The 72,089-nt window shown below is 33.1% G+C and overlaps 5 protein-coding genes and 1 long non-coding RNA gene across 6 annotated transcripts; 3 read left to right on the top strand and 3 right to left on the bottom strand.

Moving 5' to 3' along the window:
• Positions 1–21,081: 21,081 nt before the first annotated feature.
• On the bottom strand, positions 21,082–23,202 carry LOC11411864 (AAA-ATPase At3g50940). Its single transcript, XM_003596366.4, has 2 exons — positions 22,124–23,202; positions 21,082–21,996 (listed from the first exon to the last, which is right to left on the bottom strand). Exons 1-2 carry the CDS (start codon positions 22,904–22,906, stop codon positions 21,454–21,456), a joined length of 1,326 nt encoding a protein of 441 aa, XP_003596414.2. The 5' UTR covers positions 22,907–23,202; the 3' UTR covers positions 21,082–21,453.
• A 3,131-nt stretch (positions 23,203–26,333) lies between these two features.
• Positions 26,334–28,938, bottom strand: LOC11416461 (AAA-ATPase At3g50940). The gene is made up of 2 exons (XM_003596364.4): positions 27,851–28,938; positions 26,334–27,071 (listed from the first exon to the last, which is right to left on the bottom strand). Exons 1-2 carry the CDS (start codon positions 28,796–28,798, stop codon positions 26,613–26,615), a joined length of 1,407 nt encoding a protein of 468 aa, XP_003596412.1. The 5' UTR covers positions 28,799–28,938; the 3' UTR covers positions 26,334–26,612.
• Positions 28,939–30,034: 1,096 nt separating this feature from the next.
• On the bottom strand, positions 30,035–35,233 carry LOC11410442 (14-3-3 protein 9). Its single transcript, XM_003596362.4, has 6 exons — positions 35,059–35,233; positions 33,916–34,222; positions 33,712–33,799; positions 30,681–30,790; positions 30,457–30,605; positions 30,035–30,372 (listed from the first exon to the last, which is right to left on the bottom strand). Exons 1-6 carry the CDS (start codon positions 35,132–35,134, stop codon positions 30,311–30,313), a joined length of 792 nt encoding a protein of 263 aa, XP_003596410.1. The 5' UTR covers positions 35,135–35,233; the 3' UTR covers positions 30,035–30,310.
• A 13,172-nt stretch (positions 35,234–48,405) lies between these two features.
• On the top strand, positions 48,406–52,011 carry LOC11406855 (AAA-ATPase At3g50940). Its single transcript, XM_003596358.4, has 3 exons — positions 48,406–49,212; positions 50,089–51,084; positions 51,221–52,011. The coding sequence occupies exons 2-3, from the start codon at positions 50,137–50,139 to the stop codon at positions 51,692–51,694; spliced, it is 1,422 nt and encodes a 473-aa protein (XP_003596406.2). The 5' UTR covers positions 48,406–49,212; positions 50,089–50,136; the 3' UTR covers positions 51,695–52,011.
• A 1,848-nt stretch (positions 52,012–53,859) lies between these two features.
• LOC120578233 (uncharacterized) lies at positions 53,860–55,807 on the top strand. Its single transcript, XR_005644178.1, has 2 exons — positions 53,860–53,976; positions 54,960–55,807. It is a non-coding gene; the product is annotated as an uncharacterized lncRNA (long non-coding RNA).
• Positions 55,808–56,474: 667 nt separating this feature from the next.
• LOC11407775 (AAA-ATPase At3g50940) lies at positions 56,475–59,984 on the top strand. Its single transcript, XM_003596356.3, has 3 exons — positions 56,475–57,512; positions 58,096–59,121; positions 59,305–59,984. Exons 2-3 carry the CDS (start codon positions 58,159–58,161, stop codon positions 59,719–59,721), a joined length of 1,380 nt encoding a protein of 459 aa, XP_003596404.1. The 5' UTR covers positions 56,475–57,512; positions 58,096–58,158; the 3' UTR covers positions 59,722–59,984.
• The last annotated feature ends 12,105 nt before the right edge of the window (positions 59,985–72,089 follow it).

Raw genomic sequence — 72,089 nt, 5'->3', positions numbered from 1 at the left:
ACAAGAAGTACTCAAGCTACATAGACAAAGAAACTCCCCTGCAATAAAACAAGAGGAAAAACTGAAACAACGCCAAAATATCATTTAGCCTTCTATCAAAATCAACCCAACCTCGGTCAAAACAGGAAAATAATTAGGAAAAAACGCCACAGTCAATCAACCTCAGACAAGTCCGTCACATACCAACACAGAATAGGTTCCATTCTTAACAAAGTGGTTGTGATCATGAAGGATGACCGCGAAATACTTTAACCAAACTTCATCAACCTTCAATATTAGAGTTCTTTTGATGGAATTCAGTTGCTTTAGGAAGAACGAAAATGGGAAGAGGTGTTTTTCAATGTTTGGACATAATTTTCATTTCATTAACGATATATTTTTTTAATATTGTCGTTTAATTTTATCCATATATGTTTTATAGTATATCAATTGTTTTTGGCCACATATAATTTTATTTTAGATTTTTTGGCCATATATCATTTAATTTTAGAAAATGATATATTAATAGAGATTAAATACTTGCAAAAAATAATAACCATATTCAATGAACATTATTATACCGGTGTTTAATCAATTTAATTAGACTAATATGTTTAATGTGTTTAAACACAGGTATACTAATTAAACATTAGTATACTAATTAATAATAAATTTTCTTAGAACACTCAATAAATAGCTTATTGTTGTCAATGTGTTTTATCATTCATCATTCAAGAGAACATTTATTTTTGAAAGAATCATTCAAGAGAACATGGCAACCGGCATAAACTGTGTGCACTTTTTCATTTATGTTCTATGCATTGTTTCTGTTTTGTGTCCAGGTAACAAATTTCCTTTTTCTATATCTATTTTTTCATGTACTTTTCTTTAGAATTATAATACAATCATCTCTACACAACGAGAATGAAATGAAAATTATGTCCTAACATTGAAAATAATTTTTGACAACATTCTTTTAATCGTAGGAGGAGCATCAGGTTATGTAATACCTCCTCCAACATTACCTCCTACAACAACATTGGCACCTCCAAGCGAGTATTGCTATCCCATTAGGTCATGTCCAAATAACAAATGGATGTGTCTTGATTATTGTGGAGAAAGAGGGTTTGGCAAAGGTGTCGGTACATGTGTAAGAGATAATTTGTGTTGTTGCATTGAGTAATTGTAATACCTTGTCAAATATATCTACACAGTCCTTTTGACTAGTGAAAAATAAATACAATGCTTTCAGTTTTATATCGTATTCCCTAAATTCTTAAATACTTGTCAAAGTCAACCACTATAGATCATAATATATATCGAAGAAAAGGTACTTGTTGAAAGAAAAGGTTTTGCCTTTGTGTAGATTTAAAATATGAAGCTCTGCTAGATTTGTTTTCCATTTGCAAAATACTTGGTCATCATCATGTCGATAAATGTCGAAATAACAAGCCTGTAGAGGGGAGGGTAGAAGAGTAACAAATAACCTATAAAAAGAAGTTTCTCATGCTAGAGAAAATATAGTGGAAACCTCTAAAAAACTTGTTAATTTGCATATTGTTTGCTGGAACATCAAAATAGCCAATTCAAATTAAAGAATGGGTTAATAGTGAGGATAGAGAGAATGGTATGAGCTTACAAACACTTGAGGTTCATGTGGTTCAGGTTGATAAAGAAGAGATAAAACAAAACAATTTGTGTTACTGTCCAAACTTAAAATGTGGTAGATCCTGGAATTACCGACAAGCCTTTTCATGATGCAAATCAAGATAGTAACAACTCGCAAGCATCTGAATTTGTTGACGCAACTCAGACTAAAACATAAGATGAATGACATGATCCAAGCCAATATCAAGTTACTCCTCCAACAATTCAGAAGGATATGCCAATCTCGTAGAGGTTGGTGAAGAACTTATAAGACAACAAGAATAAGATATAGTTAGAAGGTTAGCCAATGAAGAACATACTGATGAACAACTGGAAAGAAAGGATCAAAGTAACATAGATACCTTAGGTTTCCAGTGAGTCATTCACAGATTAACACAAGAGAAGATACAAAAAGCATAACGCTCAGCAACAAGACCGGCCTATTCAACCCAATCAAAGGAAGATACTCCAAAGTCTTTCTAATGAAGTGTTTATTCTAAAATATAAGGGGTATATCCAACCCCCTATCAAGATTGGCCCTTAAAAGGCCAGTTATTCACCATAAACCTTAATTTGTTTTTATAGAAGAACCTTTTATCCATTTTGATATATTTCCCACAAATTGGTTCAATAGATTAGGTTTCAAATTCTTTAATTTGAACACCAGACCCAACCTCTTAGCCAAACCTTTGGTGCTTTGTGTCAAACATATCAACCCAACAGTTGTGGATTGATATATGTAGGAGACAAACTTGATTCACAAAGAGGAGATTAGATAGAGTCATATGCAACTAGTTGTGGATTGATATGTGTACATATCTTAATATTTCCATTCTCCTCCAGCACAAGTATGATCATTTCCCCATTTAGTTGGAATTTGACACTTCTCATAGTAGTTTTGCTTCACAATTCAAATTCTAAGCATGTGGAATCTCCATGAGGATTGTCATATTTTCTTATAGTCAGATTCCCCATGCACATTCTTACTCTGAAACTTAAGATTCTTAAGCAGAAATTAAAGATTTGGAACACCAACGTTTTTGGAAATGTTCACATAATGGTCAAAAAACCAAATAGGAACAAAAACAAAATAGACACAAATGGGAACACAGACAATCTTTTTGAACCAAAATCAAAAAGGAAACAATGTTGGTTAATCTAAAGCATATCTCAAATCACATGAAAAATCACTTCAAAAATTTATTTTAAAATAATTTTGTTATGTAAGACGTGCAAGTATCTAACTTGGTAGAGGAAACTATACCTAATCTTATTATTGACAACATTAACAACATGCTTGTTATGATCCCCTCTCAAGTGGAAACTCATAAGGTTGTTTTCAATCTAGCCAAGGATGGATCTCCGGGTCCTGATGGATTTGGGGCAATCTTTTATCAAACCTATTAAAAAATTGTGAAAACTTGCGTAAGAGTGAGGCAAGGTGACCCTCTGTCACCTCTCCTTTTTTGCATTGCTGAAGACGCCCTCAGTAGAGGTATCAAAAATCTTGTAGAGTAGGGCAAATTAGATTTCAGCAAAGGATGTAGAAACATTCAGGTCCCCTCTCGTTTACTTTATCCTGATGATATCAAGAATTTTTTCAAAGGTAAGGTATCTTCAATTAATACATCGATGAGCCTCATCAACTTATGCTCAAATTTCTGGTCAATTAATAAACCCTAGAAAATCAACCATATACTCTGGATATATCTCCCCTTCCAAATTTGATCACATTTCTAACATGCTAGGATTTAATAAAGGTTCTCTTTCTTTTACATATATTGGTGTTCCCAAATTCAAGGGGAAGTCAAAAACTTTTCATTTGATGCTTATCGAAGACAAGATTAAAGTTAAGCTTAGTGCCAGGAAAGCTAGTCAAATTTGTGATCCAAGGAATTCTTATTCATACCATATAAATTTACTCTTGGCCAAATTCTCTTCTAAAAAAAAAATTAACGGCTGGATACGAAATTTTATTTGGAGTGGTGACATATCAAAAAAGAATGCAGCCAAGAAAAGTGCCCAAATTCTTAGCAAATTTTGGGGGGATGTGGTGGATTCTGACCACACGACAGATGGCACTATGGACCTTGACACTGACACTGAAATGATGAATATGCACCCTGTGGCTCTGAAGTTCTTGGTGGCACAATCGGATGCTATTCACCAATCTAAGTCCAGCAGGATATCAAGAAAGAGTAGCAGCTTTGCAAGAGGCAAAGGCTCGGATGACATCACAAGTAGTGAGCACATCCAAACTCGTTCCAAAAAGGGTGTAATAAAAAACAATCCAAAATATGCTTCTTAATATGTGCTAGTAGCTAGTTGTTTGGACTTTGGCAGCTTAGTCTAGCCAGTCGATTTGCTTCTATACATATATGTCGTTTTAGCTGAGTATGGTCATAGTTGGCAAGTTTTTTTTGTAAAACGGTTCAGGCATCTCCTGTTTTGCAATTTAATTTTTCTAGCTTTGATAATAAAAAAAGTTATGCAAGACTTTACAAGAAGGAGGCTTAGGCTTAAGATCTTTGATTACACTCGATGAATATGCTAACCTAAACCTATGTTGGGATTTCAGGAACTATAATAACGATTGGGCAACTCTCCTAAAAGGTTTTTTTTTCGGAGATAGGAAAATAATCTCTCATCATATTTACTCCTCAATTTGAGATAGTGTCAAAGCAAAAAACTACTTAATTGATGAAAACTCACACTAGTTGATTGGTTGTGTTGAATCTATTAATATTTTGGTAGATTCGTGTTGTGGACCTCCCATTGCCTTCATTTTGAATCTAGATCAATCTGCGCATAGCCATCTTTCTGCTAAAGTCTGTGATTTTATTAGTAATCATCAATGAGAAATTCCCCTAAATGTTTAATTAGCATTTCCTATGATCAATCAAAATTCGCAACAAGTGATTTTGCCAACTGACTACATGGAAGATAACTCATCTTGAATCCTAGTAGCTTTGGTGACTTATCACTAAAGGAATCTATTTTATTCAAATTTAATCCAGGAACTTTGCTTCATTGACCAAAACTATATGGAGTCCTGATATACCACCTTCAAAATCCTTTTTAGTGTGGACACCGATGCAAGACAAATTTCCAACTGATGATAATCTGAATACTAGAGGGTGCAACAATCTTTCAATGGGTTCTACTTGTTTAGCTTGCAATGAATCAACTTTTCACTTATTTTTTGAATGTTCCTTTGCTCTTAAACTTTGGTCCTCTTTGGTGACAATTCTAAACACTACTTTGCAATTCTCATCAATACATGATACCTGAAGTTTATGTGACAGGAACGGGACGACTCAATGCAAGATAGTTATCAAAGTTTGCATAATTAACCTTCTAAATGGTATCTGGTACAGAAGAAATCAAGCACGATTTCAAGATAAATTAATTCACTAGAAAACTGCTATCATTTTAATTATCTCAAATGTTTATCTTTCTGGTAATTACACTTAGAAAAATATGTTGTTTCCATTTTGAATACACTATTTCGAAATCTTTCAAGGTAGACACTCGTCCACCTAATAAAGCTCATGTCATCAAAGAAGTTATTTGGTCTTTTTCAACTTGATGATATTCGTCAATCTTTGGCATACTCTATAAATACATTAGCATAGCGTTTTCATCCTAACTCCAAACCGACTCACATGATACATGATAAAAAGTAGACTTAATGATACTACATAGCTAAGCATCAATCTTCTTCCACATAATTTTTTTCATTCTCATCCGTCTTGTCAATATTTTTAGTGAGATATTCTTCGAATTCTTGACCGCCAACCCATAATATAATGTCGTCAGCTCAACTATCATCATTAGACCTGTTAAAATTTTCAACTAAAAGCGAAGAAGTAAGGTACATGGTAAAAATCCTTTTGTTAGCATCCTAAGTGGTGCTTGGTTAACATCAAAGGTATTAGATGCAGAAGTAGAAACCATCAATGTCGTCAGACAAAGAGAAATACATCATTTTGTAGAGGATTGGTTACTTTCGTGTCGCAAAAGTTGGAATTAAGGACAAAGAATGAGTGTAGTTTTAGCAAAAAAAAAATTAATACTCCATCCGTTTTAAAATGAGTGTCGTTTTAGCAAAATAAATTGTTTTAAAATGAATGTCACTTTTGGTTTTAAATGCAATAATAACTTTTTCTTTTCAGTTGTACCCTTCAATTAATACTATGTTACAATACTTTCAAAGTATTATTTTTTCTTTAATGAAAAACAACCCAATAGTTGATTAGGATAATTTGGTAAAATTGTTATGACATTTGAATACTTTATTTCATTCCTTAATTTGTGTGCAATTGGCTAAAGCGATGCTTATTTTGAAACGGAGGAAGCATCATTTGAGTTATGAAGTATTAAATATTTGATTTTATATTTAACATAAAAAGAAATATTAAACTTCAAAATATATATTTATCTGGAACAGTCAATAGATTGTTCTTTTATAAAAGAATAATTATGTATTTGTGCCAAGAAAAATCAAAATATTTATTTATCTAGAGTACACATTAATTTTAATAATATTTTTCGTCAAAAAAAGTTTAATAATATTTATTAATACAAAAATATTTAATTTTAAAATATTGACTTCAAATTTATTACAAATAAAATATAATTTAATATATGCATATAAATGAAAGGGTCGTGTTAATTTGTGCTTTTAGGGCACATGTTAAGCATTAATTTCATTCCATTAATGGTAATAATTTAATGAAAAAAAAATTAATATTAAACATTTTAAACAATAAATGAACACAATTTTCAATACATAATTTCTATTAGTAGAATTCTTAACATATGCCCTAAGGGCACATGTTAACATTTCCCTATATGAAATATACTAATTAATATGTTTGACTAGAAATAATAATTTAATAATCAATTTTCATGTCCCTAAAAAAGAAAAAATTAATTTTCCTAGAACACTCTATAAATAGCTTCTCATGGGCATTGTTTTTTTATTCATCATTCAAGAGAACATGGCAACTAATATTAACCGTGTGCACTTTTTCATTTCAGTTGTATGCATTGTTTATGTTTTGTGTCCAGGTAACAAATTTACTTATTCATTATATATATTTTTCATGCACCTTTTTTAGAACTATAAAATAATAATCATTTCTACAAAAGAGATCGAAATGAAAACCATGTTCTAAAATTGAGAATATATGCTTCTTCAAAAAAAATATTGACAACATGTTTAATCATTCTATTGATTGTAGGAGGAAGAGGCTATGCAACACCACCTGCTCCAAAGAGGTATTGCTTTATCTTAGACCCATGTCGAGATAACATACAAATATGTGATGATAATTGTGAAGAAAGGTCTTTTGGGAAGAATGGTGGCACCTGTGTAAGAGAGAATTTGTGTTGTTGCAATAACAATGAATAATTGTAGTACTTTGTCAAAAGTATATCAACACATAGTCTTTTTTTTTTAGGGAATCTACACATAGTCTTTTTGACTAGTGAAAAATAAATACAATGATGTCAGTTTGAAAAGCAATTCGTGACTCAAATTTAATCCTCAAAATCTATATTTATATTATCATCCGGTAACTGTTATTTCTAAAATAGATTCATTCAATTAATGATGTATATAGTTTTTATTATAGACCATATACTTTATTATTTAATAAATAAATCTAAAATATTAATGTTTATTTATAATAGTGATTGGAGGATACACTGTATAATATACAAAGAAAATACATGATTTGGGATGAATTTTTCACTTTCAATTATACACTTCAACAAATTTACCAATAAGAATATTATATTATTGACATTATTAAAAAAAATAAGAATTTAGATTATATTTATTATATTTTTGTTGTCATTGAAAATGATTACTATGGATTGTTACAATATGAAAGTGCAAAATAATTATACTTCTAATTTTAATCAAAATCAAAATTGCATAAAAAATATTGCTTATAATTTATACGCATTAACGCAGTAAAAAAAGAAGACAGGTGTCTCAACGCTAGTTATTAGATATAAAGGGAATAGAAGATTTTGGCCAGACTTTTTCAATTATCAATTATAGCTTTGAACAAAGTTGTTTATAATAGTGTTATATTGTTGGTTGTCTGTTTTGAGTACAACTGACTGTGGATTAGGCTGCAACTCTTTTGTACAGGGTGCGTGAGTTGAAATACGCTTTCAGAGACGTTGACTAGTCGTACAACACACGTGGTATCAGAGCATTTGTAGGGTGAGCTGGGACCAAAACAAGTTTAGCCGCATAACTTAATTTGGGGTGAGCTTGGCATGGTTCGTGCCACTTGAACAGTCAAATCAGTGTTGAGTGAGGACGAACTGAACTGACATGACTTGAACAGTCAAACTAGTGTTGAGTGAGGACTAACTGAGCTTGCATAACTTAAACAATCAACCCGGAGTTGAGTAAGATCTTACTAGTCGGTCAAGCCAACTATTATAAGTCACATAGTATGATCCGTCCATGCCATTCCAAATGCTATGTGGATGTTACAGAAGTAGAGACTAAATACATTGACGAAATGAAGTCCAGACTACTTGAGGTAATTCTATCTCAAATTCCAAAGGCAAGTCAAAAGTTTATTCTCCTTGAAGAACCAAATAAATGAAATGCAAGATCTTTTTACGAAAACTAACGCACGAGGTGCATTATGTTGGTGTGAGCTGTCCTTTACACGATTGTAGGAGATATTTTTAGAGATATAGTTAGTAATTATTAATTACTCCGTTTTTGGTTATATTTGAAATATTGTTTTAGATGTATATATAACCTTGTTCCTCTTCTGTAACATTAACTGAAATAGAATGAGAAATATTGATATATCAGTTTGATATGGTATCAACCGCGAGGTCTTAACCCTAACTTGCGGTGACACCCTTCCTCCTTCTTCTTCCATGGCCGACTCAGATTCAACTACCGACGACACAGGCTCGTCCTCTATTCTTGTTGAGTTGACGACAAAAATGATGGACATTCTGAATCGCACTTCAGCGCCGCCGCCACATAGTAATTCTGATCATACGGTGGCGCCAATTGGCATCAAATTGGATGGCAACAACTATCCCCTTTAGTCTTAGGTGGTCGAGATGTATATCTCTGGCAAAGACAAACTAGGATACATCAATGGAGATCTTCCGCAACCTCCTCAAACAGACCCTACCTTTCAACGTCGGCGAACTGAGAACGCGATCGTTAAGGGATGGATAATCAACTCCATGGACTCTTCTCTAATCAGCAACTTTATACGATTCTCTATTGCCAAGTTGGCGTGGGATGCAATCGCAACCACATACTTTGATGGCAACGACACCTCTCAAGTATACGACCTTCGGCGACGGGTGACACCATCTGAAACAGGCCGGTGGTTCTCTTGAAAAATATTATAACGATCTCCAAGGACTCTGGCGTGAGATTGATTTCCATCGTCCAAACCCGATGGAATGCCCAATTGATATCCAACACTACAATACCCTTGTCCAAGAAGAACGGGTTTATGTATTTTTGGATGGACTGGATGACTGCTTAGACAATATCAGAAGTGATGTTTTACAAATGAAACCATTTCCAGCAGTAGAGCAAGCATATACACATGTTGGGAGGGAATCTCTTCATCAAGCAGTCATGACAGATAACTCCAATGAAATATTTGGAGCAGTCCTCGCATGTAAGAGTCTCAAATTGCAAAGCAGCAAGCCAAGTTCTCAATCCAAGCATAGAGACTCATCTAATGACACAAAATGTTCTCATTGTGGTGGTACCAAACATACTCGTGAGACCTGCTTTAAGCTTCACGGTTATCCGGATTGGTGGACAGACTTTCAGGTTCGGAAGCGTCGTGATACATGCGATAACAATAGCAACCCGGGAAAAGCTGCAGTAGCCACCACCGAACCACATCTTTCCCTCATTCCGGCATCAAGTTCCCACCATACTGAAGGTAATGCTCTAACTTGCTCTAATCATGATGCTGACTGTAATGCTTAGATACTTGATTCCGGAGTCACCGATCACATGACATTTGATGTTGCTGATTTTTCTGAACGTTCAACCCCTCGGCGCTCAAGTATTGCCAATGCAAATGGTGGCTTATCGTCGGTAACAGGGGATGGAACTGTGATGTTATCACCAGCTCTTTTACTATCTCATACACTACTTGTTCCCTATCTATCTCATAAGTTGCTGTCTGTGAGTCAAGTAACCAAAGACTTGAATTGTGTTTTACTAATTTATCCATTGTTCTGTTTACTTCAGGATATTCTCACCAAGGAGATCATTGGGCGTGGTACTATATGGAGGATTTCAGTGTAGGCCGAGCACACCACATGCATTATCCAAGAAACAATAAAATGGAACAAGTTTTACTTTGGCACCGTCGGTTGGGCCATCCTTCGTTTAGCTACTTGAAACGTGTGTTCCCCAATTTATTTTTAGATACATCAGTTTTGAACTTCAAATGTGAGACTTGTAATTTAGCCAAGAGTCATCGAGTCAATTTTCCATTAAGTATGAATAAGAGTAATGTTCCTTTTGCTTTGATCCATTCTGATGTATGGGGTCCATCCCCAAAATCTTCTATATCTAGTTATTGGTGGTTTGTGATATTTGTTGATGATTGCACTCGAATGACTTGGATTTATTTGTTGAAACAAAAAAAATGAGGTGTTGAAAATATTTCAACAATTTCAAAGGTTCTTATTAATCGAATGCTTTCAAAGGTTCTTGAGTTTAAAACTCCGCTGCAAACTTTGTCTATATTTGTACCACTTGCCACAATACAAATGCTGCCACCTCGAGTCTTTGGTTGTGTTGTGTTTGTTCATCTACATAAAAACCAACGCACAAAGCTTGATCCTTGTGTTGTTCGTTGTCTTTGTTTGGGATATTGTGTACACCAGAAAGGGTATCGTTGCTATGATCCTATTGCTCGACACATATATGCAACTATGGATGTCACGTTCTTGGAATTTGACAATTTTTACTCTTCCGCACCTACCAATTCTTCCCTTTAGAGGGAGACACCAGAAGAAGAGTCGAATTGGTTCAAGGATAGTGTTACACCATCAGATGAAGTCTCTGATGATCCCATGGGAAATGAAATAGAAGTTTGCCCTCCTGAAGTTGAAGTATTGAAATCCTCTCTCTCTCCAGTACCCAATGATTCATCTCATAAGAATATCGTTGAGGTAAGCTCCCCTACCTCTCCTAAGAGGATTAATAATAATGTTGATACTATTGTTGGATGTGAGCTACGTCACAGACATAATCGAGGAAAACCACCAAAGCGATACTCTCTTGAAGAGGAGGATCACATATCAAGGTATCCAACTGCTAATTATGTTTTTATGAAGGAGTTGTCCCCTTAAGAAATTTGCAAATGACCTCTCTTCACATATTGTACCTAGCAAGGTTGAAGAAGCCATTGAAGACCCTAGATGGGTTCAAGCCATAACTGAAGAAATGGAGGCATTAAACAAGAATGCAACATGGACATTGGTTCCTTTACCAAAAGGAAAGAAACCGGTATAGGGTGTAAGTGGGTTTTCTCTATCAAGTACAAAGCAGATGGGTCTATCGAAAGGTACAAGGCAAGATTAGTGGCCAAAGGCTTTACACAAACATACGGTGTAGACTATCAAGAAACTTTTTCACCTATGGCCAAGTTGAGCACTGTCAGAGTTCTTTTATCCCTTGCAATAAATCTAGATTGGCCCTTGCATCAGTTAGACGTAAAAAATTCCTTTCTCCACAGACATTTGAAAGAAGAAATATATATGGATATTCCTCCAGGATACCTGACAAACAATGAGACTAAGGTGGTGTGTATGTTGCAACGCAGTTTGTACGGTCTAGAGCAATCTCCTAGATCATGGTTTGGAAGATTAAACTTGGCAATGAAAAAATATGGCTTCCAACAATGCAACGCAGATCATACTATGTTCTTGAAACATCGCCAAGGTAAGATCACAGCTTTGATTGTGTATGTTGACGATATGATTATTACAGGAGATGACTCAGAAGAAATAGAAAAAATTCAAAAGCAAGTGCTAAATGGAGCATACTTTTTTAAAAAACATCAAGTTTTTATTATTAATATTAGTTTTTATTAAATTAATAAATACATTTTTAAAATTTTAAATCTCAACCCTTAGATGTTTTTTGCCACATGTCTTGCATCTAAATCCTAAATGGATTAAATGGAGCAAGTGCTAAATGAAGTATATTTTTATTCGTTTGGGAGGGGCGGGGGAAGGGAAGGTTTGTGCACATGCACTCCCTTCTTTGGGAGATAAAAAAGAAATGAGGGGAGGTTTTTCCAAAACCCTCACTTCGTCCATTTTTGGAGTCCCCTAAAATGAGGGATTTAGGAGGTAATATGACTCACATTTACAAGCTTTCCCTAAATATGTGATGAAAATTTTTTATTTTAGTTTTAACATTTTCCTTTTAAAAATATAAATTATTTATTTTTTAATATTAATATGAGATTTCGTTTTAAATGTATAGATCTTTTTAGTCAAAAAAAAAAAGTATAGATCTTTTTAGTCAAAAAAAAAACTATAGATTTTTAATTTAATAAAAAACCTTATAATAGTTTCCTAAAACACTATATAAATAGCTCCTTGTAGCCTTGTTTGTTCATCTTTCAAGAGAATATGACAACAGGTATCAACCGGGTGCATTTTTTCATTGCAATTCTATGTATCGCTTCCGTTTTGACAATAGGTAAAATCTTTACTTCATCTACAACTATTTTTTTTACAAATTAGATCAATAATAAAACTTGTTAGATTTAATATTTGATATGCTGACATGCATCTTGTGACATTACTATATTGATTGTAGGAGGAGCAGTTGATGGAATACCTCCTTATGATTATTGCATTGGCAAAGGGCCATGTCTAAGTAAAGGTCAAGATTGTGGTAATTATTGTTTAAGAAATGGGTATACTTTGGGTGGAAAGTGTGATGACAAACCTGTGTGTTGTTGCAATGCACAAGTTATACCGCACAAATAAATTTTATGATTAGTGGAAAAATAAAATATTGATTTCAGTTTGAAATCTTATATTTGATCATAATTTATTCGATATAAAATTATTCTTCATCGTGCTAAATGATTATAATTTATATTTATATGCTCCTTTTTTTTTTTTTTTTTTTTGGTCAGCTAGCCTAGTGGCTGGAGCTCACACATTTTTTAAATGTGGAAAAGTGGGGTGTCCGAGGTTCGAACCCCGGCCCCTGCATATAAAATGCATTTGTCCCAACCAACTGAGCAAAGCTCACGGGGACATTTATATGCTCCCTTATTAATTCAAATTAAAATATATAATCATACACGATTTAATCAGTAAAACTGAAATCACAATCACAATCATGCCAGTACAACATTTTCAGACTAAAACTACGGCTGAAAATCGTTGCCATAGTTTGATAAAACCGTCGTTTTAACTTTCGGTAATGCTTTCCTTTCCGTGGTAGTCTAAGACGTTGGCTTTGCATTTGACAACGGATCTGTTGCATGCAGGAAAATGCAATAGATAAACCGTTGTCTATAATTACTTAAAAAATGATTTTAAAACAGCTAAAACTGTTGTCATTAATTTTAGAGAAAAAATAAAAAAAAAACCATATTTTCATTATTATATTTCTAACCTGCTTATTCACTGATCAACCATTTAAGTTTTAAAATATGAAAAGTGTACATATCAACTTTTTATGAGCTTAAATGGTGACAACAAGCATTAAATTCTAGAGAACTTGATTATAGATGATAAAAACTTTAATCTTAACCAAACACCAAATAAACACTAGAATTCTAGTATAAATCAAATAAATGTCTAACCAAAGTCAATCATTTTGTAATGAATATCAACAATTTAGCTTTCAATGTAAAATTTATTACAATAAAAATAAATGTACGAAAGTCAATTAATTTTGTCATGAATGTCGACAATTTAACCTTTAATATGAATTTTATTACATCAAATAATGAAAATAAACAAGAACTAATGAGTCAAATTATTCTTCATCCTCATCTCCGTCCAAGTCATCAAAGAATTGTTCTTCATCCACTTCTTCTGATTCATCAAACAAGTGTTCTTCATCCTCTTCTTCGGAGTTATCAAAAAACCATTCACCACCCATAGATCTATTTTTTACCTACAAGATAAAAATAAAAATTCATTCACTATTATACTCACAATGTTGCAATGTGGCATATAGTTCATTCAAAAAAGATTAATCCCCTTATCCGCAAAACCACACCAACCACACCAATTATCTTATTTTTACTACTGCATAGAATCCTTCTACAACACCGGAACAAGACCAAAAAAAAAATCAGTCTGAAACAAATAAAACAGGAACAACAAACACTAGCTTAAGGTGCAAAACATAAACCATCACACCACCGAGGACAAATCAGGACCAGAGCTAGACAATTGACAGCATACCAAAAAAAGGGCCTCATATTATATTAATTGAAATGAATATTGGGGATTCTTCAATCAAAGAATTTTAATAAAATTGGAAAGAAAAAAAAATAGATAGAAAAAAGAAGTACAACGTACAAAATCAAAAGGATGAACTCTGATTTCGAAATTGCTTCCTTTCAAAGTCTTCACTGTGAACTTCATGATTGACTGATCCGGAATCAAAGAAATCGAAGTATCCGGTGGTTAGTTAAAAAAGAGAAATAAAGGTTAAAACAATCAATTTTTTCTACTTCTCTTTTTCACTTTGGAGTTGAGGTATTTTATCAAGTGATTGACACACAACTTCAAGAACTTAATAATAAAATGATAATCTGAAGCAGCCTACCTCATGAAGTCTACAGATAATATGAAAATGATAATTTATAGATTGATTACTTCAACTGATGTTTATCTCTACTGCAACAATTAGCCGACACTTCAATATAAGGAAAACATACCTCATGATTATTTGGAGCATGTGTAGATGTAGATGAATGTCGAACATTATTGTCATCATTTTGGGTTGATAAAAAAGCTCCTAAATCCCCCATATCTATGCTTGTGTTGCTTTGGTTCAGCATGACCCTTAGAAGAACTTGCAATTTTTCTTCCATTGCAACCATATCTTTGCTATGTTTAGTCTCCATCTCTTGGACCTTGTCAGTTCAACTTTTCACCTCAGCAGCATGCTTTTTTTTCCATATCTGCCACTTTATTTCTTTTCAACAGAGAAGATGTTGTAACTCTTCCATAGCAACGCAATCTCCCTGGTTTTTCTTTGCCAAAGACAGTTTGAAAAGCTCCAGTCCTTCAGGTTTTCCTTTGTTATAGGCATAATTAAGAAAAAAGAATACGCCCTTCATATACTCTGGGCTTTCTCTTGGAAATCTCATCCATTCTTTGTCCATTGAGTTTAACTAAAAAGAAGTGATATATAATAATCATCATCATCTTTATGCCATGTCTAATTATCTAACAAGTAAAAGGAAGAAAGAAGAAAGAATATCTAACTATCATCATCTCTGTATCATATCTAATCATCTAACAAGTAAAAAGAAGAACAAAAGTATTAATGTTATATCTAAAATTCAATATTTTAGATTCATTCAATTAATGATGTATATAATTTTTATTATAGACCATATACTTTATTATTTAATAAATAAATATAAAATATTATTGTTTGCTTATAATAGTGATCGGTGGATACATTGTATAATATACAAAGAGAATACATGATTTGGGATGAATTTTTTGTTGGAACAAAATGTGTTTCACAATGAACCTTATTAAGTTTTGATGATAACAAGGTATTAAAAATTGTCAATTGGTTATTACTAATAATTGTTCAAGTGTACAGGACCAAAGGCTACTCAAGTTATTTCAATAGGTCTTGGAAGAACAATGGAAAGAAAAAGAAATTCTGAGCATCTGAAGAAAACTGCTCCTGAAGCTGAAGTGCTTCTGAAGAGATGACGTCATCAGAAGCAGAAGGTCATCAGAAGCAAAAGTTTTCATCAGAAGTAATATCTTCACCAGAAGCTATGTTTGATCATTTAATCAAACTAAAGATTCAAAGTAGCTGATTCTCAATTCAGTCTTATCAAAGAAGAACGAAGAATTGAAAGGGAGGTATCAACGGATATATGGATAGCACTGAGCACTTGTCTCTCATTAATAGAGTTGACAAAGTACAAGTGTACAACCACTACCTCCACTACTCTGTTTTCTGTCTACGCTACAAGACAAAACAACAGCCATGCCTGCAGAATTTGTACACTCAAGATGGGAATGAATTTGAAGTTTATTCTTCAAAGGACTACACCCAAATCAGGCAAAGGATCACTGGTGGATAATCAAAGGATTTCAAACGACTCTTTAGACGTGCTGATTATCTCAACGTCTCTTTCACGCCTCTATATAAAGGAGTGAAGACTTGAAGATTGTAGATAGAGATACATAAGTTCAAAAGCGCCAAAACTCTGTCAATTTGATTCTACAAAGCACACTGAATTTCTGCACTGATTTGATACATCTTAGAAATTCAAAGTCTAGAGTCTTTTCTGTATTGTATTGTGAACACCACTGATTGTATATCAAGTGTTCAATTCAAACTCAATTCTCTGTATTTTTGTTTGATTAGAAGTCTCTTGCCTGCGTGCTTGAGCATTAGAAGTCTCTTGCTTAGTGCTTGAGCATTGGAAGACTCTTGCGTGTGTGCTTGAGCATTTTTTTGTGAAGTCTCATACTTAGAAAGTATTGAGCAGTTGTAATCTTTGTGATTATAGTGAAATCTCCTTGGAAGTGCAAGGGGGACTGGACTACTTCCGTGTTGTGGAAGGAACCAGGATAACTGCTTGTGTCTTTGTCTTTCTTTTCTTTGCTCTGTTCTTTTCCGCTGCAATCTGACTCTGATCATTTCATCAGAAGCAATCAAACTGCTTCTGAAGTTTTATCAGAAGAAGTATTTTTTAAGAGAAAAAGAAAACACAATTCAACCCCCCCCCCCCCCCCCCCCCCCCCCCTTCTTGTGTTTTTCACCTTCATTTTTCACTTTCAATTATACACTTCAACAAACTTACCAATAAGAATATTATATTGTTGACATTAATAAAAAAAGATAAGAATTTAGATTATATTTATTATATTTTTGTTGTCATTGAAAATGATTACTACGGGTTGTTACAATATGAAAGTGCAAAATAATTATACTTATAATTTTAATCAAAATCAAAATTGCATAAAAAATATTGTTTATAATTTATACGCATTAACGCAATAATAAAAAAAAAGACAGACGGCTCAACGCTATTTATTAGATATAAAGGGAATAAAAGATTTTGGCTACACAATTATAGCTTTGAACAAAATTGTTTATAATAGTGCTATATTGTTGGTTGTCTGTTTCGAGTACAATTGACTGTGGATTAGGCTGCAACTCTTCTGTACAGGGTGCGTGAAGTTGAAATACGCTTTCAGAGAAATTGACTAGTCGTACAACACACGTGGTATCAGAGCATGAGTAGGGTGAGCTGGGACCAGAACAAGTTTAGCCGCATAACTTAATTTGGGTTGAGCTTGGCATGTTTCGTGCCACTTGAACAGTCAAACAAGTGTTGAGTGAAGAGGAACATACTAGTATGAATTGAACAACCAAACAAATGTTGAGTGAGGACTAACTGAGCTTGCATGACTTGAACATTCTTACTAGTCGGTCAAGCCAACTATTATAAGTCACGTAGTATGGTCCGTCCATGCCATTCCAAATGATATGTGGATGTTACAGAGGTAGAGACTAAATACATTGACGAAATGAAGTCCAGACTACTTGAGGTAATTCTATCTCAAATTCCAAAGGCAATTCAAAGGTTTATTCTCCTTGAAGAACCAAAGAAATGAAATGCAAGATCTTTTTACGAAAACTCACGCACGAGGTGCATTATACTCTATGTGACGCACATATTGTGTAACACCCTGTTTTCCCAAGATAAAACTTTCATAAAGATAATCAGAGTAATTCACATATAAACGGATGCTACACTTCTAAAAGATCATACATGGGATAATTAACTAATTTTCCTTCAAAGTTCAATCAACATAAATATTCAAAACTTCGCAGCGGAATTTATTTCAACTTCTAAAAATAGTAGTCTTTGGCACGAAGGCCTCTTCGTAAATGTCACATAAAAATCCTATCTAAAAACATAGTCATAAACTTCATTAAGCAATACGTAAGGAATAGAAAGCAACAACAAAATTATCATCCCGTTACGTATCAGAGCACCTAAGACACACGAGAGAGAAACCTCACACGACATCAACAATTCTTGGTTACCTGCAAGTTACCCATGTTGGGCAACATAGAAGGGGTGAGATTTCACAAATAATAATATTAAGCATATAATTCATCAATTACATTTAACAACTTAAACTTCATCACTTAGCAATAATAATACTTCATGTAATACTTCATTAAATCATCAATCAACTTCTAATCATCATTAACATCATATTCATCATATATAACAACATAATCATCACATCATAAACAACATCTTATAACAACATAAACATCATATTCATCACATATAACAATATCATAACATCATCATAATCAACATCATATCAATATCATAAACAATATCATAATCAATTTTCATAAGCATCATAACAACATAATCATCACATCGTAAACATAATCATAATCAATATCACAAACAACATAACAATGTCATAATCATAATTATTCATAAGTACTTCATTAACAACACATGGATAGAATACAACTCAACAACAACTTAACAACTCATGGATGATAATTCATCAACAACTTAACAACTCATGGATGATAATTCATCAACAACGACTTTGACTCGACAATGCAACTCCAACTCGACTATGCAACTTCAACTCGACTATGCAACTTAGACATCTTATATGCATGTGGTACCAATACGGGGCATCAAGTCCAAATCGCTATTTGAGTATTATTATACTTACAGAGCATCAAGCCCCAATCGCTATTTGAGTATTATTATACTTCCGGAGCATCAAGCCCCAATCGCTATTTGAGTATTATTATTCTTCAAGAGCATCAAGCCCCAATCGCTGAATGCTAATGCATGGACTCGACCTCTTAAACATCTTAATTCAACGACCTCTTAAATAGTCCAATAATTTGGAACATCATCATCAACATCTTAATCAACTTAGACCGACTCATGCAGCTTAGTTAAATAACAACAACAACACAGCAGTATACAAAAACAGCATGACATAATAATATCAAATGCAAGTCAACAACGTCTCAATTATTCACATATAATTCAAGTAATGCATATATAATTATATCACAATATAACAACATCAAATGGTAATCAACATCTTAAAACATCATATATACATATAACACTTCATCAATCATGAACAATATCGTATACACAAACATATACTAATTCATCAATCATATTCAATTATTCACTGTGACCTACGTGCAGTAATTTGACCATAACTCAAGTTCTATAAATCATTTTGAAGTCAAACCAATGGCATTAGAAAGCTAACATCCATACCTACAACTTTTGTGTTTACACCTAAGAACAATTTTGTACCAATCAATACCAGTTTTCATTTCAAATTCGGACAAAGTTGTGCTGAAATTCATAAAAAAATCACTGTGACCTACGTGCTGTAATTTGACCATAACTTAAGTTCTATAAATTGTTTTGACGTCAGAGCAACGGCATTAGAAAGCTAACATCCATACCTACAACTTTCGTGTTATCACCTAAGACCAATTTTGTACCAATCAATACCAGTTTTCATTTTAAATTCGGGGCAGAGATGAAAAGAAAAATCAGAAAAAGCAATCTATATTATTCAACTTCACTTTCATTCAAAATCATCACAATCATCACTCTTAACCCTAATTCTCAAATTCTCAAAAACTAAACCTACAACATGTTAAATACAATTTTCAGAATCATAGACTCAAGATTATTGAATGTTAGTCCCACCCTTACCTTAAGATTAACGATTGGCAGCCTTTCCTCTTGGTTCTTCTCTTCTCTTGTTTTTCTTTAACTTCTCTTAGTTTCTCAATTTCTCCCTTTTTCTCCCAAAAGCAGTTTGCGCGTAATCCTTATTTTCTAATTCTAACTCTCTCCTTTTATATAAATCATTAACCTACTTATTTTTCTTAATTCCAAATATGTCATACAAGTCTCAATATTCTATTCTAATATATATATATATATATATATATATATATATATATATAATATTTCTATAACAAATATATCTCTATAACAAATATATTTCTATAACAAATAACATATATATTTCTAAATCAAATAACATATATATTATACTAATAAATACCAACATATAACATAACAAAATATTACTCATCTAATTTTCAAAACAGCCCCACAACTTTAATCTTATTTTATTTTCAAATCCTATTCCATTAAATAATAAAATAAATCACTTAATAAATCACATAATCATATAAATATATTCTAAACTTATTAAAACAATCAAATAAATCAAATATTTCAAAGAGGGCGTTACATATTGCACCATCAAAAAGGTTTCTACTTTTGGTAGACACGCGTACCAGCATGCGCGATGCACACATCAACCAATCAAGAACTGCCAAGTCAGCTTAAGTATAATGAACTAAACCTAATATGTTAGGGTGCTGTATTAGATAAACTGGACATTAAGCCAAGAGATTGGTCTTGCTTTATTTTGTTAAATTGTCGTGAACATAGAAACTCGATTGTTCTTGTTAATAATGTGGGTAAGGACTAGAACCTACAAATGTATTTACTTTTAATAACAATTTTTTTTGGATAATTTATATTATTGTGATGCACTTAAATTTAGAATTGTGGATAATTTATGTTATGCATGTTTGTATATCATATTAAGAAATGTTTTGGTTTTGATATGATATAAGATAAAGACTAGATCTAATATGGTAATGCAGTAAAAACAGAGGCATAAATACTGTTTTTTTTTATAAGAAAGTAAGATTTCACTTCAGTTGAGCCTGATGCAGAGGTGAAAAATAATTTTTTTATTTTGAAAAATTTGACTTCACATCGGTGGTTTCCTTATTGCCGATGTGAAAACCCATATGTTAAGCTCTTAACGACACTTATCACATCAGCGCAAAGTAACCCGATGTGGAAAAGAAGATTTCACATCGGGTATATACCCGATGTGAAAAGGGGTAGACATACAACCTCACCTTTAGTTACATCGGTTGGGACCCGATGTAAAAAGTCGAATTCCACTGATGTGAAATGTCATTTCTGTAGTAGTGTGTAGAAATTAAACGACCCTGTAGAAACCAACTTATTCTTTTCATTACTTGGACGACGTTTTGGTACACTTGGTAAAAGACCATCAATAGCTCATAAAAACGGTTTATAACTTGACTTATATTAAAAAAATAACTTTATTTTATCTTTTATTATAAAAATAGGTCATACATAATCATTATGCTATGAGCACTAAATAAAATTGGTGCAGGAGGTTCACTTCATTTTTTGCTCCTACATATATCATGTCATATAAACATAATTGTACTTGCACCAAAAAGAAGCAGTTACAGTTAATGACTGCAATTTGAAATCATGGAACTAGAGCATCAAATTGAGGAAGCTGCTTTAGAGCAACAACCTAAGTCCAAGTAAAGTAATCAAAAACACCAACAATCTTGAGACCAGCCATGCCTCCAAGTAAAGTAATTAAAGAGTCCCCACAATATTTGGTTTGCTTTCTAGCAGTTTCAGTGTCTTATGTTTTTGTACATTAACTGTGTCGACGTGTTCGTGTCCGGTGTCCGCCTCGGAGCCCGGGTCGGAATCCGCGTTGGTGTCTGCGACGTGTTCGTGTCAGTGTCATGTCAGGTGTCCGTGTCGGAGTCCTCGTCAGAGTCCGTGCTTCATAGCTACCTAGTTCATGTTCTTCTTTGATATTTTCTTCATTTTTTATCTCTTCCTTCATGATTTTCTTGGCTTGGAGGGATTTGATAAGGTCTTGTAGGCATTCTGTAGCATCAACATCCTTTGTTAGCTCTTCTGCAATTTCAGCAGGAGTAACTTGAACTTCTCCTAGAAGCAGTTCAATCTTTTCAAAGAGTTCATGTTGAGTAATGCAAAGGTAGTTAATAACCAATTGCTTAAAAGCAGAAAAGTTGCAATATGACAAGTGAATTTGCTTGTCCATTCTACCAGGCCTTAATAGAGCAGGATCAAGCCTTTCTTTGTGATTTGTTGTGACAACAATTATGTGTTCTTCTCCACAGCACGACCAAAGACCATCTACTGCATTCAATAGTCCCGAAAGTGTCATCTGTAGAAAAATTACCAACAAACATTAGTCCTTAGCAGCTAGATTCACCCATGCCATATTCTTCTAAACCTATGGAATTTCAGTATAAATGGAACTTTGAATGATATATTTAAAGAAAAATACATACCTTATTGTATCCATTATCAACAACTTCTTCATTTTCATCTTCTTCTCGGTTCTGCAGGTTAATAGTGCAATCAATGTCCTCTATCACAAGTATAGAACGGTTGGACATACCAATGATAAGTTGCTTCAAGCTCTTATTATCCCCTACATCAGTGAGATCCAAGTCAAAGATATCATAGTTGAGATAGTTAGCCATGGCTGCAATCAAGCTAGACTTTCCAGTACCAGGTGGACCATACAACAAGTAACCGCGTTGCCAAGCTTTTCCTGTTCTTCTATAAAACTCTTTGGCTTTGACAAAATTGTCCAAATCATTCATAATTTCCCTTCGAAGTTCTATATCAATTGCAAGAGTGTTGAAACTCATTGGATGGTTGAACTTGACAGGTTCATGGCTCCAGCATCCATGTTCAGTTGAGAGAATCTTGATAGCCATGTTTCCTTGTTTAATTTGTTTAGCTATCTCCATCACATAAGGGAAATATGAATCGAAGATCGTGTTCTTGTGTTTCTTGTGAAAAGTTAGTTCATAGGATCTAATTTCTGACACGGATGAGGTGTACATATCATTATGTCGAATTCGTGATCCATCTTCTTGTATGCATATTAATTTCCACTTTACTGTAATACCTTCAAAATCATCACTCACTTCTTCACCTCTATCAATATTGAATGAAAGTTTCTTGTGATCATGAGATTTGCTTGCTTTAACTCTTTCTGTTGAGACTGTTGCTTTAGTTCCTAGATAGGTTTCAGCAGCCTCAAATACTTGGTTTTTTGCCATCCCTTGAAATTCTTCAATGACTATGGTAAATTGCGCTGAGAATTGGTGAAAAACATGGTTGTACAAAGTTTAGGATCTCATGAGGAACGACTTCTTTCGTGATGTTTCGCACTAGCACAATAGAGGCCATTGCCGATAAAACTGTCTTGCTGTCGATCATTGTTGCGATCTGACTGCAGTAAATTCGATTCCTGCAAAAGATCAGAACAATGATTGAAGATAGTTTCTTAATGTGAGGGAGTAAAGATGGTTTGTAGTTTGGATCTTGAATGATATGGTTCAAGATATGTTTCTTTCCATAGTTGTATAAAGTTATATATAGTTGAAACTATACCATGAATAATGTGCATAGCAAGTTTTTTGTTTTTGACGGAACGTGCACAGCAAGCTCATTGACTTTTCTAGGAGCAAATAGTCTTTCTTTTAATGTTGGGAGAATTCATTTCAGATTTAATTTCCTTTCTAGTAAAAAAAATAAATAAAGAAATATCATCAAATTACGAGTGTCCGTGAACATTGTTCTGATCAGCATTTTTAGTCCCCGTCAAAAATTTTCATCAACAATTTTGGTCCCTAAAATGTTTAAGGAAAATGTCATAGGGACTAAAAAGTGTGATTTTATTTTGTAGGGACTAAAAACTAAACTGTGAATATTTATAGGGATAAAAATTTAATTAACCCTAAAATGTATGAGTCAAAAAACATTAATCTATACTTAGTTTCTAACACACCAATTTGACACAAATCGATATAATTTTGACTCAAGTTCTTCATACGAATTGTAAACATTGATTTAGCTTTCAGATGGACCTACTCTCATCCTAAAACTAATTGTATAAAACTCAAAATATATAGTTCAAAGTTTGAATATTGCTCAACATTTTATTTTGACTTCTTTATAACTTGGAGGATACTTTTGGTCCGCTAAACGTTGGAATCGGGTTATGAGATGTTCATAGCATTTCAAAAGTTGATGTTATAATTTCAATGGCACTAGTCTCATATGAAAATAACATCTACAACTCTTTATGTTAATCAATGCTTTTACATTGCTCGAACAGTGTGAAAACGACTTTATTTTTTATTTCAAGTGTGTTGACTTGGTAGACATCATATTTAACTCTTGATTTCCATTCTTAAAAAAAAAAAAAAAAAAAAAAAAAAACTCTTGATTTCTTTATCAAGTATGTGGAATTTTCTATGAATGAAGTAGAGAAAATAATATGTTTACTAAAGTACTCTTACAAGTTACAATGTATTGGTGTATTACATCTACTTGGTGTATTTTAGGATGGAGGGAGTTGTATTACAATTAAGAGGATTTATTAGCAGAAATAAGTAGTTTAATTAAGATAGTCATGAACAGAGTTATTAATTGGATTTGAAACTTCACAAAAGGTTCAATGCCTACATAGGAAGATTAAAGAGCTAATAGAATGCAAACATATTTTTCCCATCCTGCTGGTTTCTAGCGCGTCCTATTTTTTTTCTCCAAAAATACCATCATCAGGATTATATAATTTGAACTACTTTTGAATTATATAATCCGAAACTTTTCGAGCCTTTTGGAGCTTCTGGCACCCTGAAGGATCATTATGCTAAATTGCATTGATTGAGTTCGGATTATATAATCTAAACTGATTTTACACATTCCGGATTATATAATCCAAAATGTGTCAAACTCCCTGTAGGAAGTGAACATATATATGGTGGAAAAGGATGTTTCCGAATTATATAATTCAAACTGCATCAGCACAGAGACAGACTTGACTGTTTTGGGCTAAAACATGCATTTGACGCATTAGATTACTTCAAAACGACATAATCATGCATTTGACCATATGTTCAAGCAGAAAATATAATTCAAAACAACAATGAACAACACAACATAATTTTTCAAAACATAATATTACTCGAACATAAAAATAAAATTATCCAAATGTTACCTCACCAATTATTCAAATATCACATAATAAAAAATTAAAATTATCCAATGACTACACCCGTGCCACCTTCAACATTATGCCTACGACGATAAACCTTTCCACCATAAACCTCTCTCGAGACATCCTCCAAATATTGTCATGCCTCAGACCCTTGTGGCACCACACCACTGGACATAACAACATATATATGGTCTCTGATACGGCCCAACCTTCCACCCAACTCTTAGAACCCATGCTCTCCATCCTCCTTAACAACAATCTCATCAACGACCTCTGATCTGGTGGGCTCGGCACCTGAACCTCCTGGTTTGGAAGAATCATGCGTGGAAGAGAGACGAGATAAAACCATCTGATGTATCCCTCTTCCACCTCCACTCCCTGCAGTGCACGGTGACCCAACTGTTGATATCCACTAAGATCTCCTGGGGAGGTGCACTCTCATGAGGATGTCTAGGGACGGTCTTCTAGTACCCAAACTAACGCAACACTCGCTCCGACAGATATTTCACCTTTAGATTACCGTCTCTGAACCATCCGACGTAAAGGATGATCCGCTCAAACGTACATGCCTGACAGTGCTCTCCATATGTGATGATAATTTTTTATTTTAGTTTTAACATTTTCCTTTTAAAAATCTTAATTATTTATTTTTTAATATTAATATGAGATTTCGTTTTAAATGTATAGATCTTTTTAGTCAAAAAAAAAAGTATAGATCTTTTTAGTCAAAAAAAAACTTTAGATTTTAATTTAATACAGAAAAAAACTTATAATAGTTTCCCTAGAACACTCTATAAATAGCTCCTTGTAGCATTGTTTGTTCATCTTTCAAGAGAATATGACAACATGTATCAACCGGGTGCATTTTTTCATTGCAATTTTATGTATTGCTTCCGTTTTGACAATAGGTAAAATCTTTACTTCATCTACAACTATTTTTTTTACAAATTAGATCAATAATAAAACTTGTTAGATTTAATATTTGATATGCTGACATGCATCTTGTGACATTACTATATTGATTGTAGGAGGAGCAGTTGATGGAATACCTCCTTATGATTATTGCATTGGCAAAGGGCCATGTCTAAGTAAAGGTCAAGATTGTGGTAATTATTGTTTAAGAAATGGCTATACTTTGGGTGGCAAGTGTGATTACAAACCTGTGTGTTGTTGCAACGCACAAATTGTACTACACAAATAAATTTTATGATTAGTGAAAAAATAAAATATTGATTTCAGTTTGAAATCTTATATTTGAATAATTTATTTGATAAAAAAATTTCTTCATCGTTCTAAATGATTATAATTTATATTTATATGCTCCGTTATTAATTCAAATTAAAATATATAATCATATACGATTTAATCAGTAAAACTGAAATCACAATCGCAATCATGTAGTAAAATTGAATGCTAGAATTACAGAAGTCTCTAGACTGATTGTTGGTAACTCTAGACTATACAACTTACCAAGTTAGTGCTAAGTAATTAAAGCATTCAATGTATTGATTGTAAATACTAGTATAAATATATGAGGTGTGATCACACAAGACACACAAGTTACACAGATTTACAAAGAGCTTTACATCTTTTACATAATTAATAACACCAACAATCTTGAGACCGGCCATGCCTCCAAGTAAAGTAATTAAAGAGTCCCCAAAAAATCTTTTGTTTGCTCTCTGGCAGTTCAGGTAGCCTTATCGTTGTTCTATGTTTTTTTAAATTAGTTGTGCCGACGTGTTCGTGTCAGTGTCATGTCATGTGTTCGTGTTGGAGCCTGTGTCGGAGTCTGCCGCAGTCCCTTCTTCATAGCTGCCTAGTTCATGTTCTTCTTTGACATTTTCTTCATTATTAATGTCTTCCTTGATCATTTTCTTGGCTTGGAGGGATTTGATAAGGTCTTCTAGACATTCTGTTGCATCACAGTCCTTTGTTAGCTCTTCTGCAATTTCAGCTGGAGTAACTTGAACTTCTCCTAGAAGCACTTCAATCTCTTCAAAGAGTTCATGTTGAGTAATGCAAAGGTAGTTAACAACCAATTGCTTCAAAGCAGAAAAGTTGCAATATGACAAGTGAATTTGCTTGTCCATTCTACCAGGTCTTAGCAGAGCAGGATCAAGCTTGTCTTTGTGATTTGTTGTGAATACAATTATGTGTTCTTCTCCACAGCATGACCAAAGACCATCTACTGCATTCAACAGTCCTGAAAGTGTCACCTGTTGAAATTTTGAAACAAACATTTTAGTTTTCCAATAAAAAAACATTTGACATGAACAGAAGAATATGACGCCATTCGATTCAAGTAGTCTTTCATCTTACTAACAACCTTACAGTAATTTTTTTATACATGAAACTTTACAAGAGTTGCATTATAGAGACTCGTTATGATAAAACAGGTAAGTAAGCATTCTGAACCTATGCTCTAACAGGTTATATTAATAATGACTATATAAAATGCATTCTACACACATTTCAATCAATCAATTTAATTTTATCAATTCCAAATTTCTTATTTCTCTCGTTTCATTATTCTTTTTGTTGGTATCACAGTCATAACCAACTGAACGAATCACCTCGTGTATTACAGAACTTGTTCTGATGATTGGAAAAAATCTGATATTGATGAAATTATAATTGTTATTGATACACAGAGGGAGCTTGACATATATATACCTATATATATGTGGTCAACAACATCAATAATTAATGTGCAATAATAAATTGGCTAAATACTTAGAAAGGAAACAAATAATTCTAATGTAAATGCCTCTAATATCGTGGAGCATGAGTTACATCACATCTTACAAATTTGACTAATCTTTGTCAGCTAAATATTACGCCCTCGTGCAGAATGAGTTGCATCCTTAGCAATTCGACCAAATTTTTTTTGCTAATTATGACTACAATCCATTATATAAATCTATACTTGGTTCATGTCATATGCATCAAAATCTAAAAGATGAATGATAGATATATTTTGAAGAGATATACATACCTTATTGTATCCATTATCAACCACGTCTTTATCTTCTTCTCGGTTTTGCAAATTTATAGTGCAATCGATATCCTCTATCACAAGTATAGAACGGTTGGACATACCAAGAATAAGCTGCTTCAAGATCTTATTATCTTGTACGTCAGTGAGATCCAAGTCATAGATGTCATAGTTGAGATAGTTAGCCATGGCTGCAATCAAGCTAGACTTTCCAGTACCAGGAGGACCGTACAACAAGTAACCGCGTTGCCAAGCTTTCCCTGTTCTTCTATAAAACTCTTTGGCCTTCACAAAATTGTCCAAATCATTCATAATTTCCCTTTGAAGCTCTTCATCAATTGCAAGAGTGTTGAAACTCATTGGATGGTTGAACTTGACAGGTTCATGACTCCAGCAACCATAGTCATTTGAGTGAATCTTGATAGCCATGTTTGCTTCTTTAATTTGTTTAGCCATCTCCATCACATAAGGCAAATATGAATCGATGATCTTGTTCTTGTGTTTCTTGTGAAAAGTTAGTTCATAGGATCTAATTTCTGACATGGATGAGGCGTACATATCATTATGTCGAATTCGTGATCCATCTTCTTGTATGCATATTAATTTCCACTTTACTCTAATACCTTCAAAATCATCACTCACTTCTTCACCTCTATCAATATTGAATGAAAGCTTTTTATGATCATGAGATTTGCTTACTTTAACTCTTTCTGTTGAGACTGTTGCTTTAGTTCCTAGATAGGTTTCAGCAGCCTCAAAAACTTGGTTTTTTGCCATCCCTTGAAATTCTTCAATAACTATGGTAAATTGCGCTGAGAATTGGCGACAAAAATGGTGAAGTCCCGATTGTACAAAGTTTAGGATTTCATGAGGAATGACTTCATTTGTGATGTTTCGCACTAGCACAATAGAGGCCATTGCCGATAAAAGTGTCTTGCTATCAAACATTGTTGCGATCTTACTGCAGTAAATTCGTATCCTGCAAAAGATCAGAACAATGCTAAAAGATAGTTTCTTTTTGAGAGGGATTAAAGATATTTTTTTGTTTGGATCTTGAATGATATGGTTCAAGATATGTTTCTTTCAATCGTTGTATAAAGTTATATATAGTTGAAACCATACCATGAATAACGTGCATAGCAAGTTTTTTTTTTTTTATTTGGACGGAACTTGCACAGCAAGCTCATTGACTTTACTAGGAACAAAATAGTCTTTCTTTTAGCGAACAAAAATAATTAATAGATCAATTATTTAGTTTGGCCTGATAATACAAATAATAGAAATTGATACTTGACTTGATAAATATAAGACCCTCATGACAACTCAAAGTTATGTATTTTAGAATAAACCACCATTGTTTTGTTTGTCTTAAAATTGTAAGTGTTTGAGTATTGAGACTTCAAACATACGAAATATGAAATTTCTAGTTTTTTTTTTTGTGGTGGCCGAGGTTCGAATCTTGGATCTTGCATATATTATGCATTGTTCATGCCAATTGAGCTAAGCTCACGAGGACAAATTTCTAGTAGCTTTGTTAGAGGTGTTGATGTATCACGGTAATACCCAACTAAAATGCAATAACATTTTCTTTATGAATATTAATCGATGACATTTATTGATTGTGATTTTACTTCTCACATAGTAAATTTTTGCCACCCTCGTCATTTTTTCCTGGCTCCGTTCCTGATGTCTCGTAGTCTCAGTAGGACTTAGAGAGCTCTTTCAAACATTAAACTTTTAAAGTATTTGTCGCAATTAAAAGTTTCTAACACACCAATACTTGGTTTCTTCATAGGAATTGTAAGCATTGATTTAGCTCTCAGATGGACCTACTCTCATCCTAAAACTAATACTATTAAACTCAAAATATAGTTCAAAGTTTGAATATTGCTCAACATTTTATTGACTTTTTTGTTACTTGGAGGATACTTTTGGTCCACTAAACGTTGGAATCGGGTTATGAACAAAGTCATTAATTGAGTCAACTTGGTGTTTGAAGAGAAGTTTAATTAGCACAAATTAAATTGGAACTAACTTGGTGACATTGACCGTTACTTCTCTAAGACAGAATGAAGGGTGGAAATTTGGATTTGGAACTCAACAAAATGTTCAATGCCTGCAACAACAATCTGATATGGTCAGCAAAAAGTGTAAAAACATAGGAATCACTAGACAGTAAATGGATTCTTGAAGGTTGAATAGTAGCTAATAGAATGCAAACATAGAAATCCATGTATTACAAACCAATGGTGTTATTGTTACACAAACAGATATAACAACAATAGCATACAAATGAAGCACATGATTCAAATATGTTGTAACTCAACATTAACAATAACTTAGAAGTTGAAAAAAGTTCAAAGTTCACCATCCATTAAAAGGCTTCACTACATTGGAGAAAATATTCTTCTTAGAAAAATTAACACATCAATGTTATAGTTATCATGACAGAGTGACAACTTAGCGTCCCAATTCGTCTTCATCTTGACCGCTCTTAGTTGCGCTTTCCATTTTTTGATCCTCTGATATGAAAAATTAGAAATATAACTAGTTAGACCGAAGAACATATATAAGACACTAAATTGGAAGCTGTTTAAGTATCTTACCACCATCTTCTGGGATATCAGAAGTCCATAAAGTAAGGTTGTCTCGCAACAGCTGCATGATCAAGGTACTGTCCTTGTAAGAATCTTCATTTAGGGTATCCAGTTCTGAGACACCATCATCAAAGGCTTGCTTTGCAAGGTGACAGGCCCTGAAAACAAGTTACGCAAAATTACGATTTGGGACCAGCCTCGGTTCTCATTAACACAAACATTTTTGCCCGTACCTTTCAGGTGAATTCATTATCTCATAATAAAACACTGAGAAATTTAGAGCCAGACCCAATCGGATAGGATGTGTTGGTTGTAATTCATTCTCAGCAGTTGCAGAAGCTGTCTGCAAATGATCACAACACAATAGTTGAAATCTTCGTCCGTACATAGAAATTTTTTAAGTTTACTCCACTAATACTAAGTTGAAATATATTAAACAATAAGGAAACACACTGTAAACGACTAGCATAACTTTTAAAACTGATGCCAACTAAAGTTGTCGAGATCAAAATCTACTTAGGGGTAACATAGGATTGTAACAAGAATCATAACATCCTACTAAAATGAGAAATTTTATTAAATCACTGATATATAAACACTAAACAAGAAAAAAAAATACTATAAACGATAACATTAAAGCAAACTGAAAACTGAAATTTGATAATCATAAATTCCATGACTCACAATTAGCACTGACCCAGTGACCTCTAACCCCTTGACCCACTACCACCTACCGCAGCCTCGCTAGATGCCATGAGAATGAACAAGTAGAAAGGCACTTGGGAAAGAACAAACAAAGAAGTGAGGAGCTTGCTGGGAGAGATAACTGCATTGCAGCAGCAGAGGTGTTTGTCGAGAACCAGTTGATGAGAGAGAGAGAGAGAGAGAGAGAGGACCCGTATAGATTCAGAAAATTAGTGCCGTGCGTGAGAATGAGTCATTTTTAAAGTAAAAAATTGGTTAAAAGATTGGTTTAAGGAATCAAGTAGCAAACTTGACCCAAAAAAATGGAACTTTTAGGATCGAGTGAGATCTACTGATCTCAGCAATCTTGCAAGCAATCCCACCAGTATACAATTATACATGCGAGTTAGATCGCCCAGTGGCTTTAAGGTCATAAAATCGTCCGATCCTACAATCTAACTCGCGGCCTTAACAACGAGAACTAGAATGACGATAAAATGGTCACTAGCAAAAAAGGATGATAAATAGGCAGAGTAATTGGTACCAAATGGGAGGGATTTGTGACATATGCCCTATAAATTATCTCTCAACCACCACCTACATATCCTCCCTAATAGATGCATTTTTCCTATCCTGCCTCTGTTTCAGAACTTCAGCAGTAATAACACTAAGCTCAATTTTCATGGAGCGCAAATACCTCGTGGCATGGTGCTTAATCTGCTCTTGCTATATCAAGATAAGATGCCATCCGACACACTATCTTTTCATATTATGGAAAGTAAACAAATGATTCATTTAAGAGGAGCAAAAAGCTATCTTCGTTGGACTGAACAAAATCCTTAATTTTATACAACAAATGATCAAAATGAAACATGAATGACCAAGGCAAACCCAGAGTTGTTAAATTCTAAAATGCCACAGCACTGTAGCGCCGCAATAGCCACTATTTGACGACACTTTTTCCTAAATAGTGTATCTTTTAGCAATAGTGATTTGTTCAAAGTCAGCTGTGCTCTATTGCTATAGCACCGCTGTAGCCGCTGTTTGACAACACTGACCAAATTGTCTACAACAGGTTAAGTCCTCCATAATATGACACAAAATCATGATGGATTAATGCATAGCTAAGTTACTGGATAATAATATTGCAATTTCATGGAAACACAAGATTGTTCAGCATCGAATGAAGGATGTTGTTCCTGAGAGGGAACCAAAGTATTCATGCAATACCAAGTTATTTTCTTATGCGTTTTTACTTTGAGAAATTGAATTGTGAAGTCGTATGGAAGGAAAACCTTTTAAGTGAAAAACATAGATCATTATAGATCAATTAAATCAATGACTATGCACAATGTCGTGACTTAATCCAATACATACCAGATCTAAACAAAAAATAAAGTTGTTTGTACCAAAACTACGGACATAAATCTAAATGAAGTTCTCCAACAAGGCAGGAACCATAGATATAAAAGGTTTAAACTAACCCACAAATGTATATAAGAAAAAAAAGGAGTACTAGAGAGTTTATTACCATAACACCAAATCCTATAAAAATAAAGTGCACAAAGATGCTAAGATAAACTTCTTAGACCCAATAAGCCATGGGATAAAAGTTATTCGTACATAGCAGGATCCTAATGGACATAATCTATGAAGCATGGACTCCAACACGAACACCTGACACGACACTGACACGGACACGTCGACACCGCTAATGTAAAAAATATAGGACACCGACACCATTAAATATATGTTAATTTATTTAAAGACGGTCTAAAATGAAAATTAAAATACATATATAAACATCTAACTTGAGCAATTTATGTCATTAGAAAAAGTTCTACAACAAGATATCATAGTATTTGACCTTTATTTATTCATCTACTATCAAAAAAGCTAAAAACGATATAACCATTAATTGATCAGCATTTCTCAAAACATATGTAACTCTTGTATCCATGGCGTGCGGAAGCAAGAGAGAGAAAAAATTGTTTTAGATATTTTTCTGAGTTGTCCGACACGGCTCGTATGACTGTTATATAGGTGTTGGGCACCGATCGTAGGAGTGTCGAAGTAAAGAAAAAATCAATTATTTAGGACACCAGTTCGACACGTGTCGGACACCGCGACACGCCTAGTCCTAGAGGTGTCCGTGCTTCATAGGAGATAATAAGGATGAAAACATTCCCATATAATCTTATGATACAAAATTATTGAAGCATGATTCTTTTCCTGATATATTACAAGCCTATGAAGAGATTCAGTCATTAAATATATCATCTATATTTTCAGCTAACATTAAAAACCATAAAGTTCATCCATCCTTGTCAGCAGTGGTTAGGCATAAAAAAGTATAAACTCCTGGAATAAGCCCTTGTTGTGAGACTCCTTTGGAAAGCTTATGTAAACAACTTTCAGCTTATTTATAAACTCTCCAAGATAACTTATGAAAATAGTGTATAGTTTATAGAAAATAGTTTATACGAAAGCACTTAATTAAGCTGGTTATCCAAACATGACCTAAGGCAAACTCATGTTACGAAGGCAATCACCTTGTTACTTCAAGTAATTTGTAAATACCTGATATGCTTTAAGTGACAGATCCGCCACCTCTTTCTTTTCATCACCAGCTTTGAATTCCGCCAAATACCGATAATAATCACCTTTCCTGCATCCAAACAAACACTCAAAATTACTTTCAAAATCCAAAATCTAACACAAAAACAAAACCACTTAATTAAATAACCTCACAAAAAACAAGATCCAATTAAAAAATTAACATACATCTTATAATAAAACACTGTGGATTCAGCAATATTAGTGGATGGAATAAGATGCTCATCAATAATAATCATAATGTCATTGCAAATGCTGGAAAGCTCCACCTCCACCTTCTGCCTATACTCCTTAATACGCTTAACATTCAATTCATTCCCTTTTGATTCTTCTTTCTGCTCAATTGATGATAAGATCCTCCATGAAGCTCTTCTAGACCCCACCACATTCTTGTACCCAACAGAGAACAAATTTCTCTCTTCCACACTTAGTTCAACATCCATCTTGGCCAGTTTCTTCATTGCCTCCACCATTTCTGCACACCATATTACTACATCATTAAAATTTCTTGAAACAATTCATTGAAAAAAACTACGTAACACCAAAACCCGAATTGAAGGTGTTCACACATGTCCATGTCTGACACCAACACAAGTGATTACATTCGACCACTTTTATTTTCTTAAATTATTACCGGTGTTTACGCGGCAGTCATGGTATCAGTACTTTTACTAAAGTGAAGGGAAAAAAAAAATCAATTTAGTCTCTCATAATTTTCTCGCGGCCCAATTTAGTTTCGACAAAAAATAACATCAAAACTAGTCCCACAGAAATTATTTCCTCTAATATAATGACCCAAATATAATTTGTCCCTGGTATGAAAATATCATAAGAGACTAGTTTAAATTGAGCCGCAATAAAACTCTGGGTGGCTAAATTGGGCTTTACTAAAAAAATTGCGGACACAGCCTATGAAGCACGGATACAGACGGAGATACCAGACGACACTGACATGCTGTCACAGTTAATAATTTGATAAAATCACATAATTAAGTATAATTATATGTATCAGTGTCTTAGAGTGTCCATGCTTTAGGCACACACACTCTTGTAATAAATCCATAAATCCCGTTACTTTACTTTCACATACCCACACGCTTGTAATGGGTCAATGAAGCAAAAACAAAAAATGTTAAGTTTTTTTTTGTAAAAAATGAAACTTTATGAAAAGAAAGAATGTAATAAGTAAGAAAGAGAAAATGGGTAGGAGTAAAAGTTTGTGAAAACATGATAGAAAATTGAAAGCAAGTAAAATGAAGAACCATAAATAGTGTTGAGAGAGAGAGAGAGAGAGAGAGAGAGAGAGGGAACCATCATAGCGTTCAGCTTGTTCTGCTAGCTTTGCAACATAGACAAAGTTCTCACGGACGTTGGTGGAAGAAGCCATGGCTGAAATTTCTCTCTGCTCAAAGTTGCAGTGTTGTAGAGAGAGAGAGAGAGAGAGAGAGAGAGAGGAACTGCAAGTGAAAGGAAAGGTAGATACAGTTTTTTAATGTTTGGAGAATTTATATGTAACCTGTTTTTGCCGGTGACACAAGTTGAAAGTGGAAGTGGGGTCCATGTCCCATGCTTACAATAACGTCATGTTCAATTTTTTTATAACATTTTGAATCTCAACTTCTTCTCTAATATAATCAAGGTTTAATTATTACATAGTTTGATTTTTACGATTAAAATATCAATACATCATGAAATATTAAAATAAAAATGGGAATTGACATTATTATATATAGTAAGGTTATAATAAGCAACTATATTAACCTTTCTTCCATGATAGTTGTTGCAAATAAAAGTTAAGAGAATTGTACACAATGAATAATTGATTCTAACTTGAAAATATCATTCACTACAATAGAACCTTATATTTAATAGAAAAACATTTTTCCTTTTAAAAAATAATTAAAAGCATGTATTTTTTTTTTGAGAGTTTTTTTTTTTTACAGTCTTTTTTGAGAGAGTTAAAAGCATGTATTATTATTAACAAAACTATTCAAAATGTAACCAGATAGGGAAAAAAAGCTATTCAAAGTAAAAAATGCATCGTGGATTGATTTCTTTATTATTCTATGATGAAGTATAGAAACGACTTTATCTCCAACAAGTCGATTCTAGTTTTTTTTTCTATAAGTTTTCTTTTCTAGTTTCTTCTTTGAGGGGGAGTGATTTTATATCAATTTTTGACCAAAAATCACTCATCTTCATCTTTTTCTCTTTATTTCAATATAAATAAATGATTTTTGCATAAATTTAGGTTTTTTCTTTGTGATTTCGTCATCTAAGTGTGGTAGTGTGTTGCCCATCGTCTTGCGCGGCATTGTTTGATTTCCTGTCTTGTTGCGGTGTTCATTTGATTCATATTAAAATATTGACTATTTAATCAAATATTTGGGCGTCAATGTTGCAGATCCGGATGCATGGTTATTCTGGTCACTCTAATTTTATTTGTAGGAATTATGTCGTTGTATGCATTAACTTGGATGTTGTAAGTAACAAAAAAAACTTGGATGTTGTGAGTAGCAAAAAAAACTTGGATGTTGTGAGTTTGTTCGCATATTTATCCTATATATTTTTAGCGGTGTTGAATGATGTATTATATCAATTTGAATGATTAAATATCATTTTGTAAAAATTATACTCCTCCGGTCCTATTTACAAGAGAAAGTTGATTTTTTAGATACATTGAATAATGTATGTATCTAGTCAAGAACATAAACCAAATACATAAATTATTTAATGTATCTAAAAAATAAATTGTTTCATGTAAATAGGATCGGAGGGAATATCATTTTTCACTTTTCACACACACACTAACCAAATAATGAAGTTTCTCTCTTGCATACCTTCATAGTGTAACGACTAAATGTTCTTACAAAATCGACTTGTACGGTAATGAGTGTCTTCTCTTTATAAATTCTTTTCGAGAATCCTATATATAAGATGTGGGACTAAATCCCATCGAGTGTTGGCCGCTAACATACCCCCTCACGCTTCAGCCCGGCCCAATGGGCCTGAAGTGTGGACAGGCATGAAGCACAACGAAAAACCCTATCTATCCGAGGTGGGAGCCCAATGGGCCTGAAGCATGGATGATGCAGGAAGCCCAACGATGGACCCGACAGGGTCTGATACCATGTAATGAATATCGAGTCCTAACACATCCTTACAAAACCGACTTGTACGGTGAGGAGTATCTCCTCTTTATAATTTTCTCAAGAATACTATCTATCCGATGTGAGACTAAATTCCACCGAGTGTTGACCGCTAACACCTAGCAAAAGCTCCAGCCTCAAGATTGATAAGCATCCTACAAAAGTTATATTTTACAAAGGACTTCTAAAACTCAACCAACATAACACATCATCCCAAACCTTTCCAAAAGTGTAAATTCAAAATGAATAGATAGACTTACCTCTTTTCATTAGATTGTCTTTTGGTGCTAATTTATTATGTGAAGGCAAGTGAATATAGAGGCTTTTTCAGGAACCATTTTATTTCATGAAACTTCATCAAAATTCATCAAAAAGCTAATTCACATCTCATCTGCAAATTGTTGAACGGCAGAAACCGTAGTTAAGTTTTGCCTTATAAATGAAGACAATAATGTGTAGATTTTTTCACAATTTTTTTTTAGTTTCTCAAGAGAAGTTTAAACAAATAATTATTTCAGAATAAAATCAAACAAGCAAGCAAAAGCACTCTGGGAATGGTGGTTGAATCATGCCTATCAATCAAAGCGTGACACGCATGGTATCTATGTCTTTTTCAGTGAGTGTGATATTTGAGATATTTGGAGGTTGGGATTGGACTTATTAGGTGGGTATCAAATACTACTATTATTGAACATTCCTTTTTTCGCAGTGTCCTTGCATAATGCATTTTTAGGGGATTTTCTAGTCAAATAAAGGTAATAATGAAACTATTTAGTAAAAAGATAGTTTAATTATTCAGTAGATAGTTTTTTTTTGAGTTAATGATGCTTTACCTTCTATAATATAGGTTATTTTTTATTTTTCTCTTGTAAATTTTTTTTTTTGATTTACCCCCGTAAAATATATTTTTTTTGGAATATCCCCCTAATAGGTCATAAAAAAACGAAAAAATTCTGCAAAAAAAAAAATAAAGTCGTTTTTTTATGACCTATTAGGGGGTATTCCAAAAAAAATAAAATTACAGGGGGTAAATAAAAAAAAAAATTACAAGGGGGAAAACCAAATATGACCTATATTATAGGGGGTAAAACACCATTAACCCTTTTTTTTTTTTTTTAAATCAAATCAAGATTACTGCATTTCATTAATAATTAAGGAATATAATGTAGGAGAGACTTCATGAAAATATAGGGTTAGGGTGGGATGAGGCAATTCTAGCTATACTATGAGCTACTGTATTTGTTTTCCTTCTGGCATACGACACTAAATAGTCGGGATTACTACATAAGAGACTCTTACATTCAGATAGTAAATCAATCACTACATTCATTGAGAGAAGAAACATTGTGAGCTGAAAAAGTGTCCACCAAAGCCTTGATATCCGTTTCAAAGATAACATTGTGCAAGTCATTGGAGATTATCATTTTTAAAGAGTGGAGAATACCATTTCGCTTCCAGGACGGACAACAAGTGTAGGTATTTGAATTTACCTATTAATAAAGCGTTTGTTGAGTCTCTAAAGCACAAAGTGTAAGCCATAGTTGCATTATTATTGAAGAAGGCGACATCGACATTACATTTGATGTAACCTGGCTGCGACTTAATCCACACCGGTTGTTGATCTTGGAGATGCACCGAAAGCTTAGCTTTTTGCATGCAACTCCATTCATGTAGTACATCATGAGCTTGAGTAATGATGGAGGTGGGTGTAGTGTCTATTGAATGTCAAAGCTTCGCATTTCGGGTCTTCCACAAGCTCTAAGTCATAACAATAGAGAGTTTGTCTTGCTCCTTTAACATTGTAAATAAATCAAACAACATGGCAGAGAAGTTATTAGCCCCAAGGAACAACTCACATACAGTGTTTCTGATACCAATTTTATCCCTGCACTCAATCGCCTTGAAACAACCAAAGAAGACGTGCATATGAGATTCCTCCAAAATATCACGAGACACAAGATTTATTGCACTGGATGCCACCGTTGGAAAGGTTTACTCTTGTTGGCAAGCATTGGTGCGCGGTTCATCATAGAAGAAGTAACGCGAACACAAGATCCGGTAGATAGTTTTTGTACTCACACACATGGATATATATATATATATATATATATATATATAGGCTTAAATGCTCTTTTGGTCCCTTAACTATTTAATTGGTATCGCTTTGGTCCCTTAACTAAAAAAAAGATTGTTTAAGGATTTTAAGTTTTTTTTTAGTCTCGTTTTGGTCCCTTCCGTTAGGGTTTTAAAAAAAAGTTAACTCCTGGACACGTGTCACCTTGTAATTGGCTCTGAGTTTTTTTTTTTTTGTTTTTTTTTTACAAATTTTTTTTTTTTTTTTTAAATTTTTATTTTTATTTTTTTAAAAAAAAAAGTCTCAGACCCAATGGCAAGGTGACACGTGTCCACACTTAACGTTTTTTATTAAAACTAACGGAAACCTAACAGAAGGGACCAAAACGAGACTAAAAAAAAACTTAAAATCCTCAAACAATCTTTTTTTTAGTTAAGGGACCAAAGCGATACCAATTAAATAGTTAAGGGACCAAAAGAGCATTTAACCTATATATATATATATATATATATATATATATATATATATATATATATATATATATATATATATATATATATTAATTTGGAGTTTTTAGGCGATATTCATGATACAATTTTTGTCTCATAATACTGATTTTTTTAATTAAAAATATTGGTATTAATCTGTCCAAAAAAGTCTTAAAATAAATTCTAATTTGATCTCAAAATAAATAATTTGATATTTTATAAAAATAAATAATGTGTTCATTGTTTTTATTTTATTTTTTGACAAGATGTTCATTGTTTTTATGTTATTATATTTCATTTATACATTTATGTTCATTGTTTTTATGTTATTATATTTCATTTATACATTTATGATTAAGCGTCAATATCAAAAAGTAACAGGAATATTCGACAAAAAAAAAAAACACGCAACAAGAATAATTTTATAAAATTGTTACATAAATTTATTCTTCTTTATTTTTCTTTTTTATAGAAACAAACTTATTTTATTTTAAAATTAATAATATCAACAATATTGGTAAAATTCGAACCAAATGTATGTGAGTTAGCATCAACCCGCGGCCGTTCGTGACAATAATAAAATAGTCACTTTCACACGGATTTATATCTAGACTTTAGAGTCTACCAATTATGCATGTGTATTTTATGTGGCATTTGTCACTTTATTTACAAGAAGAAAAAAGTAACCAAATGGCTTTCTTAATCTATGTAAAAAATACCCTATACGATTTGTATTATTATGAGATGAAGGGATTACTTACGAAAATGCTACAAAATTCTCTCAATCAGAAAATCAGACGACCATGTTTGTAATAAATCACACAGTGGAAAAAATGCTAATGTGACATAATTGATGTAGCAACAACCATAATAATTTAGTGAAAAGTGTGTAATAAAAAAGCTTTTCAATAACTTGTACCAAAATAAAAAATAAAATAAACTAATTTGTAAGAAAAGCTTTTGATTAACTAGCTTGGTTTGCAAAAACATAAATTAGTCAAGTAAAATTGCATGATCGGAGTAAAATATTATTTTCTTTATTCACTAAAACGAAAAAGCTAATTACGTTGGGGACACATTTGAGGTGCTAACCATGTGGTAAGAATTTAGTCGTATCATTTTAAGGTATAGAATTTTAATTCCATCGGAATCATTGTAAAATAATAATTAATGTCACTTTAATTAATAAATATTTTCTTATTTTTTAATTTAAAACTAAATTATGCTGAGACAAGTATATGATGCATTTCAATGGATGAATCGTCATGAATAATAGATCGATCCTCAAAATTCTTTCAAAAGTACATGCGTGATATTTTAAATTCAAGACAACCTGTTAACATCAATTTTTGGTGTGAAAGCTCTACTAACGTCATTATTCACCAAACCGAAATAATGATTAGTTCCATATAGATTTTGCGGTGAAACAACTATATTTTGAATGAAATTATTACAAAAAACTTATTTTTGGTTAAAAAATAGTTGAATATAATAAATTTGAGTTCAAAAATAAATATGAGGTAAATATCAATTTATAAACAAAAGTTATAATTTCTAACTTCAAAATGAAAAATAAATTGGAAGAAATTCCTTTTCTTCTTGGTGGTCGGAACTACGAAAGAAACTAAACATGTTAAAATCAACCATACCATCGAGAATCATGTTTGTCTCTTCAAAGATTGGAACCAGGAATGCACTATACAAAAATATAACTGACCTAAAACAAGAAAGAGCACTTTTATTTTTACATGATGTTAAAAGTGTGGCCAATATGTTGTACCCAAAAAATAAAGTGTCGTCGCCTAATGATTGTTGGAAAATATCGATAACAGCTATCATTGGAGCTTCTTTCAAAAAAAAAAAAAAAAAAAAGCTATCATTGGAGCTATTTGTAAAAAAATAAATAAAAACATCATTGGAGGATTGCAGCTAAGTGAAATCCTCTCAGAAACTACCTTGTGCAATAATTAACTAATATTATTTTTTAAATTAAAACGATATCTATTTATTCAAATTGATAGAATACATCATTCAATATTGCTAAAACATATGTTTTTATGCTGGCAGCTGTGGGTTTGAATGTGATGATGAAAGTTATGGTGGAGTCCAATATTTTTACAAGGTACTTAGTTCAATCTCTCAATTCAACCGTCATTTCTCATCTTCAGTTTGCTCATGACCCGTTGCTATTAGGGGTCAAAAGTTGGGCGAATATTCGAACTTTGCGGGTTGTGTTCTTGTTCTTTTTGAGGTGATGTCGAATTTGAAGGTAAATTTTAATAAGAGCATGTTGGTTGGGGTAAACATTGTCGATTCTTGGTTGGGGAAGGCTGCCACAATTTTGGGGTGTAAGGTGGACAAGGTGTCTTTTTTGTATTTGGGTCTTCCTATTGGTGATGAGCCGCGACGTTTGATGTTTTGGGAGCCGGTTCAAATTAAAATCGCATTAAATCTAGATTGTCTGGTTGGAAGAGTTGCTTTCTTTCTTTTGGTGGTTGTTTGATTCTCCTTAAATTTGTATTGACTTCGTTACCTGGCCATGCTCTCTCTTTCTTCAAAGCTCCTTCAGGTATAACCTCTTCTGTTGAATCTCTTTTAAATAATTTTTTTTGAAGAGGGAGTGAGGAACATATGAAAATTTCATGAATTGGTTGGAAACATGTTTGTTTAGATAAGGAGTATGGAGGTTTGAGGGTTAGACAAATGAGGGAGTTTAACATAGGAAAATGGTGCTGAAGGATGTTAATTGATAGAGGAGATTTGCGATATAGGATATTGATGGCTTGTTATGGTGATGAGGTAGGGAGGTTGGAGGATGGGGGCCGGAGTGGCGGTTACTCGGTCAGGGCAGGAGGCCCCAATCTCAGATGTATTACATATTTAATTTGGCATAAACAGGTTCCCTTGAAGGTTTCAATTTTTTCCTAGAGACTCCTTCAGAACCGGTTACCGACGAAGGATAATCTGATGGCACGCGTAATTATTTATCGCAATAATCAGTTATGTGTGACTGGGTGTGGAGAGTTAGAGACTGCTCAACATCTGTTATTGTCTTGTCCTTGCTTCGCTTCTCTGTGGGGCCTTGCATGGTCTTGGCTTGACATTTCTACGGCCGATTCGTCTCATCTTTGGGAGCATGCTATTCAATTTACTTATTCTTCAGGTGCTTTGAGACCCCATCGTTTCTTTTTGCAGCTTGTTTGGCTTTGTTGCGTTTGGGTTTTGTGAAATGAAAGGAACAATTGAATATTTAAGAACATCGAAAGCCTTATCCATCAGTTGCTAGATAAAGTGAAGCTACATTCCTTTTGGTGGATGAAGACTACTAATATTAATATTCGTCTAAATTTTTGTATGTGGTGGTCGAGCCCGTTTATTTGTTTGAGCATTGACTAATTTGTTGTATTTTCGCTTTCTTTGTGACTTGATCGCTTGTATACTTTTGAGGTCCTTATTGGCACACCATGTGCTATTAAGGATACTCCGTTGTTCGTAATATATCTCATTTTCTTTGTTAAAAAAAATATCGCTAAGACATAAATGGTGAATCTGCAAATAAACTCACAACATTTAAGTTAATAGCATACAATAGAAAAATGCTTACAAATAATATGATAAAATGAAAATAATCGAAATACTTATGCCTCCTGATCTGCAACGTTACGTCCAAAAGATTGAGGGGGAATCAACATTAGGGATTAAACCATGCGTGAAAAGTTATCGTTCACTGGCCTAGAGAGGTTTAAATACAACATGGAATAAATATTATCATTACCATATCAAGATATATAGACAAGACCGAGAGGAAGGAAGCCGAAGTTAATCATGGGTTGTGACAAGGGTAGAAAGTATAAGTCAGCTAACTGATATCTGCCACTAATTAAAAAATGTAGTTGCTCATACAAACTTAGAGCAAGATCATTGAAGTATAGCCGAAGATGGATCAAAGAGATTTGTGGACCTCGCAACAATGTGCTAGCTAATACATTGGAGGGTCATATTCATTTGTGGGACGTTTAAATGAAATCGAGCAAAAACATGTTTGTGACATGGTAGGGTACTACGTTGTACCAAACACATATTAATTACTCGACCAAAAGGAGGAGACTTATTAACTTAATTTACAAGAAATCTAATGAAACCCCCTAATTATTGTAAATAGTATGTAGCTATGTCCACATTAGTTTCTTTTAACTTTATTTCGAACATATTTTGCAGGGAAAATGAGCAAAGGAATGAATGTCATAAGAAATAGTTTCTTTTAACTTTATTTCCAACATATTTTGCAAGGAAAATGAGCAAAGGAATGAATGTCATAAGAAAAAAAAAAAGATCAAAATAAGTGTATAAAAGCACTCGTTTTGGTTCCCGCGAGCTTAGTTCAGTTGGTAGGGACATTGCATAATTTATGCAGGGGCCGGGGTTCGAACCCCGGACACCTCACTTTTCTACAATTAATTGTGTGAGCTCTAGTCATTAGGCTACTAGACTAAAAAAAGAAAAAAAACCACTTGTCTTGCAAGCAGAACAGATGGCCCGGCAAGTTCTATGCTTAATACTTTACAACGAGCAATCCAAAATTGATCCTTTGCCTTATGGAGCACTATACATAGACTTTCTTTGTAAGTCACATGAATAGAGGCATTTGTAGATGCTAATTTCAAGACATTAGGCTAGATAGGCGGTCACACACAATGTCGGAATATATAATATTGTTCTTTTAACTAAATGAGCGAGACATGAGACTAAATTGAATCTCCCATTATCTGCAAGACATTGAGATGTACTGAGGCGATAGGTGAAAGTATACTTGAGAGTATATAATTTATCAACGAAAGACATTAAAAGACTAACCAATAAAACAGATCGCATAACTAGTTAGATTTAGTAAATATTGAAGTTATTTTTCTTCTTTATTTATTCTCTATTCTATTCGTTTATTTTTTTCTGTATTTTATTTTATTCATTCTTTTAAAATTCTTTGAATTCCTTCACCATTATTCTTGATGAGTCTGGTATAGCTCGCTTTATTTTGCATGTTAAGTAAATCCCCTGCTGAGCAATTTTTCTTCAACTTTGAAATCGAGAGGACGTCAATGAAAAATATCAAAGTAAAACTCAAAGCCGTACATGGCGAATCATCCAATTTTATCACCAGAGGTAAATAGAAATGAAGACGTTAGCTTCATCAATAACCAGTATGGGCAGAAGCAAGGGCAAAACCAATATTAAAACAATTATCAAAGAGGCAACAACCTCAATTCCCAAAAACCTCAATATTCTTATTAACAATAGCGACAAAATCCTCAAGAATATAAATGGTAAATACTTTAGCATATATACGCTAAAAAAGTTCATATCTCTCCAAACAGAAAAACTTCAACTAAAAATATTGAGTCACAACTAAATGGACAAACCATCAAAAAGTGAATTCCCTATCTCCAGTAAAAAGAATTCTAAGGAACATTGTAAGATCGAAGTTCTCACAATCATTGGTAGATCTGGGGTCTCGCGAGTTAAATGTTTTCTCTCATGGGTAACAATCAAGAAAAATAATCTAATCCTGGATGAAAGGAGGAGGTTGTCTTAAATTTCGACAACAAATTTAAAACTTTATCAAATTTCTATAACATGGACGAAATACGAGAGTAACTATGAAGATAAAAGAAGAATATGAGAATAAATATACTATAGCACGAGATACCATAATGTCACTTACAACGAGTAATACAAAATATGACCCAAGCAGAGTAACATTGCCTATCATCTTGGGTGATGCAAAGTTTTCACAATCATTGGTATGTAGATCTGGAGTCGATTGTAAATGTTTTCTCTCATGGGTATCAATTAAGAAAAATACTCTAAGCCCGGATGAAAGGAGGAGGTTGTGTTAAGTTTCTTAATACCAATATAAAATACCAATGGATGCAAAGTTCTCACAATTATTGGTATGTAGTTCGTGTGTTAAGTCATAGATATTTACCTACGAACAATGTATAATTGACAGTAAAATAGTTGAATTATGAATTTTTACCTACGGAAACATGATATTTAGTGGCAGATTTTGTCCTTAGGTACAATATTTTTTTATTTTATTTTCAAAGCTTGAGGCCCCTTTAAGTACGAGGCCCGATGACAAGGGCCTTGATGCACTTGCAAAGGGCCGACTCTGGTGACAAACCCAATGCTTTTGTATAATGAGGGCTAAATTTACTTATACGTGATTTTTAGAATTTGGATTGCCCCAACTTAACCCTAAAAAATTGTGAGCATTACTTTTCCCACCTTATGTCTTTCCTCGCACGCCCTATTTTTTTTCAAAATTACCCTCGGAGCATTCCGGATTGTATAATCCGGAATGATGTTTTCTTTTGTTAAAGGGTGAAAAAAATGAGTAACGGGTTTTTCTGGATTTTGTAATCTGGAAACTTCAAAAAATAGGGCGAGTTACATGATGTTTCCGGATTACATAATCCGGAAACCCCCGAAACACCATTTTTCAAGGTAAAACAGTTCGGATTATATAATCCGAACTGTATCAGCACAAATTTTAAATATGTTTGTAACATGGATAGTCATTTTAGGGACAATATTAATCTTCCTAACTCTCATCCTTCTGTTTTGGGTCATTGTTACCTGTTCTTGGTCAAAAATCGGGTTTTCGGACTACTTGATCGGATTGCTCCGAAACTTCCCCAGAAAATCAGAAAAAATTCAAGGACCATGACTTCTTACGGGACTCCACCCCTCAAAATCCAAAATTCCATCGTTTAGACCCATTTTTTTTTTTTTTTTTAATTTTTCATATGCTCAGAAAAATCCGAAAAAATTTGCATTAGTTTTATTTGATTTTTAGAATTTTTTGATGCTATTTTTATGATTTTATTTGACAGGTTTTTAGCATTTTTTATGTAGTTTTTTTGTTGTTTTTAAAAGCAAAACTCAAAACTGTTGAAATGTGAGAGAGTCTGATGGCTGATTATACATAAGAATTGTCCGAATTATAAAATCTAAAATAGTAAACATGAATCCGGATTTTAAAATCCGGAATGCACAAGAGCATTTTTGAAAATTTTACAGGGCGCGGGAGAAGGTCATAGAGTGGGAAAAGTAATTGTAAAAAATTGTTGGAACTCTTAATACATCCATTAGGACTAAAATGTGGAGCGTGACCCAAGTGGCTCGATAGCAGAAGCAAGCGGCCCAACAGATCATGGATAGACTCTAATAACATCATAAAATGTGGGTTGGACCTAACTAAACCATACAAAACCATTTGAAAGATGAAGAGTGCTCACACCTATAAACTCATTATCATACCATATCTCATCAAGTGTAAGAATCTTATCAATAATTAAAAACACAACAAAAGGGATAAAGGTTGTACATATGTTTCCTTTTCTCTTCTAGAGGTGGTGCCAAATTTATGCATGAGACATATATAAGCAAGTATATGAGAAATGAAATGATGGCCTTGGCCTACATAGTAGCCAACGTGGATCCGTCACTTTTTATGATAGAACACTATAACGTAATTTAATTTATGTAGCCAATCTTATTTAATACGGTAAAGCTTGGTCGTTGTTGTATCAATCAAGGACAATCTGCTTCTACCTATATAACAAGGTAATATACTAATACTAGATTACAGTTTGCAGACGGATCATGAAAAAGGGTGATTGGAAAATTCAAAGACGCCTACTTTCCATTTTGATGAAAGAAAGGATAATGATGTCCATCCTTTGGCTAGGTTTTCTCTTGTTTAATGAACCTCTTCAAGTGTCCGAATCCTTTCCATTTGAAGAAAAAGTGACCGTCTCCATTTCAATTCTTAAAAAATAAACATGTGGGAAAACAAACATCAACGGTTCAAAACTTTTTTTGAAGGGTTAACTGTTCAAAACTTGATAACTCCACTTTTGGATGACCAAATCATGCATATTGACTCCCCACATGTATAACAATATATTAGAATGACTTTTGCATACTCCTCCTAACATTTTTATTCGTACAATTCAGGCCGGACCTTGGGGAGCAAAAGGAGCTCAACGAAGCCGGACCTCTAAAAACTATGAGCCTAAAAAAAACATTAAGTATAATATCCACCCCCAATTAAATTAAAAAATTACATGTTACTTCTTTTTCTTTCTTCGGCACATATATGAGTTTTTTCTAGACTCTAGTTCTACTTTTTAGACATAAATTTGATGCTATCAAACCACCATCAAATTGAGAAAATCATAAATATAGAGGATCTTTAACTCTCGTGGGTACACTTCCTATATAAGTCCGTTAGTTTGACCCATTGTTAATATTTACAAGGAACAAAAATTGGATCATCTTGTTATGTTCACCTAATATTCTTACCAACTTGCATTCATATTTATAAAAGAACATATGTTTTTAAAACACAAATAACAATTTCTTTTTTGAGGAAAAATAACAAAATATTTTATGTTATTACATATAGCACTACTAGAAAAAACAAAATTAGCGAGGGAAATTAGTGACGGAAAAAATGAAATTCCTCGCAAATTTCATGGTCGTAAAATTTAGTGACGGAATTAGAGAGGGATTTCACGTTTTCCCTCACAAAATTTCCCTCACTAATTTTTGTTTTTTTAGTAGTGTAGTACCAAATAACATATAATGTAGTTCAGCATATAGTCTCATCTACATCCAAGTTTACACAAAAAGAAGGAAGAAAACAATTGTTCCCAACCCTTCCCTGGGTATGCCTCTATTCCAAAGATAACGTGTGTGTCTGAAACTATACAAAAGTGAACAAAGACCAAACAAGAGACACACTAAAAATGTGGTGTGAACGTTTATTAGATTGGGAAATAAATAGCAAAACAAGTCAGAGTACAAAATTAAACATATGGTATAGAAGGTAATAGAAAATGACCTAACCTAGCTTTTTGATATTATAAATTTGAACAAAATAAACAAAGGATGGGTAAGAGTTTTCTTGTTTAAACTATTTTTACAACTGAGAATGTGTTAGTGTGATGAGAGGAAGAAGAAAGGAAGCCACTTGTTGTGAAGAGAGAAGCAGCAAAATTTGATCTTCGGTTGTGGTAACATTTTCTCCTAACCCTTCCTTTTCTTGCAATTTAAAACTCATAACTTTATTTGTAAAACTTTTTTTACCATGCTAATTTTAGGGCATATTTAACTTTTAGAGGTGACATTGCAGTGATTTTTATCTCTTTGATAATCTTATACAAAGTTATACAAATTTGAGATGAAACTAGTTTTATTGAAATTATTATATCAACGTTTACAAATAAATGGTATACAAAACTCATGACCCAATTCTAACGTTATGTAAACCAAACTTAGCCCCTAAGTAACCAAAAAATCAAAATAAAATGTTGAGAAATATTCAAATTTGAACTATTTTTTGAGTTGAATCTATCATTTCTAGCTAAGTGCTTACAACTTCTAGGAAGACATGATGTCCAAATAATATTTTTTTATTGTTGTATTATTGTTATAAGTTGAGTATTTAATTGTGAAATATACTTTAGTATTTGAAAGAGTTTTTTGATTTTATTGATATCCCACATCGGATAAATCACTCATTTACATTTTGTAATTCTCTTATATAAATGGTCGATTATCAAATATCAAGACATCAAAAAACAAAATTGGACATTTGTTTTTGAATTGCTTTGTGAGTTGTGACATTCAAATTGGCGTAAGAAGTGGGATCCGCTACATTGGTCAAATCAAAGTTATTGTACTTGAGGTAAATACTTTGAATATTTCTCCTTTTTTTTTTTTTTTAATTACTTTTAGATTAAGGAAATTTTATGACCACTTAATTTTCATTTATTTATTCCTTCTTACTTTTTAATTTCTTTTGACGTTTCTTGCTTTTTAATTACTTTTAGGTTAAGTTACTTTTAGATTGAGGAAATTTTATGACCTTGAGTTTACTATAATTTTTTTTAACTATAATACATTATTTCTTTTTTTGATTTGGATACCTTGAATTAAGTGTGAAATTATTAACTAGAAAAAATACACACTTTGATCTTTCAATTAATTTGGATACCTTGAACCAAATAAAAATTGATATGATCATATATAATCGCAGATCTTAATTCAGTTTTTTGGCAAAAATCTTAATTTAATGGTACTTCTTTATTTCTTTTGGCAAGCAGGGAAATAAAATCTGAAATCATTTATGAAAACTGTTTCAAAAAGTCTGAAATTCTTAATTTACTGTTGCAATGCACCTCATTCATGTATAGTGTGTGTACAGTCCAAAGGAAAGAAAATTATACTTTCCAGGATTCAAGTAAATTATACTTTACGGAGTTGCTGGACCTTGGATCGTTTCTGTGTTGACAGATGATTCATATGCCTACTTGATACTCTGAACACTCACTCTGCGTTTTTTGCGATTCGGTTTCGCATCCATACGTGGGTGCGCTGAATTGTTGTTTAGAGTTGCTTTTTATTTCACTTGTGTACCGATTTGATGTATCACCCGTTAGGGTTTCAGCTTGTGGTTTTATGGGTCAGGTTCATGTCCCCCATTCTTGTACTTCTTATTTTATTTGAATTTTTCTTTAGCTTTAAAAAAAAAAAACTTCATTGCAGCCAATAACTTTTGCAGAATATATCAGTCAGCTGATCTAGAAATTCAAACGTCTGATCTTCATCAATGATCGAGATCTCAACAATGTTCGATACCAAGCCACTTGTGTCTGCAATGGCCTCAATTATGCTAATGCGAACCATCACGAATGAGCTCCTACAATTTTTTCAAGCTGGACTTCACCATCTTTTTCGCCAATCCTCCGCACAGTTCACCATAATCATTGAAGAATTTCAAGGGATGGCAAGAAACCAAGTTTTTGATGCTGCACAAGCCTATCTAGGGACTAAAGCAACTGTCTCGGTAGAAAGAGTTAAAGTAAGCAAATCTGGGGACCGTAAAGAGCTTTCATTCAATATAGATAGAAATGAAGAAGTGAGTGATGTTTTCGAAGGTATTAGTGTAAAGTGGAAACTAATTTGCATAGAAGTGGACTCTTCGCGGATTCGAAGTTACGATGATGACTCCTCGGCTGTGTCAGAAATAAGATCCTATGAGCTGACTTTTCACAAGAAGCACAAAGACAAGATCATTGATTCATATTTGCCTTATGTGATGGAGATAGCTAAACAAATTAAACAAGGAGACATGGCAAACAAGATTCACTCAAATGAATATGGTAGCTGGCGTCATGATGTCAAGTTCAATCATCCAATGAGTTTCAACACTCTTGCAATTGATGAAGAACTTCAAAGGGATATTGTGAATGATTTGGACAAATTTGTGAGGGCTAGAGAGTTTTATAGAAGAACAGGGAAAGCTTGGAAACGCGGTTACTTGTTGTATGGTCCACCTGGTACTGGAAAGTCTAGCTTGATTGCAGCCATGGCTAACTATCTCAACTATGATATCTATGACTTGGATCTCACCGATGTAGGGGATAATAAGACCTTGAAGCAACTTATTCTCAGCATGTCCAACCGTGCTATACTTGTGATAGAGGATATTGATTGCACTATAAATTTGCAGAACCGAGAAGAAGAGAAAGAAGTTGTTAATAATGGAGACAATAAGGTATATATTTTTCTTCAAATATACCATTAATATTTGAGTTTCATTCATACTAAAATGTCATTGGGATGCATAAAAACTAGAAAAGATTTAGAAGTATATGAGCCGACAAATTAACGTTTGTTGATAATGTCAACAGGTGACACTTTCAGGACTATTGAATGCGACAGATGGTCTTTGGTCATGTTGTGGAGAGGAACACATAATTGTTTTCACAACAAATCACAAAGAAAGGCTTGATCCTGCTCTGCTAAGGCCTGGTAGAATGGACAAGCAAATTCACTTGTCATATTGCAACTTTTCTGGTTTTAAGCAATTGGTTGTTAACTACCTTTGCATTACTGAACATGAACTCTTTGAAAAGATTGAAGTGCTTCTAGGAGAAGTTCAAGTTACTCCGGCTGAAATTGGAGAAGAGCTAACAAAGGATTGTGATGCTACAGAATGCCTACAAGACCTTATCAAATTCCTGCAAGCCAAGAAAATGATCAAGGAAGAGGTAAAGAATGAAGAAAACATCCAAGAACCTGAACCCAAGAAAATGATCGAGGAAGAGACAAAGAATGAAGAAAATATCAAAGAAGAAGGTGAACTAGGTAGTGAAAATATATAGGTTATGTTTGGTTATGTACCGTAAAACATTAAGCTAAACTCATAAGTAGTCATTCTCATCCTTTGACCAACATCTATTGAGACTTGAGATTCTCTTCAGTCGGGTCTCTATTTTTTGCAAGAGGGTATGGACGATAGGTGGAGCTGACAAAATGATCCGGCTAAAGGTTACATAGTAAGCGGTGTGATGACAGGTCACCTAGCTAGCTTCTCTTAGCTAATCCATTTCCTGATTTGTTGTATGTAATTGGTTCTAGCTACTTTTGAATTCTATCATTGCAGTCCTTGTGCTATATATAAACTTTTTGTGAAAATATATTTCATTTTGCCTTGTTAAAAAAGAAAGATGGGATGAGAAGTTAAGTATCTAGTTTAGAATCAGAACATGATGACTACATGGAAGAACGATAACTTCTGGTAAAAGGTCAGAACTTAATTCCTCTCTCCCATGCAAGAAGATTAAAATTGCAGCTCATTGTCTTGTTGAATTTGATGTTTTCGTTCTTCTTTATTCAATTTATTCTTATTCTATAAAAGAATATGTTTCAGACCGAGTCTCAATCCATGTCACCAACCTAACACACAATGGCCCTATATAACCCCCAATCCTCATCTGCTTCAGGACTACAACCTCCCATGCGATTAGCTGCACAGAAGCACGTCTCTTTTGATCGGGATCATTGACGTGATCTCCAACGAACTCCTGCATTCTTCGCTGGATTTCACAGAGATAGTTACAAACGAGGTCCGGGATATAAAGATGGCTACGCGCCGCAACAAGGACAAGTTACACATTTTCACCACTTTCACCGACTCTTCTATCGAGTTCTCTCTAGAACCTCGTCATAACCTTACTGTAATCTCACCCGCGAACTACATCCGCCATCGCCATGAACTAGAGTAATTCTATCGCATCAGAAAACCTTTTGTTTATATTTACATTGATTGAATATACATTGATCCGGTATACGTTAGACCAAAGAATAAAAAAAATATCTAACTCAAACGAATCCAAACAATTTGTCCTTTGATTACAATGCGGTTTTGCAATATCTAGAAGTATCTGAAAACCTAGATGACAATATTGTGGGTAATTCCTCTCATACCGTTCTCTCCCTTAACAATGATACAATTATATCTTTCTTGTTGTCATTGTAGATATGCTATAACTTTTATCTAGATATATGGCTAACTGTTACAAACTCTAACATACTCGGGAGAAAATAAAGAAAAATGCTCTTTTCCCTTTCATTTTTGCTCATTCCCATTCTGAACTTCTAAAATTAACCCCCAACGCAAGTTAACTCACGTTGGATACCGAACATGAGTTGACTTGCACTGCCTACAACTAACGACAGTTAACTGCCGCGGAAAAAGAAAAAATAAATCCCCATAGGACTCAAGTCCTGCTGGCAACCTGGCAACTTTTTTCTAACCTTCAAATAAGTGAGTTATTCCCATGTTTATCCTCTCCGCCTCATACTTCTCTTATTAGTTGACAACTTGGCTTTCTTAATGCAATTTTTCAGTCGAAAGCAGCTAAACTCTATAAGAATACACAAACAAGACACAAAGGAATATGCCTATGAATGAGTATGAGTCACATGAATGGAAAAATATAATTTCAATAGGTGAGGACTGCTGAACATATTTAATTATCTGCTCAATCTTACCTCTCTGCTCACAAATCTTATTTTTCCATATCTGAGAATTCCTGATTTCTATTTTCTTCCATTTGAATTTGTGAACAAAGGATGAGTTGTGAATTTGCCAATAATTGTAAAAGAATGACAATTGAACTGGAGTGAGAGCAGTAGACAACCAGGCATGAATTAAACATGAAAATAACTCACTTAGTTCAAGGTTATAAAAAAGTTGTCTGGTTGCCAGCATGACTTAAGTCTCGTGGATATTTTTTTTTTTTATTTTCCCGCTGCAGCAAGTAACTGCCGCTAGTTGTAGGCAGCGCAAGTTAACTCACGTTCGCAAATACTAAAAATGTGATGTGAATGTTTATGAGATTCGGAAATAAATAGAAAAAACAATTCAGAGTACAAAATGAAACACATGGTCTAAAAGGCAATAGAAAATGACCTAAACCTAACTTTTTAGGAGTATAAATTTGAACCAAATAAACAGAAGAGGGATAAGGGTTTTCTTATTTGAGCTATTTTTACAAAGTGTTATTGTGATGAGAGGAAGAAGGAAGGAAGCTACTTGTTGTGAAGAGAGAAGCAACAAAGAAATAAAAAATACATCAACAAAATTTGATCTTCGGTTGTGGTAACATTTTCTCCCAACACTTTCTTCTCTTTGCAATTTAAAACTCATAATTTTATTGGTAAAAAAAAACTTTCTATTACCATGGTTAGAATCAATTGCACTTTTTGATTAGATAGCATATGTTTCTAACACAACCTCTTATTTTAGGGCATATTTAACTTTGAAGTTATTTTTATCTCTTTGATAAATTTATACAAAGCTCTACAAATTTGATAAAGAGATCAAAAGTTAAATCTCATGTCTAAAATGTCTAAATAGACTTGGAATAAAAAAAAAGAAGCTGTTGTCATACTATGTTCAGCAACATGTATGTATTGATTTATATATAGATTTATAGATATTATTTTGCGATGAGACTAGGGTCATTGAAAATACAATATCGACGTAGCCCCCAAGTAACAAAAAAGTCAAAATAAAATGTTGAGCAATATTCAAACTTTGAGTTGTATGTACTATCATTTTAGGATGAGAGTAATTTCTTTGAGTTGTATGTACTATCATTTTTGGATGAGAGTAATTTCATGCAAGGGTTAAATCAATGCTTACATTTGTTTAGTTAAGAAATGAGATTAAAATAATATTGTTTTTAATGTTGTATTGCTGTTATAAGTTGAATATTTAATTGTGAAATATACTTTAATATTTAATTGTAAAACTAAACCAAATAATAGTTGATATGATGATATATAATCGCAGATCTTATTTCACGGATTTTTGTCAAAAAAGAAAATTCAATGTTTTTCTTTTTGACAAAAATCTTAATTTAATGTTTTCTTTATTTCTTTTGAAAAGCATGGAAATAAAATCTAAAATCATTTATAAAAAAAGATTCATAAAATCTGAAATTCTTTATTTCTTTATTTCTTTTGCACCTTATTCTTAATTGTTAATTGGCTATGCACACTCCAATTGAAAGAATGTTATACTTTTTCACAACAATATTTTCTGGGATTCAAACTCATTTCAGCCAATAATTTTTGCAGACCATATCAGTCAGCTGATCTAGAATTTCAACCGTCTGATCTTCATCAACGATCGAGATCTCAACAATGTTCGATACGAAGCCACTTGTGTCTGCAATGGCCTCAATTGTACTAATACGAACCATCATGAATGAGCTCATTCCTCATGAGCTCCTACACTTTTTTCAAGCTGGACTTGATCATCTTTTTCGCCAATCCTCCGCGCAATTCACCATAGTCATTGAAGAATATCGAGGAATGGCAAGAAACCAAGTTTTTGAGGCTGCACAAGCTTATCTAGGGAGTAGGGACTAAAGCAAATGTCGCAGCAGAGAGTTAAGGTACGCAAATCTGAGGATCATAAAGAGAGTGCATTCAATATTGATAGAAATGAAGAAGTGAGTGATGTTTTTTGAAGGTGTTAGTGTAAAGTGGAAACTAATATGTATACAAGTCGACTCATCAAGAATTAGACATTACGATAATTCACAACATCTTTGCTCCACACATCTTTGTTATTCATTGGTGTGATTTTGTATGCAATTCACAACACCTACAAAACCACTTGAAAGATGAAGAGTGCTCACACTTATAAACAAATTATCATACCATATCTCATCAAATGTAAGAATCTTACCAATAATTAAAAACACACCAAAAGGACTAGAAGTTGTACATATGTTGCCTTTTCTCTTCTAGAGGTGGTGCCAAATTTATGAGCAAGTAAGTAAATGAGAAATGGAGTGAGGGCTTTGGCCTATATAGTAGCCAATGTGAATCTGTCACTTTTTATGATAGAATACTATGACGTAATTTGATCTATGTAGCCAATCTCATTTAATATAGTAAAGCTTGGTTGTGACATTTTAGCAAGGGAGTTTTTCGGGTTAAGTAGCATTACTCATTTCTAAAAGCAACATTATTTATAGCAAAACAAAATATCACGAACGTCTCACAAATTGATTGCTACCATTGGATCTTCTTTGGTGGAAATCATCGATGGTTGGATAAAAATTAGAAATTAGAAACTAGTCGGCGACAACATTTCTGCAAGGATGTTTTTCGCGAGAAGTAGCATTACTCATTTTTAAAGAGTTTGAACAATTTCATGAGTATTTTATCAAAGGGGTTGCAATGAAATAATTTTTTTTAGACGACTATACAGGTTTCGTGGGTACACCCTATATAAGCCCATGAGTTTGACCTATTGTTAATATTTACAAGAAAAAAATTTGGTATTCTCATGTTATGTTCACCTAATATTCTTACCATCTTGCATTCATATTTATAAAAGAACATATGTTTTCTAAAACACAAATAACAATTTATTTTTTGTGGAAAAACAACAAAATATTTTATGTTATCAAAAAAGAAGGAAGAAAACAATTGTATCCAACCCTTCCCTGGTTATGCCTCTATTCCAAAGATAACGTGTGTGTCTGAAACTATACAAAAATGAACAAAGACCAAACAAGAGACATACTAAAAATGTGGTGTGAACATTTATGAGATTGGGAAATAAATAGAAAAACAATTCAGAGTACAAAATTAAACATATGGTATAGAAGGTAATAGAAAATGACGTAACCTAGCTTTTTGATAGTTTAAACTTGAACCAAATAAAAAAATGATGGGTAATTTTCTTGTTTAAACTATTTTTACAACTGAGAATTTGTGTTAGTGTGATGAGAGGAAGAAGAAAGGAACCCACTTGTTGTGAAGAGAGAAGCAGCAAAATTTGATCTTCGGTTGTGGTAACATTTTCTCCTAACACTTCCTTCTCTTGCAATTAAAGACTCGTAACTTTATATGTAAAACTTTTTTTACCATGCTTATTTTAGGGCATATTTACCTTTGTAGAGGTGACATTGGAGTGACTTTTATCTCTTTGATAATCTTATATAAAGTTCTACAAATTTGATAAAGAGATGAAAAGTTAAATCTGGTGTCTATGTTGTTAAAACAGACTTGAAAAAAAAAAATATAGATAGAGATGTTGTCATATCATGTTCAGACGTGTCATTGATTTACATATAGATTTATAGATGTTATTTTGAAATGAGACTAGTGTCATTGAAAATATTATATCAACGTTTACAAATGATTCATGACCCAATTCTAACATTTGTTGAACCAAACTTAGCCCTTAAGTAACCAAAAATTCAAAATAAAATGTTGAGCAATATTCAAATTTGAGCTATTTTTTGAGTTGAATCTATCATTTTAGGATGAGAATAATTCCATCCAAGTGCTTACAACTTCTAGGAAGACATGATGTGCAAATAATATTCAAATTTGAGCTATTTTTTGAGTTGAATCTATTGTTAGAAGTTGAGTATTTAATTGTGAATTATACTTTAATATTTGGAAGAGTTTTCTGATTTATTGATATCCCACATCGGATAAATCACTCATTTCCATTTTGTTATTCTCTTATATAAATGGTCGACTATCAAATATCAAGACATCAAAAAATAAAGTTGGACACTTGTTTTAAATTGCTCTCTGGCATTCAAATTGGCGTAGGACGTGGGATCGATATGCAGCATTGGTCAAATCAAAATTGCACTAGAGGTAAATACTTTGAATACTTCCCATTTTATATTTTTTAATTACTTTTAGAATAAGGATATTTTATGACCCCTTAATCTTTATTTATTTATTCCTTCTTACTTTTTAATTTTTTTTTGGAAGTTTCTTGCTTTTTAATTACTTTTAGATTTAGGAAATTTTATGACCTTGAGTTGACTATTATTTTTTTAACTATAATACATATTTTTCTTTTTGATTTGGATACCTTGAACTAAGTGTGAAATTATTAACTAGAAGAAATACACACTTTGATCTTTCAATTGATTTGGATACCTTGAGCCAAATAAAAATTTATATGATCATATATATAATCGTAGATCGTAATTCATTTTTATTTTTTTTTGTCAAAAATCTTAATTTAATGGTATTTTTTTTTTTATTTCTTTTGACTAGCAAGGAAATAAAATCTGAAATCATTTAAGAAAAAGTTTCTTAAAATCTGAAATTCTCAATTTAATGTTTGCAAAGTACCTCATTCATGGTATAGTTCCAATTGAAAGAAAATTATATTTTTGAACAATTATTTTCCAGGATTCAAACTCATTGTAGCCAATAATTTTTTCAGACCATATCAGTCAGCTGATCTAGAATTTCAAACATCTGATCTTCATCAACCGAGATCTTAACGATGTTCGATACCAAGCCACTTGTGTCTGCAATGGCCTCAATTGTGCTAATGCGAACCATCACAAATGAGCTTATTCCTCATGAGCTCCTACACATTTTTCAAGCTGGACTTCACCATCTTTTTCGCCAATCCTCCGCACAATTCACCATAATCATTGAAGAATTTCAAGGGATGGCAAGAAACCAAGTTTTTGAGGCTGCACAAGCCTATCTAGGGACTAAAGCAACTGTCGCAGCAGAAAGAGTTAAGGTAGGCAAATCTGAGGATCATAAAGAGATTGCATTCAATATTGATAGAAATGAAGAAGTGAGTGATGTTTTTGGAGGTGTTAGTGTAAAGTGGAAACTAATTTGCATACAAGTGGACTCTTCGCGGATTCGAAGTTATGATAATGACTCAGCCGAGTCAGAATTAAGATCATATGAGCTAAGTTTTCACAATAAACACAAAAACAAGATCATTGATTCATATTTTCCTTATGTGATGGAGATAGCTAAACAAATTAAACAAGGAAACACGGCAATCAAGATTCACTCAATTGAATATGATGACTATGATGGAACCATTCGTTGGAATCAGGAACCTGTTAAGTTCAACCATCCAATGAGTTTCAACACTCTTGCGATTGATGAAGATCTTCAAAGGGAAATTATGAACGATTTGGACAAATTTGTGAGGGCTGGAGAGTTTTCTAGAAGAACAGGGAAAGCTTGGAAACGCGGTTACTTGTTGTTTGGTCCACCTTGTACTGGAAAGTCTAGCTTGATTGCTGCCATGGCTAACTATCTCAAGTATGATATCTATGACTTGGATCTCACTGATGTACAAGATAATAAGCGCTTGAAGCAACTTATTCTTGACATTCCCAAGCGTTCTATACTAGTGATAGAGGATATTGATTGCACTATAAATTTGCAGAACCGAGAAGAAGATAAAGACGTGGTTGATAATGGATACAATAAGGTATATATTTTTCTTCAAATATATCATTAATCTTTGGGTTTCATTCATACTAAAATATCATTGGGATGCATAAGAACAAGAAAAGATTTAGAAGTATATGAGCGTACATGATTCTAGTGTAGATACATTTAACTATAGTCATAATTTAGCCAAGAAATTAACGTTTGTTGATAATGTCAACAGGTGACACTTTCAGGACTATTGAATGCAGTAGATGGTCTTTGGTCGTGCTGTGGAGAAGAACACATAATTGTATTCACAACAAATCACAAAGACAGGCTTGATCCTGCTCTGTTAAGGCCTGGTAGAATGGACAAACAAATTCACTTGTCATATTGCAACTTTTCTGCTTTTAAGCAATTGGTTGTCAACTACCTCTGCGTTACTCAACATGAACTCTTTGATAAGATTGAAGTGCTTCTAGGAGAAGTTCAAGTTACTCCAGCTGAAATTGCAGAAGAGCTAACCAAGGATTGTGATGCTACAGAATGCCTACAAGACCTTATAATATTCCTCCAAGCAAAGAAAATGATCAAGGAAGAGGTAAAAAATGAAGAAAACATTAAAGAAGAAGGTGAACTAGGTAGAGAAAATATATAGGTCATGTTTGGTTCTGTACTGTAAAACATTAAGCTAAGCTCATAAGTAGACATTCTCATCCTTTGATCAACATGTACTGAGACTTTAGATTCTCTTCAGTCGGGTCACAATTTTCATTTCAAGCTGACAAAGGCAAATTTCAAGTGTAAAATATCATAATTGTTTTATTATCCATCCAGTAGGACTGAATTTTATCTTAGATTATCTTCAGGAATGTTACATGCCACAATGCAGGACAATTCAATTGTATGTCTTTGTAACTAGACTCGTCTTTGTAACTAGACTCCCCTTTGAATTTTTTTAGCGGCAAATGTTCGTGTGATTATGGTAGAGTATTTCTCTCCTTGTCAGGACGTAAACCTAGACCCTTAACTCATCAATTCATTCGATCCCTGAGCTAAAAACCAATTGAGCTACCAAACACTTCGATTCCCCTTTTAATTATGTTACTCACCAACAGCCGTGTAGCCACATGGCTCAGGATCCACAATCACTATGATCCCTGAGCTCACCTTCACGGATAAGGATCAATCCGATCAACTCGATGATCCAACCACCTGAAGTGTTTTGTTTAGTCTTTTTTTTTTTTGCATCAAGTCCACACAACTCAATCACACTTGAAGTATTTTGATTCAAATACTTGGTTTTTTACAATTCTTGAGCTCATAGATGGGAGAAAAATATAGAAAAGCGAAATGGAAATAATATTGATCATGACAGAGTTGTTCGTTCCATCAAGTAGTACATTAAGAATTTAAGATTTATATAATCAATTCTACAAAAAAAAGATTTATATAATCAATTAACACCCAAATAATTTCAAACTAATCCAACTAGCATGTAGCTTTGCTCTAAAAAAAACGAATTTTGCTTAAATATCCATAATCTTCACACGACAAAACAATCAGTGATCTGCTACAAGATTTATGGTAGCTAAATCGTAGCTAGTTTTTAGTAAAACACATTTATTTACTGTTTAGTTGGGAATTTGTTGTCATATCGGCAGTAGCATGGATTGGGCGGAAAATTATCTAGGAAAATATTTCCTACCTAAGTGGTAAATATTTACCAAAAAAGTGGTAACTAATAAAAATAAAATTCTAGTGACTTTCAAACTAATTTGTAGCAATATAATGATCAAAATTTTATGATTCCTAAATATTTGGCTAGGATATTGCTTAAATAGTTTCACAATAAAATTCCTAGCTATGTTCCTAGCAATTCGTAGTAATCTTCAAGCAATTTAGTTTTTTTTAATAAATTACAAAGTGTCTTTTCAATAACCATTTTTTTATATCTGTAATCGTATATTTTTTTTTTGGTCTCTTTATCTGTAATCAAAATTTATTAGGCTAGATTAAAAAAAGTAATCACATCAAATATATTATAGAGGTTTCTATATTGTGGATGATTAAAAAAACTAATCACATCAAATCTCTTATAATATAAGAAAGGAGTGCACGCTCAACAGGAGCTTGACATCTGGCAGCGTGTATGTGTGCCATTTGGCAGCGGCTTTGCTTGACAAGTGGGTTCGTCATGTGTTGACAAGTGGCAAAACTTTTTCTTCCCTAAAACTTTTCCCACACTTTCTTCCCTCTTCTAAATTTAAATTTCAAATTTCAAACATAAAATATTATATGATTAGACTTTAGTACAAAAATAAGTCAGAACTTTTGCAATAAGTTCACACTCCTCTACTCCATACTTTTAGCTCTTAAATCTGAAATTTTAATTCAAACTCATTTTATTCTCAACAACATTTTAAACAAGATTCAATAGTCCAATTCACATACTGATCTTCTTTTCTCTCAACTATTTCTAATCTTCATTTTCTTTTCTTATTATGCAGGGAAATTTCCTCTTTTAATCGACGAAGGTGTAAAAGAAAATGAGAATACGGTAAGGGTAACAATAACTCTTCTTTTTCTTTGCTAAATAGTATTTTTAATATATTTTTCTTCATATCAACAAGTAAAACTGCCTTCTTTTTTCCAGCAAAATCAATATGACAAGATCTACATCAAGGTATTGTGTATTTCTTTTGTATTACTTTTTTCTTCATTGAAAAAAAATAAATAATACATACATACAACCAACAAATTGCAATAGGAAAAAAAAAAAAAAAAAAGGTCCAACAGCCACGGTAGAATGTGTTTGTTCAATCTTTTTCAAATACTTCTAAACTTACATAATCTTCCTTTAGTTTATTATTATTTTTGAAAGAAAAAAAATTGAGTAAAAATAAAGTTTATACTATTTTTTTATAAGAAAAAAATAGCTTATAAATGAAAATGAAAACAACCATGAAGGATTAAGAACAAGAAAAAGCATAAGAAAATAAAGATGAGTACAAACATCAAAAAAGATAGCAACTTTGTCTGATATAAACTGTGTCTACAATTTTCACTTCCATTAATTTGTTTTTACAATTTTTGCAGGAGGGAGAGATTTAGGAGGTTGTTTGATTTGTCCACGTATCAGGACTTGACGGTGGAGAGATGCATGCTTTAGGTTGGGGGAGGAAGGGGAGGCGTGGGGGTGGAGGCGTCGTTTGTTGGCGTGGGAGGAGGAGTTAGTAGGGGAGGTTAAACTTTTACTCTCTAACGTATCTTTACAGGTTTCTAGTTCGGATAGTTGGTTATGGCGCCCAAATTCAGGTGATGGCTACACAGTCAATGGTGTGTATCAAATGCTCATGTAGCAGGAGATGCACGATCATGATGTCGTTTCAGATGTGGTGTGGCATAAACATGTTCCGTAAAAGGGCTCTATATGTGTGTGGCGGTTCTTTCGCAATAGGTTGCCTACAAAGGACAACCTACAACGTCGTGGTGTTATCCCCCTTGATGCTCAATTGTGTGTTGCAGGGTGTGGCCAAAATGAAATAGCCAACCACCAAATAATACATTGTCCTACTTTTGGTTCCCTTTGGCAACTTGTGAAATCTTGGCTAGGTGTGTATTCAGTGGATCCTCTACATGTCATGGATCATTTTGAGCAATTCATATATGCTTTAGGAGGGCAGATTTCTCGTCGTTCATTTCTACACATGCATGATTTGGCTTTGTTGTATTTGGGTTCTATCGAATGAAAGGAACCATCAATTGTTTTCTAATAATGTTAAATCAGCTATGCAACTGATGGAAAAGGTAAAAATTACTACACTTTCGTGGCTGAAAGCTAAGAAGTAATGTATGTTTTCCTTTTGGTTCTTATATGTGGTGACAGCAACCCCTTGTTTGTTTGAGGATTGGTTGCCCGTTGTTTATCTCTATTTGTTTTCATGTTTTCATGGATTGGATGATGTAATTTTGTTCTGCTTCTTTCAGCACTCCTTGTGCTAGAGAACAAATTTGTTTGTTAATATATCCCATTTTTCCTTGTTCAAAAAAAAAAAACTTAGGGTAAATCATTATAATTTACCCTATTAACTAACATTTTTATAAATATCTACATTGTTCCCCTTAAAAATAAAAAAATCGACATCGTTCTTTAAAAAAAATAAAAAAATCTACATTATAAGATATGATTAGATGGATGGTAATTTATACAAACAATACTTTATTTTTTGAAAGAACAAACAATACTAAAAAATTAAATCTTGACTGATTTTCGTTCGGGTCACTTTCACATTTGTATTTTAACCTAATATCCCGTAGAACATTCTAACTAAATAAAAGAGTTATCTAAAAAAAAAAACTTAATAAAAGAGAGGGTAACTCTCATTTAAACAAAAAAAAAGTAGATAAGTATGTGCAATCTAAAATCATTTATTGTTTATAAATAATTATAATTTATTATTTTTAATTTATTTCCATGTTAAAATATTCTTTATATATTTTATTATGACCACTTTCACACATTTTCCAAATTAATGTAAAAAAACAAATTAAAATCATATTTCAATTTTTGACTGAAAATAACATTTTCTTTATGTAGAAATTTTTATATAGCAATATAAAAATTTGTAAAATTATTGGTAATAAAAAACAAGTCAAAGCATTTACTATTAGCATGGTCCCATTTTTAGTTAATTATAGCATTTACATTTTTAATTAATTATTGTTCCCTAAAGCTCTCAATAAATAGCTTCTTGTAAAAATTGTTTGTTCATCTTCTAAAGCTCTCAATAAACAGTTTCTTGTACTCATTATTTGTTTATCTTTCAAGAGAATATGGCTACTGGCATCAACTGCATGCAACTTTTGATCACTTTTCTATGCATTGCTTGCGTTTTGACTTTAGGTAACAAATTTACTTGTTCTATAATTATTTTTTTGAAGTATTTTTAATAGAATGATTTATAATACTCATTTTTTCAAAAGGTGATTGAAATGAAAATGAATGTTTTAACAATGAGAATAAGTTTTCTAAAATTATATAAAATGTGTTCGACATGTTTAAAAGCTTTTGAGTAAAATTAGACCATGAGCAACAAAACAAAAGTAATACTATAATACTTATAGAACATTTCCTATCACAACAGGGCTATTGGAAATGACATCTAACATATTGCCATTAGACATATTTTAGCGTCGTTTTTTTATTTTGCATAAACTCGCACGAGATTACAAATCAAGTCTACGGACCCTTTTTGAGTTTGTGTAGACTCGCGAGTCTGATAACCTTGGTCACGTATATTTCTTTCTAACATTATCATATTTGATGCAGGAGGAGCAATTAATGGAATACCTCCTGAAACAAATTGCATCAGCAAAGGACCATGTGCAAAATATAGTGACTATTGTGCTGTTTTTTGTTCAAATACTGGGTTTGCTAGGGGTGGCAAGTGTAATGAAGATGGCGTGTGTTGTTGCCATGAATAATTGTATATTCTCAGAGTATTGATACAAATCTATCTATACAAGTAACTACTCATAATAAAAGATGTTCATTTATAACATGGATTTTACGACTATTTGAAATAGAAACAATATATCTTAATAATTTATTTTTAATATTTTATGTGTTTTATAGTAGCTGTCGTTTTATTTATTTTATATTGGCTGTCATTTTATTGTTATCCGGAGTATGAGTGTTGTAAACTTCACCGTATTGAATTGATTTCTTACTCATAAAAATAAGTATCATATTAATGTTTTTTTTTTCTTCTTCTAAGTAGCCTAGTAGCTAGAGCTCACACAATTAAACGTTGAGAAGTGGGGTGTCCGGCCGGGGTTCGAGCCCCATCCTCTACATATAATATGCAATATCCCTACCAACTGAGTTAAGCTCACAGAGATTATGATTTTAATGTTTAACAAAAGAGAATAATGTTCCTAAAAAAAATATAATGTTAATAGATATGGTGATTTATCTTTACCAAATATATTCATTTATAGCCCTTTATTTTACTGAAAATTCATTCATGTCGTATGAAAATGTTTTATCGTATAATATTTTTTACGTCGAAAGAATAGCATTCAAATAAAATTGAATGTCTCCCAAAAAAGAAATTAATGTACATTATAATTTTGAGAGGAAAATTTAATGCCTTATATTTCTTATTAACTAACTGTACAAATCAAATGTAAGCCATGATGATAATTCATTTATTTTTATCGCCATCACCATATATTACAAAACAAATTAAATTTGAACATCTTTGACAATTCAAATTATAACTTCATGTTTAAAACAAAGAAAACAAATATTCACAAAAACCAAATGTTTGTTTTATGGTTGTAAAAAATATTCTCATGAAATATGAAAGTTATAAAGATGAGTTCATATGTTTGATACAAAGTTAGCAAATTAATTCCCGAGCATAAAACATTCTTAAGAATAAAACGACTTCATATTTCTCATGTTCTTGTTTCCAAGACAATAGGTGAGAATAAAATATTCTCATGATGGTGGGAATAAAACTTAAATGACGACCTAATAACTACCCTTATATCCCATGTTTGTAAATAATATCACGAATATTATAAATATTAACCAAACATTTTTTGTTTCAAAAATTACATAGGATTAAGATTCCAATTATTAATTCCTAGGAACATTATTCATGGGCATAAATTTTGCATTCATGAAACCAATATATAGTCTCTACTAGTTGAAAGTGTCAACACTGGATTGATTCAAGTGGTACGAGAGTTGGACCTATTATGCAATTGGTCAAAGTTCGACACCTAACTCTTGTGTATGTAGAAAATTAAGCTGGTAGAACAGAAACCACTTTATTTCTCTTACATGGTCTTTGACGAAGATTATTCATTGCTAAATGAGTAAATGACGGTAAAAACTTTGTTCTTAAAAAATAGTTAAAGTCAATATATAAGATTTCTCCTTTAAATTCAGTTCCCGTAAGCTTAGCTCAGTTGGTAAGGACAATGCATAACATATGTTTGACAAAATAAAATTCTCTTTTAAATTCTACGTTGATAGTAATGGTCAAATTCATTTTATCACAATAAAGTAAGCTTCATTCAAATGTTGAAAGAATAAGAGTACACTCAAATTGGTTATGAGTTGGGACATTTGTCATCCATACTTTGAAAGTCAAATAATTTTTTTTGGGGAATGAAAGTCAAATATTTTGTTATGAATACACATAGAAATATCAGAAACAAATAGTACATTATCGAACCAAACTATTAATCCTAACAACCAAACTATGTTCTTCTATATAAAGTTAATGGTCAGAAATAACGAAAGGTTTACAATACCTGTTCAAAAAAAACGAAAGGTTTACAATATTTAATTGCATCCATCATCGGAAAAAAGTTGTCGATGTTCACTCATTTCGACTATAAATAGTATTTGAACTAACCAATTCAACCACATATCGACAAGTCATTTTTAAGGCAGATATCATGTTGGATTTGGTGATAACCACAATTATCTTCTGCCTGCATTAGATTTTAAACTCAAGAAAGAATACAGTAGAATTAGCAACATTTTAATTTTTGGGGTGGAGTATCAATAGAAAATGGATATCAAAAGAAAAGAAAAAGAATGAAAAATGAAGATGAACATAAAAAAGTTGGTATACACACACAAAAAATCAACAGCCAAAAATTGTTCTCTTCAAAAAACAAAATGAGCAGTTCAATGAGTACCCATCTTGTTTTGGTACAAGGAAGGAAAGTTGGTAATGCTTCACAGTTTAGGATCCGTAGGTTATGATCTAACTTAAAGTATTTTTTACAAGTTTACTTTCTCAAATATATCTCACCTTTACCTAAACCACATTAAATCCAAAGACCACTAAAGTGTGTAAATATTATTTTAATCTTGAATGTCTATTTAAAATTTCTTCAAGTACATAGCAAGATGTATTCACATGATGAATGGAGTGGGAAAATTCCATGACCATCCCTATTAACTTTAGAAGGTACATACATTGTAGTATTCCTCAAGAAATTTAATGATGGACTCATAAGACTCATCAAATTTCCTCAAGAAATTTTCTAACATTAGAACTAAGGTTCCTAGATTCCAAATCTCTTTCTCAACTACTTCCTCGATATGTTAAACATCGACACACCTTCCGAGGTTCACTCTTAGTAACATTACTAGGTTAAGACATAAGTAGCTATTAATTTAAGAAGAGGCTGAGCTGTGGCCTATGACAAGAATTCTAGATAGATATTTGCTCTCAGGGCTCAAAGATCTATTTTCATAGCAAGCAGTCTTTCTTGTTCTCATCTCCTTTCGATACTTACGAACGTAACTCATATTAAACAAATAATTCCATTTCCATCTCCTTCCATTTCCATTTGTAAATTGTGTTTGTAATGACGTAACCTTGATTTCTTAGGTTACGACCTCTAGCTTTTCAGCTCCTCTAGGCGCTGCATCTTTGGGATTTGACACTATACCATTGGCATCTGATGATATATCTTCTTCTTTTCGATGCTGCAACTTCCTCTTTCTTTGATTCTAACTTTTCTTTCCTCCTTTTTCGTTTTTTCCTCACTTACTGGACTGTTTACAGATGGGTACTCTTTAAGCTCAATTCTTTCATCTTATGGTTCCAGAATATGATCTAGAAACGCAAGAAAGACTTCCTTAGGGTAGCTTGCCAGGTCAAAACCTAAATATGTTTTCCCACAACTCTTCATATATTTCCAAAGGTCTTGACTATCCTAATTGAACCCATCAAATTCCTTCTTTGTAACCAACTCTTCAGGCTGAGATCTTAAACTCCCTCCATCTTTGATTATGCCTCCAAAATATAATTCAGGACTATAAGAAATGAATCCATAGCAATCACACTTCGAAACCCATTTCTTCATTATTAATATTCCCCATTTTGCGTCATTTTCTTCCAGAATTCCTTTTATTCGTTCTTGAACTTCTTAAATTCATGCTTTGTGATACAATGATATGTTGGCAAATCTTGTGTTGATGTTGTAACCGCTACTAATGTTCTATTCTTACTCTCTTCAGAGGTGATAAGGCATCAAGTCTAATAACTCTTCTCATCACCAATTTATGCACGCTTATGGGTTTCAGATAAAGGTTTTGGCATGGAAGTGGAAAAAGGTTTTGATGGATTGGTTAAAATCATGGTGAAAGAAAATGTGGTTTGTTAATGAAAGGGGTATATTTATAAAGGAATAGGAAATGGAGGGTTTGGAATTTTTGGTATTGGAAAAGTGGAGGTTTTGAATGGTTGTGAGGTTGATAGTGATGGGGTGGTACAATTTTAAGGTAATGGAATTCAGAGAGTTGATGTTGGATGAGGGGTAACAGTTTAAGTATTCAGTGAGCGGAGAAAATGACGGTGGGATACTGGAATATTAGGTGCGTCGGGAGGTAGTGGGTGGGAAAAATATGCAAAAATGATAGTGTTGTGTGTCACGCGTCGTCCTAGGTGAGAGAATTTGTACCTTATGCTCAAAACTAGTCACCACTTAGATTTTCTCAGTGGGATTTGAATATTGAAATATGAGGCCACTTGCTTATTTTCCTCAATATTTATCACTTGACAAGAACTTGTTGTTCCAAACTGCAACTTCCAAATGATAGTTGCATCATTGTGTATCTCTGTTCATGCAATTGCAAAACAAACAAAAACATTGAAAATTAAAATTGGAAGTGGGAACACTCCTTTTATTGAGAGTTGCATCCCTTGAGCGCTTCTTTATTGTCATTAGCTTGACAAACTAACACCTAAGTTAGGGTGGATAATATGACAAGAAAAATATCTTCTCCTTCATCCAGGGGTGGATCTCTTTGGAGACCCCAGGTGCCACTGTACCCCCGAGTTTTGATATAAATATTATATTAGGCATAATAATCAAGTTAATATGTTCTGTTTCAGTGGTAATGTGTTCTCTCAACCCATTGCGTGTCCCGAGTTCAATCCCTCCGGCACCCTCCTTTTTAATAATTCTTAGCGAATTTTTCATATTTTATTCAAAAAATTGGCCCTAGTGGGATTCAAACCAGCATCCTACTTGTACCAACCAAGCATTTGTACCACTACACCAGTTTACTATGTTGTACATTATTTGAAAACGCTTAATATATATTTCATAAATAGTTGGCACCCCCGAAATTTATTTTCAAGATCCGCCACTGCCTTCATCTTTCTTTAGGTAAAAATCTCATGTATTTGAGACATGTCATCAAGTGTTCTCATGGCCCATATAACTGGACATTTGGAACATTATTTCTATTAAGTGTAAACAATTCAACTCGAGGAGGATATTTTTCTAGAAAAAGTTGCGTTTGAGATTATGAGATTGATAGCTAATTTCCATAATATCTTCTTATTCTAAAATCTATCTTGGTTTCTTGTGTGAAGATAGTATTGAGAAGGTTGATTAAGCAAGATGTACATTGAGGAGTCCAATTTCAATAAAAAAAATCTTCGTGATGTCATCTATCTATATCATTGAATTGTAATGTAGTATTGAGAATGATTGCAAGCCATGACCAAAGCTTAATTGCGAAATTGCATTGAACGAAAAGGGTAAAATGATGGTTCAGCACAAGATGAGTAATTACTACACATTGATGCAAGATTGCGCCATCTTTCACAAAGACAATTACAAACGAGCTCTTATATATGAAGATGGCTACACGCCACAACAAAGACAAGTTACACATTTTCATAACTGTCGCATCAGAAAACCTCTTGTATATATATTTTACGTTGATTGAATACAGTTATGATATAGGATGAATTCCTTAGTATTTTATTATTTGTTTGTTTTATTTACAGTTTTTATTTTCGATCCATTAGGGTTTTGTTATTTCCCTATTTAAGCTTAACAGTTATAGCTAAGAGGAAACTTTTATTCATTCAATAATATTTTAGAGAAGTTTTCTCAATTTATCATGGATTCCGAAACCATATTTTCACAAGTTTGACGCTTACAAACTTATTTCTTTTCAATCTAGGTTTAACGCTTTCTAGCCTTCGCTTCTGACTGCGTCAGTTGGTATTAGAGCATATTTCTTCTATTCTTTTCCTAACGTGATCAACCATGGGAGATCAACTTATAACGAGGGCAGAGTTTTCCAGTATAACCACGACTCTTACCGCGACCATGAATGCTTTATTTTCAAAATTAGCAATGTTAACAACTCATATGGATAACAATGTCAACAACAACAAAAACAACAACAAAAACAACAAAAACAACAACAAAAACAATCTAAACAGGGGAGGAGTACCGGTTAGGATTTGTAACAACAATCAGACTATTGAAGATTTGAGTTCTGAAGAGGAGAAAGTCGTGACTGAAGAGGGTGATGAACGTGGGAATCACCATGATTACCGCGTAAAGGCATATATTCCCTTGTTTTACGGAACGATGAGAGTAGAAGAATTTCTGGATTGGCAGATTGATGTTGGCAGATTTTTCGACGTCATGGACGTCCCAGATAGCAACCAGGTTAAGATGGTTGCGATGAGACTGAAAAATACTGCAACTGTTTGGTGGGATAGGCTCGTTGTTCAGAGACAGAGGCAAAGAAAAAACCCTATTCGAACTTGCAGAAGGATGAAACAGTTGATGCTTAAAAGATTTTTACTTGAAGATTACGAACAAATTTTGTATAATATGTATATTGAATGTGTTTAGGGCAACCGATCAATGACAGAGTACACACATGAAATTTTCCGTTTTTCTGAACGTAATAAATTGGGCAAATCCAAGAATCAGAAAGTGGCTCGTTACATTAGTGGTTTGAAAGGATCCTTGCAAGAAAAGATGGGATTGCAAACTGTTTGGACCGTTGCTGAAGTGTCCAACCTAGCTTTGAAGACAAAATTGATAGAGAAATTCACCAGAAACAATCAGAACAGAGGAGGTTGACCAATTAAGGTTTCACGTGGTGGAAACAATCGAATTATTGATGATTCAGGTTCTTAAATTGAAGTAAGTAGGACCATAAACTTTGATTTCTTTGATAATGCTTGTCATAAATAGAGTTCAATCAAAACCTTCAAAGATAAAATTCTTTAGTGATCCTCCATCTCCATCAAATTTTTAAACCATCGAATGAGCCTTATAGAGAATACCGTTAAACATCATTCTTCCTTAATCTATATTTTTCCGTCGATACCATCTCTGCCACTGAAACAACCGGGTCTTCAATCACCACCGGTGCTGCTGAAGAAACCATTGGATCGACGTGTTGTTATAGGTATCAACCAACCATCTGATTATGTTAATTTACAGAAATTCCCACTACTCATGGATTGGTCATCTAGTACTACGATTAAAGTCTAGGTTAAAATGATTGGTCTATAAGTTATTCAGCATGCTACTACATTTCTTCAAAAATGGCATAAAGGCAACTACTATATTTTCCAAAGCAAACCATCTTCTCATTTCACTCAATGGGATCAAGGAGGGTGGTCTCTTGTTCATTAGAGAGTCAACATGCATGGGAAGCTCTTTATCAGAATGAGAACTCAAGGTTGAGTTTTTCAGAGATGGAGGAGACTAATGTAAGAGGATTTCCTTAGAATTTTATTATTTCAGCTCAATTTTATTATTTGTTTTGTTTTCAGTTTGTTATTTTCAGCCCATTAGGATTTTATTATTTCCCTATTTAAACTTAATAGTTGTAACGTAAGAGGCAGCTTTTATTTATTCAATAATATTTTAGAGAAGTTTTCTCAGTTTCTGGTGGATTCCTGAACCCTATTTTCACAAGTTTGTCACTTGCAAACTTGTTTCTTTTCGATCTAGGTTTAACGCTTGCTTGCCTTCACTTCCTACTGCATCAACATTAATCCGGTATACGTTGATCAAAGAATAAAAAAATATCTAGCTCAAACAAATCAAAACAATTTGTACTATGCGGTTCTGCAATATCCAAAAATATTTGAAAACCTAGACAGCAATATGGGTAAGCACTCCTCTCATATCGTTCTCTCCCTTAACAATGACCTA

The sequence above is a fragment of the Medicago truncatula genome, chromosome 2 (assembly GCF_003473485.1).
Source record: "Medicago truncatula cultivar Jemalong A17 chromosome 2, MtrunA17r5.0-ANR, whole genome shotgun sequence".
Lineage (NCBI taxonomy): Eukaryota > Viridiplantae > Streptophyta > Magnoliopsida > Fabales > Fabaceae > Medicago > Medicago truncatula.
The sequence above is the reverse complement of the archived record's forward strand: the minus strand, read 5'-3'. Positions and strand labels throughout refer to the sequence as shown.

Coding starts and splice junctions, on each gene's coding strand:
- LOC11411864 (XM_003596366.4), bottom strand. CDS start 22,906: ATGGCAAAAAACCAAGTATTTGAGGCTGCTGAAACCTATCTAGGAACT. Junction 21,997..22,123: donor TTGATAATGGATACAATAAG/GTATGTATTTTT, acceptor ATTTTTCTACAG/ATGACACTTTCGGGACTATT.
- LOC11416461 (XM_003596364.4), bottom strand. CDS start 28,798: ATGTTTGATAGCAAGACACTTTTATCGGCAATGGCCTCTATTGTGCTA. Junction 27,072..27,850: donor TTGATAATGGATACAATAAG/GTATGTATATCT, acceptor AAATTTCAACAG/GTGACACTTTCAGGACTGTT.
- LOC11410442 (XM_003596362.4), bottom strand. CDS start 35,134: ATGGCTTCTTCCACCAACGTCCGTGAGAACTTTGTCTATGTTGCAAAG. Junction 34,223..35,058: donor ACAAGCTGAACGCTATGATG/GTTCCCTCTCTC, acceptor TATGGTGTGCAG/AAATGGTGGAGGCAATGAAG. Junction 30,606..30,680: donor ATAATGAATTCACCTGAAAG/GTACGGGCAAAA, acceptor ACTTGTTTTCAG/GGCCTGTCACCTTGCAAAGC.
- LOC11406855 (XM_003596358.4), top strand. CDS start 50,137: ATGATCGAGATCTCAACAATGTTCGATACCAAGCCACTTGTGTCTGCA. Junction 51,085..51,220: donor TTAATAATGGAGACAATAAG/GTATATATTTTT, acceptor TAATGTCAACAG/GTGACACTTTCAGGACTATT.
- LOC11407775 (XM_003596356.3), top strand. CDS start 58,159: ATGTTCGATACCAAGCCACTTGTGTCTGCAATGGCCTCAATTGTGCTA. Junction 59,122..59,304: donor TTGATAATGGATACAATAAG/GTATATATTTTT, acceptor TAATGTCAACAG/GTGACACTTTCAGGACTATT.